Source organism: Choloepus didactylus, chromosome 4 (assembly GCF_015220235.1).
Source record: "Choloepus didactylus isolate mChoDid1 chromosome 4, mChoDid1.pri, whole genome shotgun sequence".
Taxonomy (NCBI): Eukaryota; Metazoa; Chordata; class Mammalia; order Pilosa; family Megalonychidae; genus Choloepus; species Choloepus didactylus.
Genome location: NC_051310.1, coordinates 153,889,011 through 153,961,099, shown reverse-complemented (window position 1 = coordinate 153,961,099; position 72,089 = coordinate 153,889,011). Strand labels below are relative to the sequence as shown.

General features: G+C 38.5%; 1 protein-coding gene and 3 pseudogenes across 2 annotated transcripts; 2 read left to right on the top strand and 2 right to left on the bottom strand.

Moving 5' to 3' along the window:
- Positions 1–32,187: 32,187 nt before the first annotated feature.
- Positions 32,188–33,808, top strand: LOC119533479 (annotated as a pseudogene).
- A 4,046-nt stretch (positions 33,809–37,854) lies between these two features.
- On the bottom strand, positions 37,855–60,078 carry RNASE10 (ribonuclease A family member 10 (inactive)). Of its 2 annotated transcripts, none has more exons than XM_037835514.1 (2): positions 60,029–60,078; positions 37,855–40,429 (listed from the first exon to the last, which is right to left on the bottom strand). In XM_037835514.1, the coding sequence occupies exon 2, from the start codon at positions 40,422–40,424 to the stop codon at positions 39,783–39,785; it is 642 nt and encodes a 213-aa protein (XP_037691442.1). In that variant the 5' UTR covers positions 40,425–40,429; positions 60,029–60,078; the 3' UTR covers positions 37,855–39,782. The 2 variants fall into 2 exon arrangements, with proteins under 2 accessions (XP_037691442.1, XP_037691441.1); XM_037835513.1 differs by lacking the exon at positions 60,029–60,078 and adding an exon at positions 42,166–42,261.
- LOC119533478 lies at positions 59,061–59,516 on the bottom strand (annotated as a pseudogene).
- A 1,944-nt stretch (positions 60,079–62,022) lies between the features above and the next one.
- LOC119532931 lies at positions 62,023–71,662 on the top strand (annotated as a pseudogene).
- The last annotated feature ends 427 nt before the right edge of the window (positions 71,663–72,089 follow it).

The following is a 72,089-nucleotide window of genomic DNA, read 5'->3' as shown; positions in this document are numbered from 1 at the left end:
TTTTTAAAACTTTTTTTCTCGTAACATAGATACAACCTAAAATTTCCTCTTTTAAGCACATTCAAATATATAATTCAGTGCACAATGTTGTGCTATCACCAACACCATGCATCCATAACCAAAACTTGTCCATCAACCCAAATAGAAACTCTGTACAATTTAAGCACTAACCCTCCAATCCCTAACACCACCCCAGCTCCTGGTAAACTATATTCCAGTTTCTAACTCTATGAATTTGCTTATCCTATTTACTTCATATCAGTGAGATCATACAATAGTTTTCCTTTTGTGTCTGGCTTATTTCACTCAACATGATGTCTTCAAAATTCATCCATGTTGTCACAGGTATCAGAACCTCATTCCTATTTATGGCTGAACACTGTTGCATTTTGTTTAGCCATTTATCAGTTAATGGACATTTGAGATGCTTCCATCACTTGGCAATTGTGGATAAGGCTACTATGAATCTCTGTTGTGAAAACATCTGTCCAAGTTGCCTTTCAAATCTTTTGGGTATATGCCTAGAAGTGGGATTGCTGAATCATATGGTAATTCTATATGCAATTTTCTGAGGAACAGCCAAACTGTCTTCCACAGCAGATGTACTATTTTACATTGTCACTAGCAGTGAATGAGTGTTCCTATTTTTCTGCATCCTCTCCAACACTAGTAATTTTATTTTATGTTTTTAATAGTAGCCATTGTAGTGAGTGTGAAATTGTATCTCACTGTGATTTTGATATGTATTTCCCCATAAGCTAATGATGTTGAGTATCTATTCAAGTGTTCTCTGGACATTTTTTAAATTCAGTTTTATTGAAATATATTCACATACCATACAATCATCCATGGTGTACAATCAACTGTTCACAGTACCATCATAAAGTTGTGCCTTCATCACCCCAATCCATCCTTGAACATTTTCCTTACACCAGAAAGAATCAGAATAAGAATAAAAAACAAAAGTAAAAAAGAACACCCAAATCCTTCCCCCATCCCACCCTATTCCCCATTTTTCTACTCATCCATCCATACTCTGAATAAAGGGAGTGCAATCCACAAGATTTTCACAATCACACTGTCACCCCTTGTAATCTACATTGTTATACAATCATCTTCAAGATTCAAGGCCACTGGGTTAGAGTTTAGTAGTTTCAGGTATTTACTTCTAGCTATTCCAGTATGTTAAAACGTAAAATGTGTTACCTACATAAGTGCATAAGAATGTCCACCAGAGTGGCCCCTTGACTCCATTTGAAATCTCTCAGCCACTGAAGCTTATTTTCTTTCATTTTGCATCCCCTTTTGGTCAAGAAAATGTTCTCAATCCCATGATGCTGGGTCCAGATTCATCCCTGGGAGTCATATCCCATGTTGCCAGGGAGATTTCCACCTCTGGGAGTCAGGTCCCACATATGGGGGAGGGCAGTGAGTTCACCTGCCAAGGTGGCTTAGTTACAGAGAAGGCCACAACTGAGCAACAAAGAAGCACACAGGTGGAGACTCTTAAGCACAATTATAATTAGGTTTAGCCTCTCCTTTACAGTAACAAGCTTCATAAGGGCAAGACCCAAGACAGAGGGCTCAGGATATCAAGCTGTCAGTCCCCAATGTTTGTGAGAAAATCAGCAGCAATCCGGGTGAGGAAGTCCAACACCTCCATAACCTCCCCCAGCTCCTCAGAGGGGCCATGAATATATATTTTTATTCTCCACCCAAATTCCTTTGGGATATGTTGCTATTTCACTGTAACTTATACAGACCCACCATATCTTACTTCCTATTCAAAGTTCCATGTAATTATGGTGTTTGAACAAACTGACTGCAGTAGTTATATTCTTTAGAAAATATAGATCCTACACTAAACAAACATCTCTTCCCTTGGTCTCACATGGAAGTTGAAGTTTTAACACACAGCCGTTCTCAACCTTTACCCTTTGGCATGATTTGCCCTAGTCTTAAGCAGATCTGCTTGATTCATATCTCTAATTGAAGTCTGAGGTCTTTCTCAGCTTTTTTTTTTGTAACATTTGCTGTAGGTGTTAACACTGACATTCATATCTGCCAAGCTCTAGCTCCGAGTTTCAGGTGTCACACAGATAACCAATGTTCCAGAGACTATATACACAAAGGGATCAACATCTCAGAGTTTGGAGATAGCCATTACAATTGATGAATAGATTGACTGCTGTAAGAGCTTACAATCTAGGGTCTGTTACAATAATCATTTCCCTGTTAAGTTGTGCTCTGAGATTCAATTCTGAGTTTACACAGAATTGTAATAGTTAGTCCATATTGGTGAGGCATTAGAGTGTTTGCTGTTTTTTCTGGGGTACTTCACTCAAATTGCTGTCTACAGGATCCATTCACCTCAATGTGTGTCTCAGAACTTTATTCATTCCTTCTCATAGTTGCAGGACCTCATGGCACCCACATACTTAGCTTCTTTTGGAGCCATCACAGTGACCTCCAGAAAGGTTACACCATTCTGCCTCTGCACCAATAGTAAATAGGTACATCCCTCTTCCCATGTTTTCTCCAGCACTTTTACCCCATTTATATTTTTCCTACAATTTTATAGAGATACATTCACACAACATACAATTATCCACAGTGTACAATCAGTTGTTCATGGTATCATCATATAGTTGTACATTTGTAACCACAGTCAGCACTTGAACATATTGATTACTATGAAAAAGTTTTTTTTTGGTGAACAATAAAAAAGATAATAAAAAGGAAAATAAAATGTCACACATACAATATAATAGTAAAGACAGAAAACAACACTACCAAGAATCCCATATCCCTCCCTTATATCCTCCTCTCATTCACATTTAGCTTTGGTACACTGCCTTTGTTACATTTAACAGAAGCATATTACAATGTTACTGTTGTTCATAGACTCCAGTTTGCTTTGATTATGCTTTTTTCCCAAATACCATCTGTGCTGGTTGGAATGTTTTACGTCTCCCAGAAAAAGCCATATTCTTTGATGCAATCTTGTCATGCAGACATATTACTGGGAATTTATTTGGAAAGTTTGGATTAGGTTGCTTCCATGGAGGTGTGCCCCACCCAACTGTGGGTGATAGCACTCATTGGATAGTTTCCATGGATGTGTGGCCCCACCCATTTAGCGTGGACCTTGATTGGTTTACTGGAGCACTATATAAGCTCAGACAGAAGGAGCAAGGTTGCTACATCCAAGAGGGACACTTTGAAGAATGCACAGGAGCTGAGAGAGAGGAACTGCAGTTTATAGAGACATTTTGGAGATGGCCTTTGAAAGCAGACTTTTGCTCCAGAGAAGCTAAGAGAGGACAAGCACCCCAAGAGCAACTGAGAGTGACGTTTTGGAGAGAAGCTGAAGCCTGGAGAGGAACATCCTGGGAGAAAACCATTTTGAAACCAGAACTTCAGAGCAGATGCCAGCCATGTGCCTTCCCAGCTAACGGAGGTTTTCCAGACACCATTGGCCATCCTCCAGTGAAGGTGCCCAATTACTGGTGTGTTATCTTGGACACTTTATGGCCTTAATACTGTAACTGTGTAACCAAATAAACCCCCTTTTATAAAAGCCAATCCATTTCTCATGTTTTGCATTGTGGCAGCATTAACAAACTAGAATAGATTTTGGTACCAGTGAAGTGGGGTGCTGATGCTGCTGAGTTTGCAAATAACAAATATGTTGGAATGGTTTTTTAAGTGGATAAGTGGAAGATTCAGGAAGAATTGTGAGGAGCTTGATGCAAAGGCTTAAACTGCTTTGAAGAGACTGTTGTTAGAAATATGGACTCTAAAGGTACTTCTGATGAGGTCTTGAGTAGAAATGATGAATGTGCTGTTGCAAATTGGAAGAAACACAATCCTTGTTTTAAAGTAGCAGAGAATTTGACAAAATTGAGTCTTGGTGTTGGATGGAAGGCAGAATTTGAAAGTGACCACCTGGAATATTTAGCTGATGAGATCTACAAGCAAAATATAGAAGAAGTATCCTGGCTTCTACTTGCAGCTTATATTAAATGCAACAGGACAGAGATAAGCTTAGAACTGAACTTTTAGGTACAAAGAAACCAGAAACCAATAGCTTGGAGAATTCTGGGCTTCCAGGGGTGAAACAGCAGAAGCTACAGCCCAATGTGAGGATGTAACCAAATGTGGAACCCAACTGCCATTTCAGTACAAGCCAAGATTGGAGAAGGAGCTCAGTGGAAAAGGTTTTTGGAAAGTCCTGTTTTCTGATAGCTTTGACTCCTGAATGCTTCATGTGAAGCCAACAGAATTTTCTTGAGATCTTTATAGACAGAGATGCTGCCCGTCTGGATGGGAGGAGATAGACAAGGAACACTTTGAAGGAAAAATTTATACAAAGACAGAGCCATGGAGGTTGAGGTCTGGAGTCAACAGGTCTCAGACTGGGAGAGTGGCATGGCCCACACCCATGGAAAGGGTGAGTTTGCCCCAGAGGCCTATGGTGGGCCTTCCACCTCCATATTTAGGAAAGGTGTTGCCACCTCAGGCCTCAAAGAGGGTGGGGCACATTCACAGGGGACTGGGGAGAGCCTGGCCACCACCCCACTTTTCTGAAGGGGTTGAGCATGTGCCCCAGAGATAGAAGAGAATCTGGGATGCTGCCCCAAAGTTTGAGGAGGGTGGGGACAAGAAGGTGGTCTCCCCAATATGTGGATATGTTGGAGCACTCACCCTAGTGTTTTCAGAGAAAAGGTTTCCTGCAAAGGGCCTTAGGAAGGGTTAGAGACTCACTCTCTCAAGCCCCAATGATACATGACTCTCAGACTTTGAAATCTAGTGGCGTTTCCCCTGCAGGTTTTAGGAATTGTTTTGGTCCCTTAAACCCTGCTTTCCTTACTGTTTCTCCTTATGGCAATGGGAATGTTTATCCCATGACTGTCTCTCCATTGTATATTGGAAGCACATAACTTGTTCTAAGTTTCACAGATCCACAGCTAAAGAAGAATTATGCCTTAGGACAAACCATGCCTCTAACTGATTTTGATGGGATCTTATACTTACCTATTGTTACTGAAATGATTTAAGTTTTTTTTGATATTGTGATGGGATGAATGTATTTTGTATTTGGAAAGAATATGTTTTTCTGGGGTCCAGGGGGTAGAATGTGCCAGTTTGAATGTTTTATGTCCCCCAGAAAAAGCCATATTCTTTGATGCAATCTTGTGGGGCAAACATTTTAGTTGGGATTAAGTTGGAACATTTGGATTAGGTTGTTTCCATGGAGGGGCACCCTACCCAACTGTGGGTGATAACTGAATAGTTTCCATGGAGGTGGGCCCCACCCATTCAGCATGGGCCTTTGTTGGTTTATTGGAGCACTATATAAGCTCAAACAGAAGGAGCAAGCTTGTGACAGCCAAGAGGGACACTTTGAAGACTGCACAGGAGCAGAGAGAGGAACTGCACTTTACAGAGACATTTTGGAGATGGCCTTTGAAAGCAGACTTCTGCTCCAGAGAAGCTGAGAGGACAAATGCCCCAAGAGCAACTGAGAGTGACATTTTCAAGATAAAGTTGAAGCCTGGGGAGGAACATCCTGGGAGAAAACCATTTTGAAACCAGAACTCCAGAGCAGATGCCAGCCATGTGCCTTCCCAGTGAACAGAGGTTTTTCCAGACACCACTGGCCATCCTCCAGTGAAGGTATATGACTGCTGATGTGTTACCTTGGACTCTTTATGGCCTTAAGACTGTAACTGTGTAACCAAATAAACCCCCTTTTATAAAAGCCAATCCATTTCTGGTGTTTTTCATTCCAGCAGCATTAGCAAACTAGAACACCATCCCTTTTTCAACACTGCATGGCTGACATTCATTTGTTCTCCCACATGTAAAAGCATTTTTATATTTGTACATTTAGTAACAGTCACTGGCCACTCCAGTTTTTGCCAAGTTGTATAGTCTCAGTCTTCATCATCTATCTTTACCTCTGGTGTCATACATTCCCCTTTCCCACCACTTTCAGCTTTACTCACAGACATCTTTGTTCAGAATACTTACAATATTGTGCTACCATCACACAGTATTATGCTATCTATTTCTGAATCTATACAATCAATCCTGCTGAACATTCTGTAGCCTTTCAGCATCAAATGCCTGATCTCTACCCTCTTTTTATCTCCTGGTAGTCTGTGTTATCAGCTTTTAACTCTCAAAATTTGCTCATTAATGTTAGTTCATATTAGTGAGACCATACAGTAGTTGTCCTTTTCTTTCAGGCTAACTTCACTCAACATAATGTCCTCAAGGTTCATCAATGTTATTATATGTGCCATGTTTTGATCTGTCTGTCTGATAACTGCACAGTATTCTATCATGTGTATTTACCACAGTTTGTTTATCCACTAGTCCAAGGATGGACATTTGGGCTGCTTCCATCTCTTGGCAATCATGAAAAATGCTGTAATAAACATCAGTTTACAAATGTCCACTTGTGTCTTAACTTTCAGTTCCTTTGAGTATATACCTAGCAATGAAATACTTGGGTCATATGGCAAATCTATACTTAGCTTCCTGAGGAACTTCCACACTGTCTTCCAGAGTGGTTGCACCATTCTACATTCCCACCAGCAATGAATAATTGTGCCTCTTTCTCCACATCCTCTCCAGCACTTGTAATTTTTTTGTTTTTTTGGGGGTAATAGCCATTCTGGTAGGTGTGAGATGAAACATCATTGTGGTTTTGATTGACATTTCCAAAATAGCCACTGAAGTTGAGCATTTTATCGTATGTTTTTGAGCCATTTGCATTTCCTTTTCAGAAAAGTGTCTGTCCATGTCTTTTGCCCATTTTTTAATTGGGCTGTTTGTCTTTCTGTTGTTGAGTTGTAGGATTGCTTTATATATTTGGGATATTAAACCCTTATCTGACATGTGGTTTCCAAATATTGTCTCCCATTGTGTAGGCTGCCTTTTTACTTTTCTAACAAAGTCCTTTGATGTACAAAATTGTTTGATGTTGAGGAGATTCCATTTGTCTATTTATTCTTTGGTTGCTCGTGCTTTGGGTGTAAAGGTCTATCACAAGATCTTTAAGATATTGCCCTATGTTTTCATCTAAGAGTCATATGGTTTTAGCACTTATATTTAGGTGTTTGATCCAATTGGAGTTAATCTTTGTATAATGTGTGAGGTAGGAGTCCTCTTTCTTTCTTTTGGAAATGGATATCCAGTTCTCCAAACACCATTTATTGAAGAGGCTGTCTGTCCCAGTTGCTTTGGTTTGACTGCCTTATAAAAGAACAGTTGTCCATAGATGTGAGAATGTATTTCTGAACACCCAATTTGATTCCATTGGTTGGTATCTCTGTCCTTATGCCAGTAACATGCTGTTTAGAGCACAGTAGCTTTGTAATGCGCTTCCAAGTCAGGTAGCATGAGACCTCCCACTTTGTTCCTCTTTCTCAAGTTATTTTCAGCTTCTCAGGACACCTTGCCCTTCCAAATACATTTGATTATTGTTTTTTCTACATCTGCAAGGTAAGTTGTTGGAATTTTAATTGGTATTGCATTGCAGCTATAAATCAGTTCATGTAGAGTTGACATCTTAAATATATTTAGTCTTTCAATCCATGAACACATTATGTTATCCCATTTTCTTCAGTCCTCTTGAATTTCTTTTAGCAGTTTCTTGTAGTTTTCTTCATATACATCTTTTGTGGCCTTTGTTAAGTTTATTCCTAAATACTTGATTCTTTGGGTTATTATAAATGGAATTTTTTAAAATTTCTTCCTCTTGTTGCAATTACTTCTGTATGAGAACACTACAGATTTTTGCATATTGATCTTGTAGCCTGCCACATTGCTGTACTCATTGATTAGCTCTAATAGCTTTGTTGTAGATTTTTCTGGATTTTCTACATATTGAGTCATGTCATCAGCAAACAGTGAAAGTTTTACTTCTTCCTCTCCAATTTGGATGACTTTTATTTCTTTCCTTGCCTAATTGCTCTACCTAGAACTACCCGTGAAATGCTGAGTGGCAATGGTGACAGCGGGCATCTCTGTGTTGTTCCTTATCTTAGTTGGAAAGCTTTTAGTCTGTCCCCATTGAGTGTGATGTTAGCTGTGGGTTTTTCATATATTGCCTTTATCATATTGAGAAAATTCCCTTCTATTCCTATCCCTTGAAGTGTTTTCACCAAGAAGTGATGTTGGATATTGTCAAATGCCTTTTTTGCATCAATCAAGATGATCATGTGATTTTTTGCTTTGATTTATTGATGTGGTCTATTACATTAACTGATTTTCTTGTATTGAACCAGCCTTGCATACCTGGAATAAACTTCACTTTGTCATAGTTTATAATTCTTTTAATGTGCTGCTGCATTTGATTTGTGAGTATTTTGCTGAGGATTTTTGCATCCATATTCATTAAAAAGATTGGTCTATAATTTTCTTTTTTTGTAGTATCTTTGTCTAATTTTGGTATTAGGGTGATGCTGGCTTCATAGAATGAGTTGGGTAGCTTTCCTTTGTCTTCAATTTTTTGGAAGAGTTTGAGCAGGATTGGTATTAATTTTTTTTTGAAGCTTGGTAGAATTCACGTGTGAAGCCATCTGGTCCTGGGATTTCTTTCTTGTGAGCTTTTTGGTGATGGGCTCAATCTCTTTGCTTGTGATTGTTTGTTGAGGTCATCTATTTCTTCTTGGGTCAGTGTTGGTTGTTTGTGCTTCTCTAGGAATTTGTCGATTTAGTGTAAGTTGTCTAGTTTATTAGCATCTAGTTGCTCATAGTGTCTTCTCATTATCTCCTTTATTTCTGCAGGGTCAGTAGTTATGTTTCCTTTCCCATTTGTGATTGCATTTATTTGCATCCTCTCTTTTATTGTTAGCCTAGCTAGGGGTCCATGAATTTTGTTGATTTTCTCAAAGAACCAGCTTCTGGTTTTGTTGATTCTCTCTATTGTTTTCCTGTTCTCAGTTTAATGTATTTCTGCTCTAATCTTTGTTATTTCTTTCCTTCTGTTTGCTTTGGGGTTTATTTGCTGTTTTTTTTTTTCTTAGTTCCTCTAGGTGGACATTTAATTCCTCAATTTTTGCTCTCTCTTCTCTTTTAATACAGGCATTTAGAGCAATAAATTTACTTCTCAGCACTTCCTTTGTTGCATCCCATAAGTTTGATATGCTATGTTTTCATTGTCACTTGCCTCAAGGTATTTACTAATTTCTCTTGCAAGAGAAAGGGACAGTTAGTCACAAAGAATCATTTTGAAAATGACCTGTTCAATAAAAGGTATGCAAAGTGAAATAACAATGAGGTACCAGTTTTTACCTATCAATCCATCAGAGTTTAAAATAAAAGATAATGAATTATGCAAAAGATAAAGTGACATGGGTCCATTATGTACACTGCTGATGGCAGTGTATGTACAAACTTTACTGAAAGGGAATGTGAGAATAAGTACCTAAAGCTTTAAAATTCCTTATACTCTTTGACCTAATAATTAGAATCTGGGGAATTTGTTTTAAAGAAAAAATATGCAAATTATTTATTGTTGGAAATCACCATAATGTTCAAAAATAGAAGAAGAGTTAAATGAATCAAGTTACATTAATAAAATGGCATAATATACAGCTAGTAAATTTTTAAAATTAATACTCAATAGTATTATTGGAATATGGAATATGAATTGGTGCTGCAAAGTGTTAATATATAATTTTTAAAAATATAATACCTCTTTCCTTTTCTTCCCTTTCCTTCCCTTCCCTTCCTGAACAATTTAGTCCTAAAGCCATTTGGTGGGGCAGAGCAGGGTAGAGATGCATAAGGAGGGGTGGTCTGACATAGGGAGTAAGAAGTCAGAACCTGAGAAGTGAAGAATATGTCTACATTGGTGGGGCAAGGTTGGACATGAGTAGGTTGATGTGGTATCTACTGAGAAGGGTGCACTGCCATGTGGTCTCATAACCCACGTGGTTGGGGGGTTCTATGTAGGAGGGGAAGAGTGGTACAATGTGTCAGAACCAGAGAAGGGGCAGGGCATAGATGTTAGAAGAGGACAGCCACAGCAAGAGTGGGAGAGTGATCAAATAAGTACATATATTAAAGAAAATATGGGAGAAAGGATTTATAAATATAAGATGCCATAAATATGGAAATGAGACAATAAACATGGAAAGAGAGAAAAGCTGCATGAACACTATGGTATTGATTGGAATTGGAGGTACTGGTGTGAACTCGTGTTTTTCAATATAGATATATACAGAAGTAAAATAGATGTAAGGTTCTGTGCATATGTGCGTATGGTGTGTGTATCATCTCCAGCTCCATCTATTGAGGGAAGTTGAGAGCTCTCTCAGCCCAAAAACAACAAGTGTACACTTAGTAACAAAATTTCAATTTTGGAATACACTTCTCCATTAATTTGACCAAGGATTCTAAGGGAAAATGACTGATTCCAGGGCAAGGGCAAGGAAAATTTATGATGAGCTTCAGCTGCAAAGCAAAGAGAAGCTTAAAGAATGATGGGGACACATCAAAAGCACAGGGAAGCCAGATTAAAAATGCTTCCAGTGTGGACTTCCAGTTGTCCAAGATGGAAGTGCAAGGGTGTAAAGCCAGCCCATGCTTCCATTATAGTTCCCCAGCCCTGTTCTGGAGGGAGCAGAGTAATTTCTCTTCATTTACTGAGTGCCTGTATATCAATGCTAATCTATCTAGTGGAAGGATGAAAGACTGAAGCAGGAAAATTTTCATGAGCTCACCCTCCCAGAATTTGTCCATAAGGCAGAGAATCAGATTGCAGACTTTAAGGTATCATAAGAAACTATTAAGTTGAAGTGGTCTGGGGCAAATGACTATGTGCATTGTCATACAATAGAGCACCCAAGAGGGGAAGTCTATTTAAAAGGAAGTAGAGGGAGAACATGAACTCCTGTAAACTGTAAACAAGGGAAATTCCAAAGACCATGAGAAAGCAGAAACCTGCAAAAGCAAGCATTCTCCAAGGCCCTAGGAAGGCTCTGATAAGATAGAAGAACCTGCATTTTGCACTCTGTCTGATCTTCTTGGTAGGATGTCTAAGCTCTGAAGGAAACTACCAGCCGAAGCAGAGACAGTTTGCAAAGACTGTGAAAGGTGCTTTTTTTCCAGTATACTTGTTCTTGTTATCTTCTGGCACTCAAGAAAATCACTATCACATCACTAGTTGGATACAACCTTGAAGAACAGAAACTTCAGGGACTATATCCCAGAGTTAGCAATTTTAAATATTTAAATGTACAGTATGTAGCAAAAGATTATAAGACAAACAAAGAAACAGGAAATAATGGCCCATCCAAAAGAACAAGATAAAAATACAGAAAGCATCAATGAAGAGGACCAGACTTTGGACAAAGATTTTTTCTTAATAATCCCTAATATGCTCAAGGAGATAACAGAAAACACAGAAAAAAGACTAAACAGGAAAACAATGAATGAACAATAACAGAATCTCTTTGATAGAATTTCAATAGAACAAAACAGAAACACTGCAATTGAAGACCACAATACCTGAAATGAAAAACTCCCTAGAAGATTTCAATAGCAGACTGGGGCTGGCAAAAGAAAAAATCCATGATCTTGAAGAGAAGACAATTAAAAAGATTCACTCTGAGGAGCAGAGAGATAAAAGAATTTAAAGAAAGTGAACAGAGACTAAGAGATCTGTGAGACACCATTAAGTGTACCAATATTTGCATTATGGGAATCCCAGAAGAAGAAGACAGAGAGAAAGAGACAGAAAGAATACCAAAGAGATCATGGCAGAAAACTTCCAAAATTCAATGAAAGACATGGCTATACATATTCAAGAATCCCAATGAAACCCAAAGAGTATAATTTCAAAGAAAACCACACTCAGACACATAGTAATCAAACCATCCAATGCCACAGACAAAGAGAGTTCTGAAAGTAAGAGAAAAGCATCAAGTTATGTGCAAGAGGATCCCAATAAAATTAAGTGCCAATTTCCATTAGAAACAATGGAGACAAAAGGCAGTGGGATGAAATATTTAAAATGCTGAAAGAAAACAATTGCCAACCAAGAGTTTTATATCTGGCAAGATTTTCCTTCAAAATGAGGGTGAGATTAAGACATTTTGAGATAAACCAAAGCTAAGGGAGTTCATCACCACTAGGCCTGCCCAGTAAGCAGTGCTAAAGGCAGTTCTTCAGGCTGAAAGGAAAGGACACCAGAGATCAGACTGAGTGCCATAAAGAAATACAGACCTCTGTTAGACATAAATATATGGACAATTATAAACACCAGTACTGCTATATCACATTTTCAGTTTGTACCTCCACTTTTTACTTCTTACAGATTATGAAATGCAAAGGCACAAAAGGTAATGATAAATCTATAGTTTGGGGAATTATAATGTACAAATACAGAATTTATAACAAGCACAACAAAAAGATGGGGTAATAGAAGGATATGGGAACAGGGTATGTGTATGCTACTGAACTTAAGTTGGTATCAACTCAAACATGATTGTCATAAATCTAGGACATTAAACTTTAACCCCACAGTAAGCAACAAGAAAATATATTAAATATATATATATGTGTATGTACATATATATACAGAAATAAATGAGAAGGGACTATAAATGGTACAATATAAAGTATCAAATAAATATGAAAGTAGTTATTAATGGAAGATTTGAAGGTCAAAAAAATCTATGAAACTTGCAAAGACAGAATAACAAAATGGCAGGAAAAAATCCTGCATTATCAGTTGTTACTTTCAATGTAAATGTGTTAAACTCTACAGTGAAAAGGCAGAGATTGGCAGGATGGATTTAAAAAGCATGAGAACTTACAGATTTCAATGATCTCATCTGTTCCATGCATTAATGAGTGTTGTATGAAGTGTCTCCAAACTCAAATTGCTCTGTTTTGCCTGGTCCATGCAGTTCCTGGCTTTCTACCAACTGCCCCAGAGGAGTAACTAAAACCCACAACTCACCACTCTGCCATCTTCCCCTGACCCTGAGTAATCTTTCTGGACATTTTTATATCTTCTTTGGGGACATGTCTGTTCAAGTCTTTTGCCAATTTTTTTTCATTAGGTAGTTTGTCTTTTTGTTGGTAAATTGAAGGATTTCTTTATACATACTGGATATTAAGCCTTTATTGAACAAGTAGCTTCCAAATACATTCTCCCATTCTGTAGGTTATCATTTTACATTCATAATAAAATCCTTTAGGGCATGGAAGTTTTAAATTTTTATAAGGCCCATCTATTTATTTTTTCTTTTGTTGCTTGTGCTTTGGATTTAAACTGTAAGAAACCATTGCCTAACACAGGTCCTAAAGATGTTTCCCTATATTTTTGTGCCGGTTTGAATGTATTGTGTCCCCCAAATGCCATTATCTTTGTGGTCTTGTGGGGCAGAGATTTGCTTGGAATGTGCCCCACCCAGCTGTGGGTAATGATAATTTTGATGAGCTGTTCCCATGGAGGTGTGGCCCTGCCCATTCGGGGGTGGGCCTTGATCAGTGGAACCATATAAAACATGCTGACTCAAAGAGACTAAACTGAGTGCAGCTGTGAGTGACGTTTTGAAGAAGAGCAAGCTTGCTAGAGAGGAATGTCCTGGGAGAAAGCCATTTTGAAACCAGAACTTTGGAGCAGACACCAGCCACGTGCCTTCCCAGCTAACAGAGGTTTTCCAGACGCCATTTGCCATCCTCCAGTGAAGGTACCCGATTGCTGATGTGTTACCTTGGACGTTTTGTGGCCTTAAGACTGTAACTGTGTGGTGAAATAAACCCCCATTTTATAAAAGCCTATCCATCTCTGGTGTTTTGCATTCTGCAGCATTAGCAAACTAGAACAATTTTCTTCTAGGAGTTTGATAGTTCTGGCTTTTTTATTTGGGTCTTTGATCCATTTTGAGTTAAGTTTTGCATAAGGTGTGAGGTAGGGGTCTTCATTCTCTTGTAAATGGAAATTCAGTTCTCCTGAACTATTTGTTGAAAAGGCTGTTCTAGGCCCTTTGCAGCAACCCTTTACTCTCCAAATGCTGAGGTGGGTGCTCCAACATATCCACATGTTGGGGAGACCACATTTTTGGCCTCACCCTCCTCACACTTTGGGGCAGCACCCAGATTCTCTTCCATCTCTGGGGCACACACTCAACCCCTTCAAAACAATGGGGTGGTGTCCAGGCACTCTCCAGTCCCCTGGGATTGTGCCCCACACTCTTTGAGGCCTGAGGTTGGTGGGGGCCATGCCGCTCTACCAGCCTGAGACCTATTGACTCCAGACCTCAACCTCTATGGCTCTGTCTTTGAATAAATTTTTTCTTCAGTATGTTCCTTGTCTGTCTCTTCCAGTCCAGACTGGCAGCACCTCTGTCTATAAAGATCTCACAAAAATTCTGTTGGCATCACATAAAGCATGCAGGGGTCAAAGCCATCAGACAATAGGACTTTCCACAAATCCTTTCTGCTTAGCTCCTTTTCCAATCTTGGCTTGTACTGAAATGACAGTTGGGTTCCACATTTGGTTACATCCTCATGTTGGGCTGTAGCTTCTGTAGTTTCTCCCCTGGAAGACCAGAATTCTCCAAATTATCAGTTTCTAGTTTCTTTATACCCAAAAGTTCAGTTCTAAGTTTATCTCTGTCCTGTTGCATTTTACTATAAGCTGCAAGTAGAAGCCAGGATACTTCTATATTTTGCTTGTAGATCTCATAAGCTAAATATTCCAGGTTATCGCTTTCAAATTCTGCCTTCCACCCAACACCAGGACTCAATTTTGCCAAATTCTCTGCTACTTTAAAACAAGGATCATGTTTCAACCAGTTTGCAACAACACATTCATCATTTCTTCTCAAGGCCTTATCAAAAGTACATTTAGAGTCCATGTTTCTACCAACAGTCTCTTCAAAGAAGTTTAGGCCTTTTCTATCAACCTCCTCACAATTCTTCCTGAATCTTCCACTTATCCACTTAAAAAACTATTCCAACATGTTTGGTATTTGCAAACTCAGCAGCACCAGCACCCCACTTCACTGGTGCCAAAATCTATTCTAGTTTGCTAATGCTGCCATAATGCAAAACATGAGAAATGGATTGGCTTTTATAAAAGGGGGTTTATTTGGTTACACAGTTACAGTATTAAGGCCATAAAGTGTCCAACATACCACATCAGTAATTGGGTACCTTCATTGAAGGATGGCCAATGGTTTCTGGAAAACCTCTATTAGCTGGGAAAGCACATGGCTGGCATCTACTCTGGAGTTCTCATTTAAAAATGATTTTCTCACAGAATGTTCCTCTCTAGGCTTCAGTTTCTCTCCAAAACATCACTCTCAGGTGCCCTTGGGATGTTTGTCCTCTCTTTGCTTCTCTGGAGCAAAAGTCTGCTTTCAAAGGCCATCTCCAAAATGTCTCTATAAACTGCAGTTCCTCTCTCTCAGCTCCTGTGCATTCTTCAAAGTGTCCCTCTTGGATGTAGCAACCTTGCTCCTTCTGTCTGAGCTTATATAGTGCTTCAGTAAACCAACCAAGATCCATGCTGAGTAGGTGGGGCCACACATCCATGGAAACTATCCAATCAGAGCTATCACCTACAATTCGGTGGGGCACACCTCCATGGATACAACCTAATCCAAACTTTCCAAATAAATTCCCACTAATATGTCTGCATGACAAGATTGCATCAAAGAATATGGCTTTTTCTGGGGGACATAATACATTCCAACCAGCACAGATGGTATTTGAGAAAAAAACATAATCAAAGCAAACTGGAGTCTATGGACAACAGTAACATTATAATATGTTTCCATTAAATATAACAAAGGCAATATACCAAAGCTAAATGTGAATGAGAGGAGGATATAAGGGAGGGATATGGGATTCTTGGTAGTGGTGTTGTTTTCTGCCCTTACTATTATATTGTATGTGTGACATTTTATTTTCCTTTTTATCATCTTTTTTATTGTTCACCAAAAAAACCTTTTTCATAGCAATCAATATGTTCAAGTGCTGACTGTGGTTATAATGTACAACTATCTGATGATACCATGAATAACTGATTGTACATGGTGGATAATTGTATGTTGTGTGAATGTATCTCTATAAAATTGTAGGAAAAATATAAATAGGGGTAAAAGTGCTGGAGAAAACATGGAGAGAGGGATGTAACTATTTACTGTTGGTGAGGAGGCAGAATGGTGTAACCTTTCTGGAGGTCACTGTGGTGGCTCTAAAAGAAGCTAAGTATGTGGGTGCCATGATGTCCTGCAACCTCATTATGGGGTATGTACTTGGAAGACCTGAGAGCAGAGGCATGGATGGACATTTGTACATTGGTGCTTATGGAGGCAGTATTCATGATTTGCAATGGGTGTAGGTGGCCTAAGGATACACTGACTGAGGAACAGAATGGTGAACTGTGGTGTATGCATACAATGGAAGATTGAGCAACTATGAGACGGAATGAATGAAGTTCTGAGACACACATTGAGGTGAATGGATCCTGTAGACAGCAATTTGAGTGAAGTACACCAGAAAAAAGGCAAACACTATAATGCCTCACCAATATGGACTAACTACAATGTGTAAACTCAGAATTGAATCTTAGAGCACAAACTAACAGGGAAATGATTATTGTAACAGTCCCTAGATTGTAAGCTCTTACAGCAGTCAAATCTATTCATCAATTGTAATGGCTATCTTCAAACTCTGAGATGTTGATCCCTTTCTGTATAACCTGATTGGTCTCTGGAATATTGGTTATCTGTGTGACACCTGAAACTCGGAGCTAGAGCTTGGCAGATATGAATGTCAGTATTAATGCCTACAGCAACTGTTTAAAAACAAAAAGCTGAAAAAGAGATCAGACTTCAATTAGAAATATGAATGAAACAGTTCTTGTTAAGACTAGGGAAAATCATGCCAAAGGGTAAAGGTTGAGAATGACTGTGCATTAAAACTTCAACTTCCATGTGAGACTAAGGGATGAGATGTTTGTTTAGCATAGGATCTATATTTTCTAAAGAATATAACCATTGCAGTCAGTTTGTTCAAACACCACAATTACATGGAACTTCGAATAGGAAGTGAGATACGGTGGGTCTGTATAAGTTACAGTGAAATAGCAACATATCCCAAAGGAAGTTGCGTGGAGAATAAAATATATTCATGGCCCCTCTGAGGAGCTGGGGGAGGATGTGGAGGTGTTGGACTTCCTCACCTGGACTGCTGCTGATGTTCTCAAAAACATTGGGGCTGACAGCTTGATATGCTGAGCCCTATGTCTTGGGTCTTGCCCCTATGAAGCTTGTTACTGTAAAGGAGAGGCTAAACCTAATTATAATTGTGCCTAAGAGTCTTCCCGTGTGCCTCTTTGTTGCTCAGATGTGGCCCTCTCTCTCTAACTAAGCCACCTTGGCCGGTGATCTCATTGCCTTTCACCTACTTGGGACTTGACTCCCAGAGGTGGAAACCTCCCTGGCAACATGGGATATGACTCCTGGTGATGAATCTGGGCCCAACACTGTGGGATGAAGAACATCTTCTGAACCAAAAGGGGGATGCAAAATGAAAGAAAATAAAGCTTCAGTGGCTGAGAGATTTCAAATGGAGTCAAGAGGCCACTGTGGTGGACATTTTTACACACTTACATAGGTAACACACTTTAGGTTTTAACATACTGGAATAGCTAGAAGTAAATGCCTGAAACTACCAAACTCCAACCCAGTGACCTTGACTCTTGAAGATGATTTAATAACAATGTAGATTACAAGGTGTTCTAGTTTGCTAATGCTGCAGAATGCAAAACACCAGAGATGGATTGGCTTTTATAAAAAGGGGGTTTATTTGGCTACACAGTTACAGTCCTAAGGCCATAAAGTGTCCAAGGTAACACATCAGTAATCAGGTACCTTCACTGGAGGATGGCAGATGGCATCCGGAAAACCTCTGTTAGCTGGGAAGGCACGTGGCTGGCATCTGCTCCAAAGTTCTAGTTTCAAAATGGCTTTCTCCCAGGACATTCCTCTCTAGCAAGCTTGCTCCTCTTCAAACCGTCACTCACAGCTGCACTCCGTTCAGTCTCTTTGAGTCAGCACATTTATATGGCTCCACTGATCAAGGCCCACCCCGAATGGGCGGGGCCACACCTCCGTGGAAATATCCCATCAGTTATCATCTACAGTTGGGTGGGGCGTATCTCCGAATCCAAACATTCCAACTTAATCCCCACTATTATGTCTGCCCCACAAAATTGCATCAAAGAATATGGCTTTTTCTGAGGGACATAATGCATTCAAACCGGCACACAAGGGGTGACAGTGTGATTGTGAAAATCTTGTGCATTGCACTCTCTTTATTCAGAGTATGGATGGATGAGTAGAAAAATGGGGAATAGGGTAGCATGGGGGATGATTTGGGTGTTCTTTTTTACTTTTATTTTTTATTCTTACTCTGATTCTTTCTGGTGTCAGGAAAATGTTCAAGGATGGATTGGGGTGATGAAGGCACAACTTTATGATGGTACTGTGAACAGTTGATTGTACACCATGGATGATTATATGGTATGTGAATATATCTCAATAAAACTGAATTAAAAAAATGTCCAGACAGCACGTGAATAGAGACTCAACATCATTACCTATAGGGAAATACAAATCAAAACCACAATGAGATATAATTTCACACTCACTACAATGGCTACTATTAAAAAAATAAAATAAAATTACTAGTGTTGGAGAGGATGCAGAAAAATAGGAACACTCATTCACTGCTAGTGACAATGTAAAATAGTACATCTGCTGTGGAAGACTGTTTGGCTGTTCCTCAGAAAATTGCATATAGAATTACCATATGATTCAGCAATCCCACTTCTAGGCATATACCCAAAAGATTTGAAAGGAGACTTGAACCGATATTTTCACAACAGAGATTCATAGTAGCCTTATTCACAATTGCCAAGTGATGGAAGCATCTCAGATGTCCATTAACTGATAAATGGCTAAACAAAATGCAACAGTGTTCAGCCATAAATAGGAATGAGGTTCTGATACCTGTGACAACATGGATGAATTTTGAAGACATCATGTTGAGTGAAATAAGCCAGACACAAAAGGAAAACTATTGTATGATCCCACTGATATGAAGTAAATAGGATAAGCAAATTCATAGAGTTAGAAACTGGAATATAGTTTACCAGGAGCCGGGGAGGTGTTAGGGATTGGAGGGTTAATGCTTAAATTGTACAGAGTTTCTGTTTGGGCTGATGGACAAGTTTTGGTAATGGATGCATGGTGTTAATGTTAGCACAACATTGTGCACTGAATTATATATTTGAATTATATATTTGAATGTGCTTAAAAGAGGAAATTTTAGGTTGTGTATATGTTACTAGAACAAAAGTTTTAAAAAATCCATGGAACTGCACAATGCAAACAGTGAACCCTAAGTTAAACCATGAACTATAGTAATGACACAATTATAAAAATGTGGGTTCATCAATTGTAACAAATATCCCACACCAAGGAAATGTGTTAATAATAGGTTGGTATATGGGAACTCTGTTTTCTGCATGATTTTTCTGTAAACCTACAACTTTTCTAATAGAAAATAATAATAAAATTTAAAAAGTCTTCCATTGGCTAAATCTAGGACAGATTATAACTCATTAAATAAAACAAGAACCCATGAGTACATAATGATATCAATAAAAATGAATACATTTTAAAATGCAATAAGGAATGAAACACACAGTTTCAAAGTACAACAATCACAAAATGCTTATTTTTCTTAGTTATAAATGTATTAAAATACTAATTGTATTAGTTGTAAAAGAAGAATGACCTTACAGAGAAGCCTGGCAGATTCCATCCTATTCAAATGAGCAAAGTGAACACATCAATAATGTATCAAATTGAAAGTAAACAAAAAATAATAGAATGCATTGGGAAGAACATACATCATTTCTGTGCCATCTCTGTCCCAGAAGCAGATTCTGAATCATAAGGTAACATCAGCTAAACCAAAATTGAGGGGAATTCTAGAAATTACCAACCTGCAATCTTCAAAAGGGTCAAAGTTCTCAATCAGAGAAAGCCTGAGGAACTATCTCAGACCAAGTGAGAAAAGAGACATAACAATTAAAAGAAACACATAATTCTAATTTAATCTTTTTTCTATAAAGGACATTATTGGGAAAACTGATTAAATTTATCTAGGACCTGAATTAAATGCTCATATATCTCATGTTAATTTCCTGATTTTGATGGTTGCATTCTGGTTACATGTGAAAATATCCTTTTGCAGAAAGACACACTAAAGCATTCAGGGGTAGTGGAGCATTTTCTCAACTTACTCTCAAATGGTTCAAAAAAGAAAATTCTTTGTACTGCACTTGCAATTTTTCTGTGAATTTGAGATTATTTTAAACATTTTAGAATATATTTTTAAAGTATATAACAAAACTAAACACATTTTATCCAAATTTTGTTTTTAAATATATGCATGTTTCTATGCATATTTGCACATAAAAAGGCTGTGAGGATATTGTGCTGTTTTGAAGCTGCTAAGTACCACAGAAAAGGCTGTGTTTTTTTAATCCATTCCTGTAGGTGCAGACCTATTGTGGGTAGGAATTTTTGATTAGGTGTTTCAATTGAGATGTGACCCACCCCATTCAAGGTGGATCTTAATCATTTACTGGATTCCTTTATGAGTACAAAAGCCAAAAAAAAGCCCAGAGAGCAGAGAGAGTAACATCCAGAGAAGTTTGGAGAGAGTTTACAGAGAAAAGCCCCTGGCAGAGCTGAGAGAGACACTGAAGTCAGAAGCTGAAAGCAATGCAACCTGGAGAGGACACCAGCCATGTGCCTTGCAATCTGATAGAGGAACCCTGGATGCCAGTGGCCTTTCTTCAGAGAAGGTATCATCCTGTTGATGCCTTAACTGGGACATTTTCATGGTCTTAGGACTGTAACTTTGTAAACTAATAAACCCTCATTTATTAGAAAAAGCTAACCCATTTCTGGTATATTGCATTCTGGTAGCTTCAGCAAACTGAAACAGATTTGCACCAAAACATTGAGTGATTATCTTTCAATAGTGTGAGTACATGTCACTATCATTGCCTTCTTGTCTTCTTTAACCTCAGTATTTTCTTAATTTTCAAAAATGTGTTTCATTGTTCCTTTCCTTATCTGCTAAATTATTAGAAGAAAACTCAGAAACTACAGATAAAGAAAAAAAATTAGCTAACTAATTAAAATTGCCCTAAATCCCATCACCAGAAGTTTCTCTTCACAATTATTCCCTATGGGTGTCTTTTGTGGATGCACTACAAGGCCAGGTAAAGTGCTGTTTTTTTCCCTCTTTGAAGTTTGTCATTTTTTAATGCATTTTTTATTGTGAACTTTGACATATATACAAAACAGTGATAACATTCAAAGTACAATTAAATAAGTAGCTAGAGAGCAAATTTCAAAGAATGTCATGGGTCACAGTTCCACAACTTCAGCTGTTTCCATTATTGTAAAACATAACATACATACAGAAAGTTGTTAACTTTTGATGTACTGTTCAACAAGCAGTTACATAGGTAATTTCAAAAATTGTTATGGCTACAGTTCCACAGTTTCAGTTTTTCCTTATTATGCAATATAGGATATATACAGAAAGGTGAAGACTTTGAAAACACAATTCAATGAGTGGCTATAGAACAAATATCAAAGGATATTATAGGTTGCAGTTACACCATGTCATTTACCTCCTTCCAGCTATTCCAACACCCCAACATCTAAATATATACATATACATTTATGTAAAGCTTCAGTATTTGTAGACCTTTGTTAAATCTTATCTTGTTTGTTGCTACCCCTTCCTCTCACTTAATCTCTTTCTCCATCTTTAGGGGTGCCTAGGCAGTGAGCACCCTAACTTGTTCATATTGAAAGGCAGTGTCAACAGAATGGGGAAGAGGACTGTATCTGACTGTTTTTCTTAAAAGGGCTGTTGCCTCTGGGTTTTAGGATTTGTCTGGCATAGGAACACTCTGGTGGATATAAGTTGCTGAGAGGTAAAATTTACTGAGTGAATCTTTTACAGACTCTCAGGTAGGGACCTAGGTATTTGGGGATTATTTTTGGTAGGGCATGGCATATTGTGGCCATTTGGGATGTCTAGCTGGAGCTTGCATAAGAGAAACTTCCAGGATAGCCTCTTGACTCTATTTGGGGATCTCTCAGCCACTGTGACCTCAGCTTGTTACCTTTCTTTTCCCTCCCTTTTAGTCAAGTAGGTATTTTCAATCCCTCGCTACCAGGACCAGACTTATTCCTGGGAGTCATGTCCCATGTTGCCAGGGAGATTCATTCCCTCTTTGGGGAAGGTTAATGAATTTATTTCCCAAGTTGGGCTTTTAGAGAGAAAGGCCATATCTAAGCAACAAAAGAGGTCCCCTGGAGGTGTCTCCTAGATATAATTATAGGAGGGCTCAGCCTCCCATTTACAACCCTGTTTCACAAGAGCAAGCCTCAAGTCAAGGGCTTGATTTATTAAGTAGAGAGTTCCTAATTTCACTAAATATATATTTTGTCCCAAGACAATTGTTTGGTTTCTTCAATTATCTTCACTGAGTTGTACAATCATCATCACTCTCAACTTTTAACAATTATCGTAACATAATACATCTCACAGTTCTTATCAGCTGTTAATTATTCATCCCTAGTATTAGTGTAGTGTTGGTAAGATATTCCTATTAAATATAGTCTTTAATATGTAATGGGTAGTTTTTCCACATACCACTCTGTTCTTAACCCTCTGCACCAGTGTCATACCTTATAAATATATCATGCTATCACTTGCTTAGGTTTGTGGTGCTACTCTGTGAGTTACATGCCTTTAAACAACCATCTATAAACATGTTCACCTTCCATGTGTCACTGATACTTACAATCCAATTAACAAACCTTGGTCACGCCTGACCATTCCTGTGCCATTAAGTTTGCCCTCATTACCATATCTGTACATATTAGATTATCATTCCCCCTTCACTAGCTTCTGTCTATCTGTAGGTCCCCTATATTATACATTATAAGACACTTATTTTGCATTTTTCACAGAGTTCACAATGTAGTTTTTTCACAAACGTATACCCAGTAACTATCCCAGTAACAAACTGTCCAAAAACATTCATAGAATGAATATTATTTTTACTGTTTTTCTTGTTTTCACCTTATAAAAGTACTGAAAAAAAGACTCATTCTATGACATTAATAGTTTTAATATTCTCATGTATAGGGATTGTTTTAGTTTGCTAGGCTGCCAAAAGCAGATACCATAAAATAGTTTGGCTCTTAACAATGGGAATTTATTAGCTACAAGTTTACAGTTTTGAGGCTGTGAAAATGTCCAAATCAAGGCATCATCAAGGCAATGCTTTCTTCCTGAAGAGTGGTTGCTGGCAATCCTGAGCTCCTCTGTCACATGGCAAGGCACATGGCTGCATGGTCTCTCCCTTCTCTTTTGGGTTTCACTGCATTCAGCATCTTGCTTCTGTGGCTTTCTCTCTCTGTCTGGACTTCAGTCTCTTATAAATGAGTCCAATAAGAGGACTAAGACCCACCCTGGGCCATGCCTTAACGGTAGTAACCTCATCAAAAGTCCTACTTAACAATAGGTTTACACTCACATGAATGGATTAGTTTTAAGAACATAATTTTCTGGGGTACACATAGCTTCAAACCATCACAGAGATACACAATAAATTTCTAGGAATACAATTCTCAACACTAGCCTCAGGTTAGTGCTAGAGAGCTGATGTCTTCAAACAGTGGGGCACCCCAATGCAGCCTCAAATCTATATAAATAGGTCATTGTTATGCATCCACATGAGCTCTTACCTTTTCCTCAATGTCCCTTAGGCTTAGCCTTATTACCACCATCTTCCTCTTTCCCTTCCTCTTTCCCTAAATCCAACATTTTCCTGGATTTCTGAGTCATATTTCTAATCATAACTTAGTCCAGATGCTCCTCTAGTGGCTTCTCTGTGATTTGAATCACTTTTCATCCTCCAACTGGAGCTCAGCTCTGCAAATGTAAAGAGTGGGGGAAAGGATAGATCAATGGGTAGGGTACAGAGGCAGGAACATTAAGCAAATCCCATGCTAAATCAAAGTTTTACTGAAAACAGCAACTACTCTATCCCTTGGAGTCCGTTTTATTCCTGTCAGGAATGAGTCTCTGCCAGAGGATATGGTTTCAGCACCTTGGGAGGGAGAAGGGATGAAGAGATCCAGTTCAGTCTTCTCTATCTGGTAAGTCTTCTCTCACTTGAAGGATCTGAGGAGTCTGTGTCAATAGCAGGACAAGGGCATGATACATGACATATTACCCTGGATTTAGTCACAAGCAGGGCCAACCCTAGGGTATGCATGGCCAGGGACAAATGTTTTTGGGGGGAAGGGTAGCTATCTATATAAACAATTCAATTTTAAAATGCATTACAAAATTCATGGGCCAAGTGAAGTATAGTGATTTATTAATGAATATTTAGAATAATGGGTACAGAAGAGATATTTGATTATTGTCCAGTCAATGCACATGCAAATTCTTTGTAGTGTCCAGGCACCATCTTTTCTTGTTCAGCTTTAGGAACCATTTATTCATGTTTTGTATTGTCAAGTGTGCCATTATTGGAAAATTTCACATGTCCCATCAGAAGTAAAGGGTAACAACAATGCCATGGCTCTTCAGAATCTGTTCAGATCAAGACAATTTGATCTTCTTGCCTTTGCAGTTCCCTAATGCCATTTATTTAATGCTGGTTATGTCATTACTCATCACACTGAATCATTCATGGAGTTACATGTGTATAATGGCTCGCAGTGACTCTCTCGAGGTTGTTGATTTACATTGCTGATGAGGATCACAAATGCAAGTCTTATCAAGAGTATGTAAGAAAAATATGAATTTGCCATTTGGAATTTTATAGGAAAGCATAAAACAACACATCTTCCAACCATGTCTTCTCTTGAACTTTTTAGATCATAATCACTACATTCCTAGAATGTGACCTCTTTTAACATTGACTGCACTCCTGCCTTCCACTTACTTCTACAAGCTTAGAGGATAGGCAAGGGTCCATGGACAAAGTGAAAAAGAGGAGCCCCATTCATGCAGTGAATGCATATCACCTTCACCTTGCACAGGTTAAGACCCACCCAGGAGGGCACATCTTCATACATCAATCACAAGCACCCAATGATACTGCAGAATAATGGTGTCAAAAGGCCCTAGAGGAGACAGGTTCAGCCACTCCCACAACCCTGCAACATGTGGAGCCTGCAAAAGAGGTGGAGTGACCATGGTGGATACCTGCAATGGGGGACTCACAGGGTAAGGAATGTGTGCTGCTACCTCTGGCACCCTCAGTGCTATAGACCAGAAGCAGCACGGCAATAGGAACATGGACAGGTGAACTCTTCCCATACATGAAGGCGAAGCCCAAGAGTTAGTAGTGACCATTGGTAGCTAAAGTCCCAAATTCATCCTGTGTTTGGATGTGTTTGAGTTGCCCAAAATCAGTATGCCAGCACCATTCTGGTGGCCAACTCCATGATCCCACACACAAATATACCACACTGGCCAGCAGGAGTGATCTACTCACCCAGCTACCCTTTGGAAATGAGGGGCCCTGAGATACCACCAAGGGTACAAATCTCAGAACTTTTGTGGGGAATTTGGTTGACTCCATGCATGGAAGTTAGGGGGTACCCTAAAATAAAGAAGTAGGACCCAGGTTCACATAGGTCCCAATCCAAACTCAGATACCCCACCCACATGGCACTGCTGGCCCAGGCCCATCCCAGACAAGAGAGAAAGATTTCCTCTGAGGAAGGGACTCCAAAGAATAGGGAATCCACTAGGGGCTGAGCCTCTGGCCCAGGGTCTAAGGACTATACTGGCCCCAAGTATGTATACATTTTGTGGCCACCCAAAGGGTGGAATTTAAGGAGTTCTTTAAGACATCCCCCACCATATCCTACCAATATGCCTAAATCCCCTACTGATGGTACTGCACCTTTGCATATGGTGCTGTTTCCTGAAGGCCCCTGTCAAAATGCTTATATGCACCCTGTGGACAATGAGCCCAGCAACATCACCACCAAGTGCAGCTACCTTTCATTGAGCCCTACTAGGGCCCATTTCATCTCATATAATCCACAGTCTACACAACCCTAGAAAGCAGGCAATGTCATATCTCACAGATAAGGAGCCTAAGGTTCTAAAAGCTATTGCCCAAGGTCACCGTGATTTTTCTTTTTTTTTGAAATAAATTCAAACTTACAGGACAGTTGCAAAAATAATACAAAACCTGTACACAGAACTCAAACGTACCCCAAACCCCCTCCACCAATACCCAGATCTACCAACTTTAATATTTTTTCACTTTACCATTTCTTTCTTTCTTTCCCTCCCTCCCTTCCTATCATCCATCATCTATTGCTCTGTCTTCCGAACATATGAGAGCAAGTTGCACATATCCTTGAATAAATAACATAGTTCACAAATGCATTTCCTACGAACAAGAATATTCATCTATGTAATCTCATTAAGTATAGTTAAGAAATTCAAGAAATTTAACATTGATATAAAGCTTACATTCTATATTTCTTTTTTTCTTATGTCCCAATTCTGTCCTTTTGAGCCTTTTCTCCTCTATTCTTATATCTCATCCAGGATCATCTATGGCATTTAATTGTCATTATCTGTTTAGACTGTCTTTTTTTTTTCAATTGTGGAAACATATGTACAGCATAAATCTTCCCATTCCAACCCCTCCCAAGCATTCATTTCATGGGATTAGTCACATTCATAATGTTGCAATGCCAAAAACTTTCCAACATTAATTACTAGAAATTTCACTTCACCCCAAACAGAAACCCTACACTCATTTCTTATTAGCATCTCATTGCCGCTTCCCCCACTTCTCATAACGCACACTCTACTTTTCATCTGTATGATCATATTCTCTGATGCTTTCTTTGTGTTTACCATGTGGCTTAAATTTAACATCCTAAATTTAAAACAGTCTTGTTTGATGCCAACTTAACTTCAAAAGGACACAAAAACTATGTTCCTATACTCCTCCATTCCCCCACCTTTATGTAGTTCTTGTCAAAAATTACATATTTTACATTGAGTCCAAAACCACTGATTTATCACTACACTTTATGTATTTTAGATCCTGTAGGAAGTAAATAGTTGAGTTACAAATCAAAAATATGGTAGTATTGGTATTTATACTTACCTGGTGATCTTTACTGGAAATCCTTATTTCTTCATGTGGTTTCAGTCAATTGTTTAGTGTCCCTTCCTTTCAGCCTTCACAATTCCCACGCAATTCCCTTTAGCATTTCTTATAGGACTGAGCTACTGGTGATGAGGTTCCTCAGCTTTTAAATATCTGGGAATGTTTTCATCTCACCTCATTTTTAACCTCCAGGTGTTTGTGAATTTTCTAAGTCTCTGATGGTTATTGACCTCCTAATTGCATTCTGCTGTGGCCAGAGAATGGTCTTTTACTAATTTCAATTTTTTTTTTTTAAATTTACTGAGGCTTGTTTTATGTCCCAGCATATGGTCTATTCTGGAGAAAGTTCTGTGATCACTAGAGAAGAATGTGTATCCTGGTGATTTGGGATGTAACGTTCTATATATGTCTGTTAAATCCAATCCATTTATCAGATTGCTTGGGTTTTCAATTTCCCTATTGGTCTTCTGTCTGGTTGATCTATCTATAGGATAGAGTGATATGTTGAAGTCTCCCACAATCATTGTAGAACCATCCATTGCTTCCTTTAGTTTTGCCAGTGTTTGTCTCATGTAATTTGTGGCCCCATGATTGGGTGCATAAACATTTATGATTGTTATTTCCCCTTGCTGAATTGCCCCTTTTATTAATATGCAGTGGCCTTCTTTGACTCTCATAACATCCTTGCATTTAAAGTCTATTTTATCTGAGATTAATATTTCTCCTCCTGCTTTCTTTTGGCTGTAAAATTCATGAAATATTTTTTTCCATCCTTTCACTTTCAATTTCTTTGTGTCCCTGGTCTAAGATGAGTCTCTTGCATGCAGCATATTGATGATTCATATTTTTTGATCCATTCTGCCAATCTATATCTTTTCATTGGGGAGTTTAATCCATTTACATTCAATGTTATTACTGTGAAGGCATTTCTTGAATCAGCCATCCTATCCTTTGGTTTATGTTTGTCAGATATATTTTCTCCCTCTCTCTCTTATTGTGCTTTGATGAACTAATATTGAGCCTCTTTTGTACTGAACCTTTCTCCATATCTCTCTCTCCTTTTTTTGTTTCTCTGTTGGTAGTGTTCCCTTTAGTATCTGATGCAGGGCAGGTCTTTTATTAGCAAAATCTCTCAGCATTTGTTTGTCTGTGAAAAATTTATGCTCTCCCTCAAATATTAAGGAGAGCTTTGCTGGATAAAATATTCTTGGTTGGAAATTTTTCTCTCTCAGAATTTTAAATTTGTCATGCCACTGCCTTCTCATATCCATGGTGGCTGCTGTGTAGCCACTACTTAGTCTTATGTTGTTTCCTTTGTATGTGGTGAGTTGCTTTTCTCTTCCTGCTTTCAGAACTTGCTCCTTCTCTTCAGTATTTGACAGTCTGATCAGAATATGTCTTGGGGTGGGTTTATTTGGATTTATTGTATTTGGAGCTCCCTGGGTATTTATGCTTTGTGTATTTATATTGTGTAGAATGTTTGGGAAGTTTTCCCCAACAATTTCTTTGAATACTCTTTCTAGACCTTTACCCTACTCTTTCCATTCTAGGACACTAATGAGTCTTATATTTGGATGTTTTATTTTATCTATCATATACCTGAGGTCCATTATGATTTTTCATTTTTTCCCCCATTCTTTCTTTTCTTTCATTTTCCATTCTGTGGTCCTCAAAGTCGCTGATTCCTTGCTCAGCTTCTACTAGTCTTGTACTGTGAGTATCCAGAATCTTTTTAATTTGGTCAAATTTCTTTTGTTTCCATAAAATCATCAATATTTTTTATGTTCTCTTGCAATTTCTTCTTTATGCTCTTCTGGGGTCTTCATGTCCTTCATATCCTGTGCCATGTTTTCACTGTTTGTCTTTATTTCTTTGATTAACTGCTCCAAGTACTGTGTCTCCTCTGAGCTTTTGATTTGGGTGTTTGGCTTTGGATTATTAATGTCATCTGGCTTTTTCATATTCTTCAAAATTTTCTGCTATTTTTGGCTTCTTGGCATTTGCTTTACTTGAAAGGGTTCTTTTAGGATATGTAGAATTATTAATGGCTAATCTATAATTTTTAGATCTACAGCTTGGTGGCATATACTTTAACTAACCAGCAGATGGAATCTCTGAGTCACCTATTCCCCTCAAGTCACTTCTCCCCAACTTTGTGTTTGTGGTTTTTGGGGGTGTGATTCTTGTGGGGTCCAATTGGTGCACCAAGTTTGGGTGTGTTGTTGGTGTCGTTTGCCCTGAATGTAGTGTGTGTGTCTGAGCAGTTAGGGAAGGAGGGCAGCTTTAACAATCAAACCTCTCAGGTGTTCCTGGAGATTTAAGGCTGTTGCAAGAGTCTAAACCTTCATTTCAGTATTGTCACAGATTGTCTCTGCCACTGACCCACAAGTCTTTGGTGTTGGTATATGGTTCCTGGGATTTCCGAGTGGGTCCCTCTTCCAAGCTGTGGCCTTCTAGGGCTTCTGCTGAGGGAAGGCTGTGCTACATCACAAGTGTGCTCCATCCTTGAAGGGAAGCTCTGGGCTGCCAGGCCAGGTAGGGGCATTCCCAGCCTGCTGTAAGAGTGGCTGAACGGGGCATGTTAATTTCCCCCTTTTTGCACAGCTCCACCTTCCCAGTTCTGGGACAATTAGCTGTGGGTGCATGAAAGGCTATTTTCTACACCCAATATTGTGGTATGTGCATGTGTTGCTGGAAACACTTCCTGTCACACTGGATTTTTTGGCGTGGCTCAGGGCTGTGGCATCTGGGCTGGGAAGGAGCATTCCCAGCCCACCAGGAAGTTGGCTGCAAGGGGTGTGGTTGTTTCCCCTTTTGGCTCACCTCTGCCTTCCTCGCTCCATGAGAATTAGCAGCAGGTGTGTGAAAGGCTGTCTTCCACACCAGATATTGAGGTGTTCTCATAGCCCATTCCTGCCACACTTCGCTGTGTGGTTCTCGCTGCCGTATCTGCAGCCACCTTTGGGGTTTTAAAAAAGAACTAGTCTGTCTCCAAACACCAACCCATGGTTTCTCCACACCACAGCATGGCTGCCAGATATTCGGCAAGCTTACTCACTCATTTCAGAACACAGACTCCTGGTTTCACCAAGTGCATGGTCCCTGTGGATTTAGCAGACCTTGTCCAGCTGGTACGTCACTGGAACTTGTGTTCTGGGTCACTTTATGGCTTTTAACTAGTATTTTTCACAGCGGTGGTTTTTTTTGTTTTTTTTGTTTTGTTTTGTTTTGTTTTGCCCTGTCTCTCCTAGTCACCATTTTAGGTTTTCTGGTCACATTGCTTTTAAGTGGCAGAGTTGTGGTTTGATCCCATGTCTTTCTGATCCCCAAGAACTAGTTCTTTTCTCCAACAGCATTTGGCCTTATATTTACTGTATTTTTAAAGCTCCCCAAAGTGATTCTAATGAGCATCCAAGATTGAGAACAATTGTATAGAGTGTTCTGAAGACAATATTTGATTGCCTTGCAATAGTAGACAAGTCATTCTTCAGCCTTGGTTCCTTCATGCCAGCCACTTTTAATATGTTCAATGCTGCATTATGCAGCAGGCAGAGTAAGGATGCAAAACAGGGGTCTGAGGGACAGAGAGAGAACACTACTGAGAGTGTGAGTGAGAATGAAAGAGAGATTGAGTTTGGAAAATGTGATATTTCATATTTTAAAAGGATTAATGCAGTCATCATGGTAAATATCCAAACTTTGTTGAACATTATTACACATACATTATGGTTTAGTGGTTTGTTTTGTTTTCATTTTGAATTCCTTGTTGGGGAGAGTCCATAAACATCCAGAATGTCAGGCACCTAAAGTCTTATTCTGGCCCTGTATTCATGTCCTGAGAGGAAGTCCAAGGACCAAGAGATGTGTCCAATCTCTCCCTCTCTATCTCTCTCTCTCACTTTTATTTTTCCCTGTGGTAGCTAATGCACATGTGCTCATCACAATAAATGCTGTTTGACTCACACAAAGACAAAGGATCCAGAATCCAGGCTGCAGTCCTATTTAGAGAGTTGAATCCTACCCTTCTAAGACACAAGTGAGAAAACTGAATGGTGCCTCAAATTGGGAAGCACCAAATGGAGGGAAGGGCAGGAAGCCTCTCTTGGTCTCTCTAAGCCTGTTGCTCCTCATCTGTAAAATGGATCTAATATAATACCACCTCCTGATAGGGACTCAATAAAACCAAATATGTGACAGCATCTAGTAGAATTCCTGATACAAAATGATAGCTTCCTTCCTGCCTGTCTTGGAAAGAAAGGAATTCACATTGAGTCCTCTGAAATAGAAATTGAGCTGCTCAGCACTTTTTGTTTGACTGTAAAATTTGAACAGAATCAGAAAACTTCTTGCTCCTCTCAAATGATCCCATGAGACACTGAAGTTATTATAACTTTCTGGGGAGGTATTAGGTAATCATTGATCAAGATATATGTTGATGAAGACTACAGGAGAAACACATAACATGGTTCCTTCAACCAAGATATTTATAGCCTGACTAGGGTCATATATTTAATACTTTAATTAAGGGCTAGTAAATGATATATATAGGCCAATACAATCCCCGTCCTGAAATGTTTGGGCCCAATGCATTTTGGAGTTCTGAACTTTTTAGTTTTTAAAAAGTAATGTTGTGTCTGTCTATCTATCTATCTATCTATCTATCTATCTATCTATCTATCTACCATATATTGCTTAAAAACCCTAGAAGAGGGGTCCGGCTCTGTTGTAGTTGCCACTGCCAGGTGCCTCGGGACACGGAGGTGGTGGAGGAGGCAGAGGGCCCCATGGGCATTGCCGCCACCCACCGCCCCCCTCCCCTCTACCTGAGCTGCCGCAGCAGTGCCTCAGGCGAACGCAGCCAGGGAACAGATTTGATAATGGGCTGCATTAAAAATAAAGAGAACACAAGTCCAGCCATTAAATATAGAACTGAAAACACTCCAGTGCCTGTGAGCACAGTATCAGCCATTATGGAGCAGAACACACTGCAATGTCACCATCATCATCAGCGAAGGGAAAATCTGTTAATTTGAGCAATCTTTCCGTAACACCATTTGGAGGATCCTCAGGGGTGACACCTTTTGGGAGAGCATCTTCCTCATTCTCGGTTGTGCCAGCTTCATATCCTACTGGTTTAACATGTGGTGTTACAGTATTTGTGGCCTTATATGATTATGAAGCTAGAACTACAGAAGATCTTTCATTTAAGAAAGGTGAAAGGTTTCAGATAATTAACCATATGGAAGGAGACTGGTGGGAAGCAAGATCAATTGCTACAGGAAAGAATGGTTAGATCCCTAGCAATTATGTAGCACCAGCAGATTCCATTCAGGCAGAAGAATGGTATTTGGCAAAATGGGGAGAAAAGATGCTGAAAGATTACTTCTGAACCCTGGAAATCAATGAGGTATTTTCTTGTTTAGAGAGAGTTAAACTACTAAAGGTGCTTATTCCCTCTCTATTAGTGATTGGGATGAGATGAGAGGTGACAATGTGAAACACTACAAAATTAGGAAACTTGACAATGGTGGATACTATATCACAACCAGAGCACAATTTGATACTCTGTAGAAATTGGTGAAACACTACACAGAGCATGCTGATGGTTTATGCCATAAGTTAACAACTGTGTGTCCAACTGAAACCCCAGACTCAAGGTCTAGCAAAAGATGCTTGGGAAATCCCTTGAGAATCTTTGTGACTAGAGGTTAAACTAGGACAAGGATGTTTTGGTGAAGTATGGATGGGAACATGGAATGGAACCACAAAAGGAGCAATTAAAACACTAAAACTGGGTACAATGATGCCAGAAGGTTTTCTTCAAGAGGCTCAGATCATGAAGAAATTAAGACATGATAAACTTGTTCCACTCTATGTGGTTGTTTCTGAAGAGCCGATTTACACTGTCACTAAATTTATGTCAAAAGGGAGTTACTAGATTTCCTTAAGGAGGGAGATGGAAAGTATTTGAAGCTCCCACAACTGCTTGATATGGCTGCTCAGACTGCTGATGGCATGGCGTATATTGAAAGAATGAATTATATCCACTGTGACCTTCGGGCTGCTAATATTCTTGTAGGAGAAAAACTTGTGTGCAAAATAGCAGATTTTGGTTTAGCAAGGTTAATTGAAGACAGTGAATAAACTGCAAGACAAGGTGCAAAATTCCCAATCAAATGGACAGCTCCTGAGGCTGCATTGTATGGCCAATTTACCATAAAGTCCAACGTGTGGTCATTTGGAATTCTACAGACAGAACTGGTAACAAAATGCAGAGTTCCATATCCAGGCAAGGGAAACCATGAAGTGCTGGAGCAGGTGGAATGGGGGTATAGGATGCCATGCCCTCAGGGCTGTCCAGAATCTCTACATGAATTGATGAACAATTGTTGGAAGAAGGACCCTGATGAAAGACCAACATTTGAATATATTCAATCCTTCTTGGAAGACTACTTCACCACTACAGAGCCACAGTATCAGCCAGGAGAAAATTTATAAGTCAAGTAACCTATTTTATATGCACAAATCTGCCAAAATATAAAGAACTCATTTAGAGTTCCTCACTTATGTACAGGAAACAAAAGAAGAAAACCTTCACTCTACATGTTTTTTAATGGAATTTTAACTGGAATTCCAGACATGGTTGCACAAAACCACTTTTTTTCCCCCAAGTGTTAAACTCTAAAGTACCAATGATGAATTTTCCAACTTATTTAAGGGTCCAAAGAAAGTATAGCTAAGATGTTAATGACAGTGTGAGTGATAGCATGACAATGAAGAGCAACAAGGCTACTGTTTATAAATTCTTTTCCCCCCATCCCCCAACTCAGAATTGTTAAGGGAAAATTATTTATCATTACAGCCAAAACTTGGGACATAAAAGTTATACATAATAAAATCTAAAATCAAGGAACTTCATGAGACCAAACAATTCCATTCCAGTTTAAAAAAATTTTTTTTGCATTCATTAAGTAGAACTGCTAATATACAATCTTAATATATGCCTCCTTTTGCATGGATATGGGCCAGGTTTCTCGGAAGCAAAAAGGAATATAAGCAGCATCTAAAACTTGATTAAATGTTAGACCTCAGCAGTGGAATTTGAAAGTATAATGTACTATGTTAATATTTACAGAACTAGAAAGAGGAATAAAAAATTTTTTCACTTTACTCATTTTCTGAATAGTTTAATTTAGAATAATGAAGATAACTAGAAAGTGAATTGATCTTTTACAAGGTTGCATTGATTTAAAAAGGCAATATGTGATTGAAATTTTACTGTCCAATACAAGGGGAAATCTTTTAATCTTTAGATACCATGAAAACTAAGCCCCAGAATTTAAACAATGCTTTTTCAAAAAATAGACTTGATATTGTAGATGTTGCTAATATGTGCTTATGGGGAAGGGTGCTACATGTATAAAATATTACTAGATCAGGGACTTGAATGCACTTTTGCTGTTAGTGAGTATAGACTAAGAGAGAAAAATGTATTTAAAAGAAATGAGAGAAAAAATGTGAAATCTTTACAGGTAGATGAATGGAATATAATGTCTAATGTTGATGTCATGGAGTGACAAAATGGCTTTGCTGGCACTCAGAGCTCCTTACTTATCTCTTTTCTGAGACTTTTTAAGAATTACAAGGTATGACCATAATTTTTTTAGTATACAAACTACGAGTGTTATATCCTCAAAATAGTGAAGTAAAAGCTTCACATTTATTCCAGTGATGCAACTTTTCCTCAAAACATTTTTAAAACTCCAGCTTTCAAATTTCTGTTTTATCTTATGTTCACTTTTTAAATATACTCAATGGTGACCATTTTTTCTCTTTTAGAATATAATTGATTTGAGGAGGAAAACTAATTCAGAATAATAATAATAATGCAAAAAAAGGGATGGTTTTTGCCCATTTAAAATTAAAGTGGAGAAGTGCAACATAAAGTAAGACTGGTTTTTATGACTAAGTTACAAAGAAATTCCAAAATATGAGTTTGAATAGCAGCATTACTGGTATAAGTGTCTAGCAAAAGAAAAATGAATCTGATAAAAGTCTGGTATTTATTTTTTTTTAATATTCTATTTTATAGTCACACTTTAAACAAAGCAATAACATCAGGTCCCCATATTTTAGGAATGTAATTCTTAACTACCATCACTTACCGGATTTAATAAAGAAATTTAAAATTCTGTGCCATCGTATGTGTTGGAATTATAGAATGTGACAAATGAACTTCAGGCAAGTTGGCAACAATCCTAGTACTAAAAATTGTGATCATTTCTTATGTTTACATAACCTGCTTAGTATTGAATTCCTCTACCAAGGGGTCCTGCTAAGGAAGAGTGTATCATTATTTATCCTTAACTTCTACAAACCTGTGACATCAGATTTTTAAAGGGCTTTATGTGAACTATGATATTGTAATTTTTCTAAGCATTTTGAAAAGGGTAACCTTATATATGTACAAATGTTCTTAAGAAATATAAGGCAGGAAAAGTTGATGGTATTCATTAGGTTTTAACTGAATGGAGCAGTTCCTTGTAATAACAATTGTACAGTAAGGAAATAAAACACTAACTTAATGTGTATTCAGTTTAAATGGGTATGTATTTTTAAATTGCCAAGAAAAATAAATAACTTTGTACATTTGACTTTTTTCAACAGCTTGTTTTCTTCAATCTCTTAATGTAGAACTTAACCCTTACCAAAAATAAAGTTGGTGAAAACAACTTTCCAGCACAAACACTATTTTTAATGAACAATGGTAGCCTAAAACTTAATATTTTTATAAAATATTGTAATATTGTTTTGTGGATAATTGAAATAAAAATTCTTATTGAATGTAAAAAAAAAAAAAACCCCAGAAGAGTCTGTCTGAGAAAGTACTCATAATCGAGCACATGAGAGCATAAAGATAATAAATAGTATGTTATCAACTCAGTCAGACTTGGTATCTAAATAAGTTTGTGAGCCACTTCAAAACAAATATTTCAGTTTTCAGAGTTTCGGGAATTTAGGAACAGAGCATAAGGAATTGTGGGTCTGTTACTTATGGGCTAAAGCATATATATTGGAAGTGCAAAAAGGGAGCTACATTGTAGCTGCAAGAGTTGGGGAAAGCTCCATGAGAGACAGAATTAGACTGTAAATGAGTTAGTGGGTGAATTGCCCCCATTGTCAGCATGTTATAGCTCTCACAGAAGCTGTGTTTTTCTGTTCAAGTCACGAGGTACCCCCAGAGTATTTTGTAAATTGTTTTCCTGGGTTTGTCTCCACAGTCAGATAAAAGCCTGACCAATGAAATTTGTCCAAATTGGAAACTGAAAGAGGGAGACAGGCATACTCATTGCACAGTGTGGAAGCCCTTAAGGAGAGAAGCTGATGGGAGCAAATGAGAGGATGTAACCTCATCTGAAAATGAAAGAATATAGGCTTCAATTCCTTGCTAATTATAGTCTCTTAATAATTCACTCCATACAATAGATTCTTTGACTTTTGGTTAAGATAAAGTCACACTTGAAGCTCTTTCACATGCCACTCTCAATCCTAATACCCTTAGTTAACCTACCAGACAAATTCCTAACCTAGCTGATTTTCTCTGACTCCTAGTCTTCTTTCCTCCCATCCTACTTCTCCTTTTCTCCCTTGCCTTAGATAATTTATTGGCTGTTTCCTTTGAGAGGAATTCCTCTCAGGAAAAATACGAATCTGCCATGGCCTAGGCCTCACCTCCCCCCATTTCTCCACCCTACTTCTGAAGGATTAGGACACCTTGCGGATGCAGATATACTTTCTTTTTAACATCATTAATCCTAAGAGGTCATTGCCAAGAGAGGTGAGTCAGAGGTGCAAAGGGAAATGTTGAGTCAGGAAAGTATGGAATAAAACTGAAAGCAACACTTTCAATGGTTGCCTGCTTGCAAAAACAGGAAGGATGAAGGAAAGTGAAGAATACATAAATGAGGAAAAAGGAAAGTGTGCCAGTTGGATATATTATGTCCTCTAAAGAGCCATGTTCTCTAATGCAATCTTGTGGGGTCAGATTTATTAGAATGTTGATTAGGGTGTGACCTCTAGACTGAATGGAGATTTGACCCTGCCCATTCAGGGTAGGTCTTGATTAGTTCACTGGACTACTTTAAGAGAGCTCCAGGCCCAGATGCTTGCTGACGCTGACACTTGGAGATGTTTGGAAATTTGGACAGAAGGACATTTCGAGATGCCCCAGAGAAGCTAAGAGAGGACCCCCAGTGCTTAGAGAGAAATGCCCTTGGAGAACAAGCAAGGATGCAGAGCAGCTGAGAGGGACTTTTGGAGGGACTGAGATGTGGACAAAAGGATGTTTGGAGATGCTAAGCTAAGAGAAACCCTGAGACATTTTGGACAATGCCATTTTTGGAACACAACCTGGGAACAAAGGAACAGCTGTCACCAGCCACATGCCTTCCCAGCTGACAGAGGTGTTCTGGACACCGTTGGTCATTCTTCAGTGAAGGTATCTTCTTGTTCATGCCTTAGTTTGGACTCCTTTATGGCCTTAAGACTGTAAATTTGTAACCAAATAAACCCCCTCGATAAAAGCCAATCCATTTCTGGCATTTTGCATAATGGCAGCCTTAGCAAACTGGAACAGAAAGTAAAAGCCAGGTGAGAGTAAGCCAAATCTTTTCTTCCTTTCACTCTCTCATTTATGCGTGCCCCTAATTCTTGGGTCTGTCACTATCTCGGAGGATGAAATAGAGAAGAATTTTAGGGGAAGCAAATCTCAAAGTCATACAGGGACTCCTTTCAGCCATTTTCTCACACTCTTCCCTGCCTGCAGCATGTCTCACTACACTCCTTCTTGATAGATTTGAATTCAGAGGAAATATGCTGGTCAACCACTTGCATCCTCTATTCATTCGACTCCATAGCTTCTCTCCTCCTTGTGTAGATGCATTCCCTTCTCTGCAGAAATTGTTCGTTTAACAGCTTCTTTGTTCTTTGGAGCCCTAGCAAACATCAAAGAGGAAGAGATTCTACTAAAAACATGACTCCCTTTGATCCCATTCACCCCACATCTATTGAGCACATAATATGAGCACTAGTCTGGGTTCTGGAACTAATTTGGAAAAACAACGCTCTCCTTCCTCACTCTCCTGACTCACCTTCCCTCCAACCCCCTATGCCAGAACTCTTTGAATATAGGATCAGCTCTTGCCTACCTAGGAAAGGATAATTGATCGGTGTTGACTAAATTAATTTCTAAAAATATCTAGGCAAAGTGAAGGGAGGGCCCAACAATAAAAAGAAGAAAAGGAGATCAGAGGAAAGAGGGAAAAAAGAAACAAAGGAATAAAGAGAGACAGGCATTAGAAGATGGGAGGAAAGAGAAAGGGCAGAGAATAAAGGAGCCAAGGGCACACAAAGGACAGAGTTGAGAGGGCAGGGGAAGAGCACGGGGGAAGAAAGGAGGAGGATACAGCAGATAAGGCTACAAGAGGACAAGGGGAGGGGAGAGAATAAAGACTTATAATGTATTAATGTAAAACTATGGCTAGGATTCAGGCTAGATGCTCAGAGAACATCATTTAATGAAGTGCTGTAGACAATATAGAAATGACAAGGGATAGAGAGGAGAAAGCTGGTAATTAAAAACAGGAACAACAAAATACTTAAACCTTCTTTGAAGCAAGGGAGAACTAGTAAGTACCTGGATCTAGTAGCTTTGGGGAGAAACAAGAGAAGACCACTGGCCCTCCTAGGAATGAGCTGGTGGCCTCACTTGTAGATAATGAATAAATGTTTTATGTCTGAAAGAAGAGTGTGTTTTTACTAGAGGCAGGAGGTGTTCACTGGGTCAAGAAGAGAAAAGTGCTGTCCTTGCCCCAGCACATATTCTATCTTAGTCTGTACCACCACAGCACCTTAACAGCAAATCCCCAAACCTATATTTTTCCAGGCTCAGAAAGAAAAATCTGATACACATTGTTCCCCAGTGGCAGCCACAGACAGAATCACTTTAATTGCATCCACAGCAGAGATGTGCAAACCCAGGGGGGCTTTGTGATTGCCCTAAAGGCTCTGAGTGGGGTACAGGGGAAGGACATGGCTAAAGGTGGCATTCAATTCTTTCAGTTCACATCCAAAGGCAAACTCAGACCAGGGAACAGACTGATGACTAGGACCTTGGCAGGGACCAAGAACAGCTCTTTGCTATCTCTTTTCAGTGCAAGGACCTGGAGAAACAGAGAACCTAGAGACACTGAACATCAGAACCCTATTCTGACACCTTTAATCCCAGGGACAAAACTCAAGTTGGTTGACTTCTAGGACAAAGAAGGATTCTGTTTTCAGGGGACAGTGGTAAAGAATCGGCCAGCCCCTCTTTCTAGGACCATCTCTGCAGTATACCTAAGAGGAGGAGGAGCAAGGTGGGTAAGAGAAAGCAGAAAAGGAAGAGGAGAAAGAGAGTATTTTTTCTTCACTGTTAAGGGGTTAGCTGGAGCTTCATGTCATTACAGGTCATGACAACGAACTTCTCCAAAATGAATGTTAGGTAGTTGCAGTGAGGAGTGACCTGGCCTGGTCTGGACAACTTGCAGAACGTCAAGTCAAAAGGGCGGGAGCTTTTGTGACATTTGCCTCCCTTGAGCTCACAGACAAAACCAGGACTGTCACAGACAGCTTTGACTGTGTCCAGTTCCTCATGGATGAACGTGTACTGGGCTATGCAGGTGAGGTTGTGCTCCTTCATCTTGCGTGCCATCATGACATTGCATTCCCTGGAGGCCAGGTCAAACCTTTGGTCATCTTTTTTGTTCTGAAAGAAAGCCTCAGCTCTGAGCATCTTGCTCCCAACCTCATCTATATCGGGGATGGTTTCTTCTGGCCAGTCAAGTTGGGCCACTCCTTTGCTGCTGAGCACCAGGGTGTCTGTGGTTCGGTTGCCTGCTCCCTCCTCGGTGGCTTCAGCCTTGTCCTGGGAGTCACTGGACCAAAACTCATTCAGTGGCTGATCACTATCCTCCAGGACTGCTGCGGCCATGCGAAGCCCCAGGCCCAGGCCCATCCCCAGGCCCAGCAGAAGCAGCAGCATCACAAAAAAGATCTGCACTAGAGTCAGCTTCATTTTTCCTGGAGGGGAGGAGGAAGATGGAAGGAGATGACTTTGACATGAAAATAAGCTCCAATAAAGAAGTTAATCTTCCCTGACCCTCACAATGCATTCCTGGGGGTGGGGGGGGTAGGCTTCTCCCTTCACCTGTGCCACTGCCATTGTGGAAGAGATCCTTTCTCTTTCTTTTCCCATTATTCTTGTCCCTCACACCACAGTCTTTCTTGCTGCACAGTCAGGTATAGATCTTACAGAGCAGGAAGATGACCAGCGGGAGCATTTCTGAAATTCAGACTGGGAAAGTTGACACCAATTCAATCTTAAAAGAAATTGGTTCCAAATAACCAAAGGGAATGGTCCAGAAAACAAGCAAGAACAGTGTCACCCTTTCCTTGAAAGAATTTCTTGTAGAAAGAAATATTCTCCATAGAAGTCTTGAATTACCATAAAATACTCTCTCTATTTCTACCCCAAATTTCCTTTGGTCATTCTAGTACCTATTACTCTCCTTGCTACTCACACTCACTCCCCCAAATATAAAAAAGAATAGGAAAAAGAGTCAAAGTGTGTTCTTACTCCTATACTGAGGCTGGGGAAAATTTTACATCTTGGGCTACTGCTAGAGCTACATCTTTTTTTTGTTTTTGTTGTTCTTTGTTTATTTTTTTATTAGAGAAGTTGTGGGGTTACAGAAAAATCATGCATAAAGTACATCATTTCCATATGCTTCCCTATTATTAACACCCTGAATTGGTGTGGAAAATGTGTTACAATTGATGATAGCACATTTTTATAACTGTGTTATAACTATATCCATGTTCTAGCCTATAGTTCATTGTTTGTATAATGCAGTTCCATGGATTTTTTTTTAAATTTTTATTTGGCTACCAATATACAACTAACACTTCCCCTTTTAATCATATTCAGATATATATTTCAGTGCCATTAATTATGTTCACAATATTGTGCTACCATCACCACCATCTAATACCACATAATTTCCATCATTCCAAATAGGAGCCCTGTATATTTTAAGCCTTACATTGCATTCATACCAGATCCCTTTATTACTAAACTTCTCTTAACTCCGGGGTACTCCATGCTTATTAGTTTTTACTCTCAGGGAAAAAAAGGAATGAGAATGAAACAACAAAAAAATTAACAAACAATTGACCTGCTGCAGTTCCCTGCTAAAAAATAATCCAACAAGAGTTGAGGGAAGGAGCATGTATCTCTGTCCTGCTAGGACAGCCTCATCCCCTTATCAGAGAGCCCTTCCCTACCAGAAAAGAAGAAATTGCCATAAAGTACATTATTGAGAAAACTGATAAAATTAGAATAGAGTCTGCAGATTAAATAAAAGCACTGTATCAATGTTTAATATTCTGAATTTGAAAATTGTCCACTGATTGAGAATAGCCTTAACCTTAGGGAATGCACCTTGTAGCATTAAGGATTAAAGAAGCACAATGCAGGCAACCTTCTCCCATATGGTTCAGTAAATAAACTACATGTATGTGTACAGGTGTATTTAAAGAGAAAGGTGGAGAAAAATATTAAAACAAATGTGGGGAAAAGTTTTTTAAAACACTGTATATGGATAAAGGGTATTCAGGAGTTCCTTGCATTGTTTTTTCAGTTTTTCTGAAAAGTTGAAAACACTTCAAAAAATATTTTTAAGAAAAAGCAAAAACAATAAATAGAGAGAAACCTTCCCAAGATGCTCCCTGGGGCTCCCGTCTCCACTGTGACTTACCTACACACCTAAGTACCTTCAAGGATTCTTGTTTCTTCTCCTTCCCCAAGTTCTTCCCTCCCAGGGTTTCTTTCTGTCCAAGCAGTACCTGGGAGGCTGGTCTGCAGCAAAATGGATCATCTCCATGTGGTCTCTGTGCTCTTAAACACAGACTGACTTCCTAAGCCCACCTCCCTCCCACTCCTCACACCCAGCACTGAATAAACACACTCTGCCAATTCTCCTCTCTACACCCACAAGCATTTTGAAAAAAAGGCTATTTGGGCATTGAGGCAGATCCAGACATCCAAGACAGGAAATGTTCCCAGCCTGGGAAACTGCAGACAGTTTTGTTTTGTCAATAAATGGTTCCACTTCTTAGCTACACCCACTCTCCTGTGGTTTACAGCAGTCTAACCTTGTCCATAAATTTCAAACCTATTCATTTCCTTGCATCCTCCAGATATACTTCATTTAACCCTTTTCTGTCATTTCTAGAATGTCAAGATCTTTTGTCTTTATTTGGATAGTCTCTCCAACATCTTAGAGAGATATCACGCTTTTCACATCTTAGAGCTATATCATGACATCATTTGAAGATTTGGGGTATTTGAGTCAATCATGAATTTTCACATACCTTTACCTAAGAAGCCTATCTTAACTCTCCACTCTCTACTCCCTCTCTCCATCCCCCAGCCAATAACTGTATTCCCATAAGAATCTCTAGATTTTGAAAATCTGATCATTTAGCCCTAGTTAAGAATAACAAAAACAGCACTATCACAGGCAGTCCCTGTGGCCTGGCTGGGTAAAACCAGGAGGGTTACAATGTTGATTCTAAGGTTCACATCTTTAGCTAAAGTTGTGTTCATGAGGTATTTTTAAAAGCACTCTGAAGACTATTAGAACACTATAAAAAATCCCCTCAGGACATAAACAAAGCCCTTTAGAAGGATGTTTTCCTTAGTCATTCAGGAAGGAATTTTCAAATTGTGAACTGGGAGCCAATTCTGTCATCTGCAAAGTCCATCAGGCTGACCTTTTGCCATGCAGATGTTTATAATTTACAGTAATAATAATTGCTAACTAATATTGAACACTTATTTTGTGATAAGCATTTATGGCATTTCACCCTCACAGTTTGCTTGTTATGCCCATTAGTTCTGGTAAGGTCTATTCACAACATGAAGGGGGAATAAAGAATCTTCTGTGAGCCCAGTAGCAGTTTGGGATAACCAGGAGTAATATGTTCATCTACAGGCATCACCCTCTTCTTTATAATGAGTACATTTTGGTTACCATTAGGGATCATCAAAATTAACCCTTGAATGAATACAAAGAAAGGACCTACATTGGTAGTCTAAGTATAACCTTTAGACTAGACAGGTTTTTGGTTTTGTTTCCTTTTCTAAGATTCAATTTTCTTATCTTCTAAATTTGGAGAATAGTAGCACTTATTTCATAGGGATGTTGTGAATATTATATGAGACACTGTGTGTAAATGGATGAATGTGTTAGCTACTGTTGTTTTTGCTGCTGTTATATGACAATTACCAACACATGCTCCATTACCAACATTCCTTGCTGCTTCTCCTAGGAGCAAACAATATCCTAGAATCTCAGAGAAGGAATTAAGGCTTGTAGAGACTGGTCCTGCATTTTAAAAATGAAGAAAGTGGTTCAAAGAGGTTTAATGTGTTTGCCTCAGATACTACAGATAAGCAATGGCAGTTCTGATGTTAGAACTCCTGAATTTTATTTAAGAATTGTCAGAGAAAGAGAGAGAAAACAGACTTCCTGATCAGAAAATTGGCAGTGAATCCATCTGAGACTTAGAGTCGAAGTGCTATTTCTCATTCTAACTTAACCTAAAGTATGGATTTCCACTTTTGAGCAAGAGGGAATCACAGCAACTGGATTTTGCCTGAAACTCACAGGAAAATGACCAATATATGTGAAACAAGTTTTTCAAGACACTGGACAGCAGGCAGTGAAGGACAGTGACCACTGAGAGATGGGAAACAAATGAGGTGACTGCTGTGCTTTGCCCCAGCTTACTACCTGGACAGAGTTTCCAGGAGGAGCACAGGGAGGGAGAATCCAGGCAGAGATTGTCAGTATCACTGAGCTGAGGAGATGTAACTGGGAGTCCATGGAGGCCAAGACAGTTAGTTCACAGGGCAGAGACCAAAGAGAGATGCAGTAATGAGATATCACTACCCATTGATGAGAATGGCTAAAGGAAAAAGTAGTAATCATACCAAATGTAAAAAGAGTGCAGAGAAACTGGATCTCTGATGCTTTGCTGTTGAGAATGTAAAATGGTACAGCCTCCCTGGAAAATGGTTTGGCAGATTTTCTTAAAAAACCAAGCATATACTTACCATATGTGTCAGTTTGAATGTGTTATGTCCCCCAAAATGCCATTATCCTAGATGCAGTCCTGTGTGGGCAGACATATTAGTGATGACTAGATTGTAATTCTTTGATTGTTTCCATGGAAATGCAACCCACCCAACTGTAGGTGATAACTCTGACTAGGTAATTTCCATGGAGGTGTGGCCCCACCCATTCAGTGTGGGCTTTGATTAGTTTACTGGAGCACTATATAAGCTCAGACAGAAGGAGAAATCTTGCTACAGCCAAGAGGGACACTTTGAAGAACACACAGGAGCTAAGAGTGGAGATGCAGTTTACAGAGACATTTTGGAGATGGCTTTTGAAAGAAAACTTTTGCCTCAGAGAAGCTAAGAGAGGAAAAATGCCCCAAGAGCAACTGAGAGTGACATTTTGGAGAGAAGCTGCAGCCTAGAGTGGAACAACCTGGGAGAAAGTCATTTTGAAACCAGAACTCCAGAACAGACACCAGCCATGTGACTTCCCAGCTAACAGAGGTTTTTCCAGACACCAATGGCCATTCTTCAGTGAAGGTACCCCCTTACCTTGAACTCTTTATGGCCTTAAGACTGTGACTTTGTAACCAAATAAACCCCCTTCATAAAAGCCAATCCATTTCTGGTATTTTGCATAATGGCAGCATTAGCAAACTGGAATACTATATAACCAACCATCACATTCCTGGCACTTATCCCAGAGAATTGAAAATGTATGTGCATTAGTTAGGGTTTTCCAGAGAAACAGAACCAACAAGATATACATGCATATATGTACATATACATATATATGTAAATATTGGGAGATTTATTACAGGAATTGGCTCATGTGACCATGGGAATTGGCAAGTCTGAATTCCCTAACACAGATCTCAAGTTGGAGACTTGAAGGTGATATTGAATTCTCCAAGAGAAGCTGGCCGTCTGGAGTAGAGCTAGAAATTCTTCTTTCTGACTGCTTCTTTCTTTCTTTCTGAAATTCTTTCACCTCTCCCTTGAACTGATTTGATGAGACTTCTCTCATTGCTGAAGGCAATCTTCTTTGTTAATTATAGATGTAATCAGCCATAGATACAATCAACTTACTAGTGATTTAAAGCCATGAAATACCCTCACAGTAACAATCAGGCCAGTGCTTGCTTGACCAAACAACTGGACACCATAACCTAGCCAAGTTAACACATGAATTTAACCATCACACTATGTCCACACAGAAACCTGTACGTGAATGTTAACAGCAGTTTTATTCATAATAGCCCAAAACTGGAAACAACCCAAATGTCCTTCAATAGGTGAATGGTTAAACAAAACATACAAGCCATGGTTTTAGTTTCCTAGCTGCTAAAACAAATACCATGCAGTGGGTTGGCTTAAACAACACATTTTTGAGATTCATGGTTTTGAGACTAGGAGAAGGCCAAAATCAAGGCATCATCAAGGTGACACTTTCTCCCAGGATACTATGGCTTTCTGGGGTTGGCTGCCAGCAATCCTTGGTGGTTGGCCTTTCTGTCACATGGCAGTGCACATGTTGGCTTCTCCTTTCTCTTCTGAGTTATGTTGACTTCCAGCTTCTGGCTATTCCTATGTCTTTCTCTGTCTGTGGTCTTCCCTATAAGGCTTTCAGTAGTAGGATTAAGATACATAGTGATTCATTTGGGCTACACCTTAATGGAAGCAACCTCATCAAAAGGTTCTATTTATAGTGGGGACACATCCATGGAAATAGATTAAGTGTAAGAACATGTTTTTCTGGGGTACATAGCTCTCAGCCACTGCACCATGGAACACCACTCAACATGAAAAGGAATGAACTATTGATAAATACAACAACCTGGGTAGATCTCATGGGCATTACACTCATTATGTTCATAAATCACATACCTTATGATTCCATTTATATAACATGGACAAAAGATCAGTGGTTGCCAAAGTTAAGATGGTGGTAGATAGGGATATGGTTGTGATTATAAGGGGTAGTGCAAGGGAGATATTCTGTACCTTGATCACAGTATGATTGAATGATTTGATTCTACATGTGATAAAATGACATATAACTATTCAATACACACACACTCACACACACACTCACACATTATGCTGCTGTCAACTTCCTACTTTTGCTGTCGTAGTATATTTATGTAAGATGTAACCATTGGGGGAAAACAAAAGTACATGGGACCTCTCTTTACTATCTTTACAACTTCCTGTGAATCTATAATTTTTTTAAAATAAGTTTTGTTTAAAGTATCACATAATATGATAGAAGTTTTAAATGACAAAATAGAGAAACACACACATAAACATCCTAATCCTGCTGTTGTTACATTTTGGTGTATACCTTTCCAGTCTTTCCCCCATACCACAACTACCCTGTGATGATGCTTATTGGTTCAAAATATCTATTGAAATTACCAGTTGAGGTTTCAAATGACATTTTTTAAATTTTTTAAATTTTTAATTTTTTATTATTTTTTTTAAATTTTTATTGAGATTGTTTACATACCATACAGTTATCCAAAGATCCAAGGTGTATGATCAATTGCCCGTGGTACCATCATACAGCTGTGCATCCATCACCACAATTAATTTTTTTTCAATTTTTATAACATTTCATTACCCCAGAAAAGAAATAGACACACAAAAAAAGGAAAAAAAAGGAAATTCAAATCCTCCCATACCCCTAACCAACCCCCTCCATTATTAACTCATAGTATTGGTATAGCGCATTTGCTACTGTTGATGAAAGAATGTTAAAATACTACTAACTGTAGTATATAGTTTGCAATAGGTATATTTTTTTCCTATATGCCCCTCTATCATTAACTTCTAGTTACAGTGCCATGCATTTGTTCCAGTTCATAAGAGACATTTCTAATATTTTTATAGTTAATCATGTACATAGTCCACCACAAGATTCACTGTTTTATACATTCCCATCTTTTAACCTCCAACTTTCCTTCTGATGACATGCATGACTCTGAGCTACCATTTCCATCACATTCACACACCATTCAACACTATTAGTTAGTCTCACAATGTGCTACCATCACCTCTGTCCATTTTCAAACATTTAAGTTTACCCTGATTGAACATTCTGCTCATAATAAGCAACTGCTCCCCATTCTTTAGCCTCATTCTATATCCTTGTAACTTACATTTCATGTCTATGAGTTTACATATTATAATTAGTTCATATCAGTGAGACCCTGCAATATTTGTCCTTATGTGTCTGTCTTATTTCACTCAATATACTGCCCTCAAGTTTTCTCCATCAACCCATTTTTTAAAGATGGTTTTGTTCACACACCATACATTCCATCCTGAGTAAACAATTGATGGTTCCCTGTATAGTCACGTATTTATGTACTCACCACCATTGCCACTATCTACATAAAGACATCTCCATTTCTTCCTCAAAGGAGGAGGAAGAGTCAAAGAAGGTAGAGTGACAAGAGAAAAAGAGAAAAAGAAAGAAAACAAACAAATCAAAGCAAAACAAAACAAAACATGACAGCTAGAAAGCAATAAAAGGAAAGATAGCACTAAACTAAAGTAGAATAGAGTCAGACAACATCACCAATGCCAAGAGTCCTGTACCCTTCCTCTATGTCCCCCCCATATGCATTTACCTTTGGTATATTGCCTATGTTATATTAAAGAAAGCATAATACACTGTTTCTGTTAACTATAGTCTCTAGTTAGCATTGATAGTATTTTTCCCCCAATCCCACCCCATTTTTAAAACCTTGCAATGTTGACATCCATTTGTTCTACCTCATATAAAAACATATTTGTACCTTTTATCACAATTGTTGAGCACCCTAGGTTTCACTGAGTTATACAGTCCCAGTCTTTATCTTTCCTCTTTCCTTCTGGTGTCCCACATGCTCCTAAACTTCCTCTTTCAACCATGCTCACAGTCATCTTTGTTCAGTGTATTTACATTGCCGTACTACTGTCTCCCAAAATTGTGTTCCAAATCTCTCACTCTGGTCTTTTCCTTTCTGTCTATAGTGCTCCCATCAGCATTTCCTGTAGAGCAGGTATCTTGTTCACAAACTCTGTAATTGTCTATCTGTCAGAAAATACTTTAAGCTCTCCCTCATATTTGAAGGACAGTTTTCCCAGTTATAGGTGTCTTGGTTGGTGGTTTTTCTCTTTCAGTATCTTAAGTTTATGACACCACTTCCTTCTTGCCTCCATGGTTTCTATTGAGAAATCTGCATGTAGTCTTATTAAGCTTCCTTTGTATGTGGTGGATCACTTTTCTCTTGCTGCTTTCAGAATTCTCTTTTTATCTTTGACATTTGATAATCTGATTTTTAAGTGTCTTGGCATAGGCCTGTTCAGATCTATTCTCTTTAGGGTATGCTGTGCTTCCTGGATCTGTTATTTTATATCTTTCATAAGAGATGGGAAGTTTTCATTGATTATTTCCTCTATTATTGCTTCTGCCCCTTTTCCTTCTCTTCTCCTTCTGGGACTCCCATGACACATACATTCCTGCATTTCATTTTGTCCTTAAGTTACTGGAGATGTTGCTTATATTTTTCCATTCTTTTCTCTATCTGTTCTTTTGTGTGTAGGCTTTCAGGTGCCTTGTTCTCCAATCCCTGAGTGTTTTCTTCTGCCTATTGAGATCTGCTGTTTTATGTCTCCATCATGTCTTTCATCTCTTGTGTTGTGCCTTTCATATCCATAGATTCTGCCAGTTGTTTTTTCAAACTTTTGATTTCTACCTTATGTATGCCCAGTGTTTTCATTATACACTTCATCTCTTTTGCCATATCTTCCCTAAACTTCTTGAATTGATTTAGTATTAGTTGTTTCAATTCCTGCATCTCAGTTGAAGTGTAAGTTTGTTCCTTTGACAGGGCCATAACTTCATTTTTCTTAGTGTAGGTTGTAGTTTTCTGTTGTCTAGGCATGGTTTCCTTGGTTACCCCAATCAGGTTTTCCCAGACCAGAATGGGCTCAGGTCTAGAAGGAGACAATAGTATAACATCTCCCTGAGGGTGTGTCTTTGAAGACTGGTACACCCTGTGAGGCCTCAAGTCACTGTGCTTTTCTGCCCAGCAGGTGGTGCCTGTCAGCCTGTCACTCCAGACTGACGTAAGGAGGTGTGGACCATAGCTGTTTTCCCTCAGGCTCTGGGGCCTGGTTCTGAATGGAGGTTGGGTAGTAGAGCTTGGCACTGCCTCTTTCCTCTTAGGGAAAATACACCCCTGAGGTTACAGGTCAAGCTTTGGGGCTGGCAGACCAGGTTCAAATTCTGACTCTGCTACTTCTTGCCTATGTGACCTTGAAAAAGTTACTTTTGACTCATGGTTTCCTCATCTGTAAGAGGGGGGTCATAATAGCTACCTCACTGGCTTACTGTGAGAAGATAATGAGATAATACATGAAAAGGCTCAAGGCAGGGTGCAGCACATAGTAGCTTCTCTATAAATATCAAATTTCATTGGCACATGCTTTCTTCCACAACAGGGTGGCCTCCTGCTTTTCTGGGTTCTGTGCTTGGACTCAAACTCCAGGGACAGCCTGACTCTGCTCCTTCTCTGAATCCTTGCCTAGGTTCCATTAACATCATCTGACAGTCTGGAGGCAATGCCTATCAGTATTATGCAGTTGGTGGAGCATTGGGGTTAAGAGTACAGTTAGGAATTTAGGCCACCTAGGTTCAAACCCTGGCTCCACTACAAGCTAGTGGCCCAACTGTTTAACTTCTCTGTGCCTCCATTTTCTCATAGAGTTTTGTGAGGATTAAGTGATTTAACATATGAAGAATTAAAGCATATTCTGAATATAGGTTCTCAATAATCATTAACAATTATTATATAGAGAGTTGGGTACAAAATGTTGTTCATATGTTCAATAACATCTAATTACCTTCTCCATAATTTCATGTTTACAATTATACTTCCAGATCCTTCCAACACATTTTCTCATTAGCTTTAGTTTTGGTCAGGCTAGTCACAAAACAGGTTGAGGTATTATGCTAATTGCCAAGAGACATCTCTAGGGAGACCCTCTACAAAGGTGTAAGCACTGCTTGGTACTCCTCCATTGGTCCCAGCTAGGGCAAATATTGAATCATGATTTTATGTTGTATAGCTCCTGAGAAAAAATAAAAGCCCCATTATCCTTAAAAGAAAAAAGCATCCTGACCCTGGTCCTCTGAATGAATGTGGTTAATAGAATGAAAAATGGGGCTAGGGTAGAAAAGAAACAATTGTGATGCAGTATAAAAGACCAGATGGGTAACATGTCAATTTATATCTGTGGCTCATGGCAACAATAAAGAGCAGAAGCAATGGAAACTTCCGAGTCTGAGAAGATCTCCAGGAAGTTCCTTATTCTACATGCATCTCAACTGTTCAGACCACTGCTATGGGAGACATTAGAGCATAGCCATTTCAGAGCTAAAACTCTCAAGAATTGCCTGAGTTTATGTTCATAAATACATTATATTATCTATGAATTACACTTCAGAATAGTAAAGGGGAAACACAACATGTTTGCTAAAAGAGAAAAAAAAGGCTGGATCTGATGACATGATTGAGAACCACTGTTGCAGAAGAATTAGTAAAGGGTAGACCTAAAGGCAGAAGGATATTCTAATATGCTAAAGACTTTTCCAGGTCAATTCTAATTCCCTCCTAGTGTTGTTTTTCTCTTTCATTTCATTTTATTCTCCAGCGGTAGAAGGTAGCCAGTGCTCATTGCTCTGTGAAGCTCTGTACAAGATCAGCTGGAGGTAAAGATTAATTTGGATCCAGGATCTTGCTACACTGTGCACATGTGAGTTTCAGTCTGCAGCTGCAGCTGCTACTACCTAGTGACAGTTGAGTGGAGATAAGAATCAGTTCTCCAGCTAGAGGCTCTCCAGCTAAGAGGATTTTTCTAGGATGGGAGACTTGGGAACAACAGATGGGAAAGGATGCTGAACAACATTTTATTAGTAAGAAATCCAACTCAGCTAATGGAGAGATAAGGTGCTGTCTTTCATCCCAGGTCTTTTTTTTCCACTCATGTGTGTACCAGATACACAAAAGTTGATGGGTTGTATTTTTAAGAGACTGGCATGTTATTTGGAATGACTTAATATCTAAATACTGTCCCCTATTTGGATCCCACAGTTCTCAACTGAATGTAAAGCAAAGTGTCAGTTTATCCTGATCTACTGCACACAAAGGGATCTAGCCTATTAAAGGCATTTGACAAACCTCTTGATAGTGAATTTTCCTTATAATATGTAGTGTGATTCAACAAACTGTACAAACTGGCACAGAGTTGACTTCATCTAGAGAAAAAGCATACAAAGGTGTCATATAGGCTTTCTTGGAACCTAAATAATGGCTTTACATTTTAGTTTGTTTTCAATTGTGACCTCATATGAGTCTCACAAATTCTCCACCAAGTAAGAAGAACTGGAATTTATTACTCCTGTTTTACAATAAAATTGAGGTCTCAGCATTTTTTAATGCAATTTTATTGAGATATATTCACACACCATATAATCCATCCAAAGTATACAATCAATGGCTCACAGTATCATCATATAGTTGTGCATTCATCACCAAAATCAATTTTAGAACATTTTCATTACTCCAAAATAAAGAAAAAATAAAAATAAAAAAGATCACCCAAACATCCCATACCCCTAATGCCTCCCTATTATTTGTATATATTTTTTGTCTTTATTTTATTACTCATCTGTCTACACACTGGGTAAAGGGAGTGTCAGTCACAAGGTTTTCACAATCACATAGTCACATGATAAAAGCTATATAGTTATACAATTTTCATCAGGAATCAAGTCTATAGGATTACAGCTCAACAAATTCAGGTATTTCCTTCTATATATATATACAATATATATATTCTACATATAGACTATACAATGCATTAGAATAACCTCCAGAATGACCTCTAGATTCTATTTGAAATCTCTTAGCCATAGTAGTTTTATTTTATCTCATTTCTTTTCTCCCTTTTGGTCAAGAAGGCTTTCTCTGTCCCTTGGTGCCCAGTCCAGGCTCATCCCTGGGAGTCATGTCCCACATTGCCAGGGAAATTTACACCCCTGGGAATCATGCCCCACATAGGGTGAGTTTATTTGCAGAGTTGGCTGAGAGAAAGAGGAGGCCTCAATGTTAAGTGACTTGCCTAAGGCCTCATAAGTAGTGGGTGGCAGAGCAGGAATGGACCCTGTTCTGCTAATTCTCCCCATTGTTCCTTCTCTTATACTATCTGCCTTGTCCTTAAAATCAGACCTAGTCTCTTCTGTTCCAGTTGAGATCACTTCCTCATGGATCCAGAGAACGATTGGTTAGCACAAATGCTGAGAAACAACCCTGACATATAAGAAGGATATTTTCAGTTACTGTCAAGAATCACAACAAATCACACTTGTAAAATGAGTTCAACCAACCTGCTCACAATCCATAGAACCCAACCTTTCTAAACTCTACCAGCTCTTCCACTCATAATCCTTTTATCCCCTGTCTAGTTAACTGCAGTTCCCCTGATTTGGGTTTTTACCTCTTCAGGCCCTGCACAGCCCTGGTTACATTTAGTGGTGCTGCCTGGGTGAGTTATCTCATTGTGTCTTTTTCCTTTCTAACTGGTTTTGGCAACTTCTGTAATCTTAAAAGAGATTTACAAATAACACATGAACAATAAAACTGACCACAGCTATTCCCACACTGGTGCCACAGGAACTTCCAGAGCCAACAAGGTCTACAGAATGAGCTCATAAAATTCAGGTATAACTGATGCATCCTTCTTGCCAAGTTCTCCATCTTCTCACAGCCTATACCTCTGCTATGAAAGATGCCTGGTCACTGACATTTTGGGTGGCATTCTTTGGTGCTTGACTTCTTTATAGAAACAGAGTTTTAAAAAAAGATGAAAATCAAAAAGAAAGAACTGATAAATTAAACTATGGAGGGAAAAATTGTAGAAGACTTTTATTTTAAATGGATCAAAAGATTACTGAGTATCTTCAGTTGAAAACAAGACTTTGTCTATCAGACCCTTCCATGTTGTCTGATTCTACAGCGGCTCTGTGCCTTTCATCATCTTTGAGCTATTTTATAATTCCATAAGTTGAAGAAAACTAATATAATGTGAACTATTCCTGCCCATAGAAATTCAAATCAGTGAGTGCAATTGCTCATTGCCCTGTGAATACTGACCAGTTTTGCCAGTTTTACATCTATTTGAAAATTATTTTCAACTCTTTTTGTAAGCTCTTTGGATTCTCATTTGAACTAATTGTAACATCTTACTTGTTTCCTCATTAATTATGTAAAATCTTTGATATGTGTTCATTTTATGTCATGAGAGCCATGATTTTACCTCTCTTTACTTACCCTTTAACAGTTTTGTAAGTATTCACTCAGCAGCTCAATGGATTCATCTGAAAGTCAGATAAACTGCATTGCTCAAGTTCAATTTATCAGGGGCTTAAGCCCAGGCACATCTTTTCTGGCATCCCGGAGTGAATCTCAAGCAGCAAAAGAAATTTAAATTTGCTGAGTCTCTGTTTCTCTTTTAATCTACTAATTTGGTGGGGTTTGGGTTTTGGTTGGTTTATGACCGATAAGTTATTCTCCATTCATGGAAGCAATGATTGGGAATTAGGTTTTATGGTCTGGCCAATTGGTAATCTCTGTAAATGAATTCATGGATTATGAAGATGTATTTTCTGTTGAGTAAGAGATGAAAATAAATCAGGTATATTAGGCTGTAGTTTGTTTGTCTATTTCAGCTCAAATCCATTAAGATTTTCATGCCCACTGGTAAGAACAGTTGTTTGATATCTGCACCAGGGTTTTGTATTTGTGAGTTTGCTTGACATGTAGGTTAATTATAGAACTGAAGTTACAAGCTCTCTAAGTGTCTTCACACTTGTGTCTATAATTCAGAAAGGCTTTTACCTCTCATTATGTCCATGTGAAATGTTTTCCTGTCCCTGGAGAGTATTGATAAATTAGATTTAAATGTCTTTTAATTGAAGAAACTTTGTTATATAAGTTGAATATCCCAAAATTCCCAGAAAAAAATGAAATTGAATTTCTAATAATTTAACACTTTAAATGTGCTAAACAAAAAATATATATATTCTTATAAATGTTAACTCAGAAATGTTTTAAGAATTTAAATTCACATAGTTAAGATAAATCTTTGGCAAACAAGACTAATTTAATCATTTTAGTTAAAAAAAAAAGCTGTCATACATTCTGCAAAGTACTTGGCCAATATTCTTCAGAAGTATGAAGTCATGAAAGACAAAAGAAAGATTGAGAAATTGCCATAGATTGGAAAAGACCAAGGAGACATGGTGGCTAAATGCAATATTGTATCCTGGAAGGGATCTTGGAACCATAAAAGGATATAGCAGGAAAACTGGGGAAATTCAAATCAAGTCTGTAGTTTAGTTATTAGTACTGTATCAATGTTAGTTTCTTACTTTTGATAATTATACCACAGTAATGTAAGATAATGATAATATTGGGGGAAACTGGATAAAGGACATATGGGAATTTTCTGCACTAACTTTGCAACACTTCTTTAAAGCTAAAATTATATCAAAATAAAAAGTTTTTTAAAGCTTATGTCTTTCCTCTGATTTTTCAGCATTAACTATACTACAGGTGTACATTGTATTATACATTTTTCCAAAAATGTATACAAGTTTACTAATCAAATAAGCTAATATTATTTCTCCATTTTTTTAAGAATGTGAAAATGTAAATTTGGGTTCAATTAAATTAAATTGGTATTCTGACAAACTTTTTTTCTTTCAGCAGTAATTATGTTTTATAGTATATCAACTTGAAGTTACTTTACAAAGTCTTTCAGTAACATACAACCTTGGACTGATATTAACTTGAGTTTATTAATAGATAACCACTGGATACTAGATACATTCTCTAAGTAACATAGAATACTAAAATATTGATTACTAAGCATACATACCTTTGCTTCTTATTTTTATATGTTACAGAGTGGCTATATCTTTGGGGAATATTAATGAAAATGTTCATTTTTGCCACATTAAAAAAGTTTTAAAGGAATACGTTTTGCTGTAAAAATTTATATTAGAAGCTTTGCTAGTTTCCAAAAATGCTTACATAAGACAGAATTCTCAAGTATCCACCCTCCAATGTTACCTATGAAAAGAATTTAGTTGTTTTGATTAAAAGTTACAGTTATCATGAGTGATTGAGACTCTGCTAGGAGCAATAGTGAAAAAAAAAGTATATGAGCTTTTTTTATTTTTGTATTTTTTCCTTTTTGAAGGAAAAAGAATTCTGTCCTAAAGCAGTGATTCTCAAATTTTTGGTCTCAAATTATTAGGCTATGTTGAAGATTATAAGAGCTTTTTTTAATTTGTGTCATAAGCACCAATATTTATCATATTGCAAGTTGAAATGCAGAAATTTTTTAAATATTTATTTATTCATTTGAAGTTAGCAATGATGAAAACATTGCATGTAGATCACATTAACAGAAATAATATTTTAGTAATATTATAAAATTAACTTTGACCTCACAGAACCCCTAAGATCTGTCCTAAAAGTATGTTTATTCCAGGATTGAAAGAAAATAATGAAAGACAAAACTTGAAAAGTGAATTTTATTTGCCTTGATTTAAAACACTTGAGTCTGAAAAGAAGCTACGAATGGGTTAAAACCTTAGCAAAGTATGCTCAGTTTTGAAGGGCTTCCTTCCTTGAATTGTTGACTAATGCTTTAGCCTAAAATATGAAGAGTTATTCTTTGCTTTCTGGGTGATCTGCCCAGTTTAAAAGATTCTGTGTCTTACCAGAATAATTTTATGTGCTTTATGCTCATTTTATGTCCTTGCTGTTTAAGGAAAATAACCAAAAAGATTTTCACCACTTATGAAAGGACTAAAGTTCTCCACAATCATGTTATCTTGTTTATTTTTATATGTTTGCATGTTTTATTGTCACCTTGATAAAAAAGGTAACAACTATTGTTTCTCAGGCACCAAAGCTCCTCTAACTTTTTTTCTTTCTTCCAAAAATCCAATACTAAATAAAGCAAAATTTTCAGAGTATCTTTTATACCTAAAATCATCTGTGAGATTTCCAAGAGGGCTCCTAGATCATCACAAAGATTTGTTCTTTTACCTTTAAAAAGAAGTGCTTATGAAGAGAAGTTCTGGAAATATTAGTTTCTTTAATGAGTTGTGTGGGAAGAGTTGTTCAATCAGAAGAGATGCTCAAATTTCCCTAAATTAAATCTACATGTGTAAAATGCCACCAATATTAATATTTCTGAAATAGCATGCTTCCTACTGTCAACACCCAAGCTTTCCGTAATATATCTTAGCCTGGTAAATGCTGATCAAAACTTCCAAAATAGTTCTATCATATTTTCCTATATTTATCAAAGTCATGGCAGTGGTTTGCCCAATGATGTTAGACAACAAAAGTATAGTGTTATAAGTCATAATCTTAGTTATTATTTTAATGTTTGTTGGCCAAAACCTTACTTCTCTAATTTGAACCTAGCATTTTATAAGCCAGTTTCTCAGTTGTGAATGCACATCAGACATACTTGTGGTGGGTTTTTTTAAATGCAATTTTGTTAAGATCTATTCACATACCATACAATCCATCCAAAATATACAATCAATGGTTCACTGTATCATCACATATTTGTGTATTCATCACCCATGGTGTTTTAAACACTACAGATATCTTAGGTCCTAATCCAGAATTTCTGAACCTCTTTACTTGATATCCTTGGCCTATTCTTGATATATTATGTAAATGTTACAATCTCATGACTTTTTATTTATAAAAATATTCATCCACTTCAATAAATTACATGTAACATTCACTGACTTCTTTGAAAATAGTCCTAATCATTATCTTTAGACACATTTTCTCTAAAAAAATTTTGAAAGAGTTTTATCATCTGGTTTTGCAGACCCAAGAAACAACAAATTTCATTTTAAGTTGCATTATTCTTATTTTGAACCCTCACCAGACCTTTCAGATTTCAAAATTTTGGGTAATTAATTAACCACAGCCATTTTAAGTTTCTGTCTCTTACAGATTTTTTTTTTTAACTACAGGTCAGAATTGTATTTTCAATAAAGGACAGTCTCAGGGCTTCATGAAAAGGGGCTGTACCTGATTCTTCAAACTACTGACACTTCAAAACAGACTTTTAGGTACAGGCTTTTTTTTTTCCTGAACTTTATCATTTTTACAAAACAAAACTAAACAGCAAGTATCAAAAACAGCAAAGAGTTTATACAATTTATGTACTAGTTTTCACATAAGTCAATGATTATGAAACTGGTATCCAATGTAAATACTAAACACAGGCTGATTTCCCTCCTGGTCATATGCATTTGGGTGATTTGTTTTGGAGCTACTGAAGAATAGCTTTTTATAAGCACCGGTCATTTTCTTGAGAACTGATTTGGTTTGTCCAACAAAGTAAACATTTTTTACTGAGTGGCATTTTCCTTTTTAAAAAACATTGAGATAAAATATGGAATGTATATTTGTTTGGATCTGAACCAAATCTTTTGAGACCCCAATTACCCTGAAGAACACTGAAGACATTTATAGGGCATATTAAATACTAATTGTACACCCAATAATATCTAAGGCAGCTTCTGTACTTCTATAGAAAATAGCATTTCACTCAGAGGCTTCCCAGAAAATGAACCACATCACAGTGTCCATATCCTTTCTGATTTGGATTATAGTTTCCCCAAATAGGGCCATATAATTAGATTATTGGGACACAAGTTTTATGTTCATGCCAAACAGGCTCTGATATTTTATGGATACATTTGTATAGAGCAAGAATCTTTGCTCTGGTCCCTGGGTAACCACAAAGAAATTTAGAAGCCATGATTATTGATGCTGAGAGGAAGAAAGCATACTTAAAAACTCACAGCATAGAAAATCTGGAGGCTATCAGAAACAAAGCTGTAACTTGGTGGCGTTGTTCATCCACCACATGTTCCAGAAACACATTTGCTTAAACTGGGGGAGTATGGCCCAGTTTTGCAATCTTAAAAGCTGCTAGTCTCTCAAACAGATTTTTTATACAGATCACTGCTTGGCTAGCAATGAGCTAGAAAACTGGCCTCAAATTTTTACCACATCTCTATTAGTAAAAAACAAAACCAAACAAAACCCAGCCAACAGGGATTAGGAACTGCACAATTAAACTTGATTGTAAATTATGCAACATACAGACTGGTATTCACATCACTGAAGTAGCTTTTGAGAGCATGACACACTCCTGTTGAAATAAAATTTCCTCTCTATTATCCCAATTTTCATTAAAAGGGAAACTGATATATAATTTTCTTCCTTACAGATATGAAACAGGAAGCAAGAAGACAAAGCTGAGAAAAACAGATGCTGCCTAAGGGGCAGTGGTAGCATTTGGTTGTTTTGATCTTTGTACCAGCAACTCCCATTCCATGGCAGATATCCAGTTCCTGCTGGACTACACTGTTTTCCGGGCAGTCAAGACTCCAATGATGACCTCTACTCCTCCAGCTGCAAGGGCCTTTTCATGCCATTGCAATAACATAGCCCTGTTACTGTCAGAGGGGCTTTCAGAGCCTTTATAAATATACTTCATTAGGAGATTCACACCATTCTTGTCCAGAGATTGAACTGCGTTCTCCATATCCTTAGCTTTAAAAGAGATAAGCACCGTCAGGACAATGCTGCCTGCCCAATCCTTCACTTCCTCACTCTTGGTGTTCATGGGGGGATTTTTCAGAGCTACTTGTAGAGCAGCTGTCATGTTTCCTTGCTGCAGGCAGGAGTCCACCTTGCTCTCATCTTGCCTGGCCTGACCATCACCTCCATCTTCCTCGTCCACGAACTTGTTCTCATCCTACTCATTCACATCCACCTTCTGGAACCAGGCTGACGACACCATATTCTTTGACATCCCTGATCTGGACTGATGGCAAAGGCCTCCTCTTACTGTGACTGCTACCTCAGCAACCCCAACCCAGCAGGAACCTCAGCCTGGAGCCTTCACTTCCCCCTTCTGCCGTACAGGCTTTTTGAGTTAACATCACTTAGAGACAACTCTCAGACCAAACCAGACTGAGTCAAGATTTCCAGAACTCTTCTTAGTCCAAAAGTGAACAGCTTCATGAAACTAACCTAACACAAGATCCAGCAAAACAAGAATTACCTACATAGGAGTTAATGAATTGAGAAGGAAAAATCGTGGTTATTGTTTGGAGCATTGTGTTACTATTCTACTTTAATACTGATGTTGTCTAAAGGTTCTGATTTCTGATATAAAAGGAAACCCTTTCTCTTTCTTCTTAAACTCTCTGTAACTGTAACAATTTAGTAGGCTCTGTTTCTGTAAGCTGGAATAAAGATTTTAAAATGATATGTGATTCTCCCTGATACATATGCCCCAGCCAAGAATTCAGAAATACTTACCAAGTCTCACTTGTCAAGGTGATACAGTTATTTGTATAAGTTCAAGTTCAGTAAAAATCTGTTCTCCTTTTTACCAAGATATAATTGGAAAAGTAGATTATGCAACCAAGGCCTTGCCCCGAATGTCATATTTGGAAACAACGCTCATTTAAACAGTTAGTGAGCCAATACTTACAAAATCCTCCAGAAATCTTGCTTCAGACCTAACTAACAGTGTCCCACCCCTGTAGGAGGGGAGGAAGATTATTTCCTAGCAGGCCAGAAACCTTAAGAAATTGTGGAGACCTTGAGAAAAAAGAATGTGTAGGTACTGCAGGTGAAATCTGGTGGAAAGAATTTCTTGGGTTTGGTTTTCCTAAACTCAGGATAGCAAATAATAGAGGTTTTTAAAAGTCTAATCTGAGATTCCTTAAGAAAATGACCAGAAAGAAGTTAATTTTGTGGCCTTTTCAATAGCATATAGTTTTCTGTTAAAAGAAATGAAGTTCTGATACGTGCAACTACATGGATGAACCTTGATGCCATTATATTGAGCAAAATAAGCCAGGCACAAAAGGACAATTTTTGTATGATCTCACTTATATGAAATAATTAAAATATGCAAAGTCATAGTCAGAAATTAGAAACAGGAGCAGGGGTAGGGGTAAGGAATGGGGAGTTAATGCTTAATTGGTAGAGTTTCTGCTTAGGGTGATGGAAAATTTGGTAATGGATAGCAGTTACAGAAGCACAACATTATGAATGTAATCAACAACACTGAAATGTATACTTAAAAGTGATTAAAATGGGAAATTTTATGTTGCCTGTATCTTGACAGAAAAAAAAAAATTTTAAAAGTCCATAGAACTGTACAACACAAAGAGTGAACTCCACTGTAAACCATGGGCTCTAGTTAATAATATAATCCTAATAATGTTGCTTCATCAGTTGTAACAAAGTTACCACACTAATGCAAAATGTGAGTAATAAGGAAAACTATGTGAGGGGGTATGCGGGAACTCGATGTTCTGAATAATGTTTCTGCAATCCTACAACTGCTTTAATGAAAAAATTAAACAATAACAATAAAAAGCTCTAGATTTATAAAGCAAACTTAAGGAGGCCAGTATGGTAAATTAACACTCTTGCTGCACCTATGTAAATAAACAGACCAACTGAAGTATTGGCTTTTTTACTTTTCTTTCCCACTGAACTGAGAGTTTCTTACCCTATGCCACTTCTTATCTTCACTGCCTAGCACAGTATCTGGCCTAAAGAAGACAGTCAATATTTATGAGAAGAAATCGTACTTGCACTCTGATTCCAACCCTGAGTCAGTCTGAAGTTATGCAGCGCTAGGGACGCAGGGTGAGGGTGGGAGCTTGGCTTCCTCTGCCTAACTTGAACATGGAGGGGGAGGGGGGATTAAAAGTAAACTCATAGTTAGCTTTAAAGTACTCCAGCAAAAAGTAAACAAATAAGCACAAATAAATAGCAAAATCTGGAGGAGAGATGAAACGTGATAAGGAAATGTTGATTATCGTTGAAGATGGCTGATGAGTACTTGGGAATTAATTACACTCTTCTCTCTATTCAGTGCGTGTTTGAAATTTTCAGTAATAAAAAGTTCAAAAATAAAATAAAAGCAACTTGAGAGGAAAGCAAACTACAAAAGGGAAGCCTGATGACTTTGTGAGGAAGGAAGTGAAAGATGAGTTCAGGCAGTTTTGCTTTGTTTTGTTGTGTTTGTACCCAGTTCAAATCATTCCCTGCTCCACCTTGCTTCCGGCATCTGCCTGCCAAGTTCTGGGACAGGATCTGCAAACCACCAGAGGTATCAAGGAAGAGTGGGCCCAGAAACTGAAGTGCTCAGGTGGCATTGTTTCAGCTCTGAGTGCAGGGAAGCCAACCTCACCCCAAACACTGGCCCACTAGCTGAGCCATAACATGTCTGTGTCTAGGCATGGCCAGATATTGTCATGAGTAGATGAATATGGAGTGCACTAAGAGCCGAGATGGAGGCAGGAAAGTGTGCATGTGGAGGTGAGGTCAGTGCTGGAGACCTGGGGTGAGATTCCAGGTAGGTGAGAATTACTGGCCTTTGCATTTGTCATTCCTCCACCCCTAGGTGACTCTGGAGGGAAACAGGAAGAAGTGGAGTCAGCCAGGCCCTGGGAGAGAGGAAGAAGGAGAGGGGATGTGTGTTGTTCATTTGCATCGACAGCAAATGTTCCTTCAGGTTGCCATGATTGCACACAAGGAAGGTCTTACTGGTAAACACAGAATAAAAATCACCTAATGACATGATTCGTGAAGTTTCTTCCCTTCGTACTCCAAAATATTTATCTCCCACTAATTGACCACACTATGTGAGATTCTACCATTCGAGATGATACATTCCTTTAGCATTCTTCTTCTTCCTTTTCCTCCTCCTCCTCCTCCTCCTCCTCCTCCTCCTCCTCCTCCTCCTTCTTCTTCTTCTTCTTCTTCTTCTTCTTCTTCTTCTTCTTCTTCCCTCTCTCTCTCTCTCTCTCTCTCTCTCTCTCTCTCTCTCTCTCTCTCTCTCTCCCTCTTTTTAATGAAATTACCCAGAGAGGGTAGATGCATTTAACTGGGCTTGTAGTCAATATCAGCTCAGTATGATTTCATATAACAGGATGCACTGCCTCTGAGAAATGAGCAGAAATAAGAGCTAGTATTTATAAAGACTGATTAATTGCCAAGGTAAATTAAATGTAAATCTAAATTAAAGTGTTAAGCACTTTATTTACATTATCTCACCTTTCCTAATACTGTGAGGCAACTGTTACTATATACCCATTTTATTAATGTGGGAACAGAGTATCAGAAACATTAAGAAAAATACCCAAGATCATATCGCTGGTAAATGGCAGAGTCAGAATTTGAACTCAGATATATCTGACTCAAAAATCTATGTCTTGGCAGTTCCAATGTGAGCAGAAAGCATGGAAATATGGAGGTAGGCTGTGGGGAGCCCCACAATGGGGGGTCCTGGTACTAGCATGAAGGTACTAGGAGAGAGAAGGAAAGAACACTGGTAAAGAAATGAAAGGTGTGTGTGTGTGTGTGTGTGTGTGCATGTGTATGTGTGTGTGTCTGTTGGAGCTGAAGATAATCATTTGTGAAATGACTGATAGGTAACAGAAGTGGTAATTGAAATGCAATTACCTTAGAATGGCCACAAAATACTGAAACAGTGAACTTCACAAAGAAAGAGCTAAACACTTTCAAATAATTAGCCCTATTATCTACTTGAGGTGGTGGTCAAACAAGTTTTAGTGAAACCACCTTTAATCCAGTTGACAAAAAATCTATGATGTCCAAAGAAGTTAAACTGGTGGCTTCTAAGCTTTTCACCGCCAAAGACCATTTCTATTATTCTTATCCCCCATGGTTTCCTATAAACCACAATTTTTAAATTACAATTATTTCTCTTGCTTAGACTGAGATGAGATAACAAATGCACACAAGAAGGCCAAATGGCCATCTAGAAAGGGTTTCATGAGGTAGAGGCAGCACAGGTAATTACACAAGTCACAGTGGATCTGGTCCTCAACTCCCACATCCATCCTGGACTCAACTGGCAGGTCCAAACTCAATTACCTGTACGTCCAGAATTTTTCAGTCTCATAGGATTAATTTACACCAACCAATCTCAAAATAAAACTATGAACAAAAGCCATCTTGAAAAATGTGTGGGGGTGAAAATAAACCTGCATCACACATCCTCTACCAGACCTATGTGAGAGACCAAACTATAGAGATATTTGCATGGCGAACAAGGGTGGTGAGTAGAGTCGACGTTCATTTAAGCCAGGATGGGTTTGGAGAAACATGTGTTACTCAAAATTGAGGACTGAGCCAGTTTCTTTCCTCTGGGCAGTGGTAGTTTAGTAGGAAGCAACTCCTAAAATTTAGAATTCCCTCTCTCATCTCTAAGCTCCCCAATCCTTTTCTGAAACTACATTAGCATGCTTATTGGTTTGTGTCTTGTTCCAAGATAGGATTAAAGGCAGTTTGCAAAACTATCTTCAAAAATGTTAACACAAGTCAAATTTAGGTAAGAGAAAAGAGGCAGGGCACAGTTCAATTGATTGTGCTTCGATTGTAAGGATGCTAAAATCACTACACTTCACTACAACTGCATTTTGATACCCAAAACTGTGGACTCCTAGCTCCCCATTAATAGATTAGGGGATTGGGTAGTTTAAGCTTACAAATGGTGGTTACTATCACCACATGTGGATTTGACTTGATTTAATTCTCAGATGGTACCATTAATTTCAAGTTTTGAGGAAAATTTGCTCTTTTACTTATAATGCATAGCAACTTCATTTTTCCTGCTATCAATGTTTAAAAACTTGCCAAAAAGAGTTTTTCATTAAAATGAAATAACCAGGGTTGCCACAAGTGTTTGATGCTATTCAAATGAGAGTGAATAAACTTAGTTTTAGTTAGCATGTTGTTTATTTAGAGTAAACATACGGTTTCATTGAGATTTCTGAAATGTTGAAATCAGTTCACAGACTTCCATTTTACATTTTTTTTTTTTTACATTTTTAAATTATTAGAGAAGTTGTGGGTTTAAAAAACAATCATAGACGGAAGAAGATGGTGGCATACAGAGGAGTGGAAGTTAGTTAGTCCCCCTGGAACAACTAATAAACAACCAGGAACAACTAGTAAATAATCTGGAATAACTGCTGGGGGACAACTGTGACTGTCCACACATCATACACCAACCTGGATTGTGAGGAATGCCTGAGATCGCAGCATAAAATCTGTAAGTAAAAACTGTGAACCAAGCCAGAAGACCTCTACCCCCATGGCAGCCCGAACTGCAAAACCTCGCTGTGATAGACAGCAGCACTCTCTGAACAAGTGAATATACCTCAGTCCAACTCCAACTGGGGTTTTAATTACCAAACATGGACTTCTCAATACAAGCTACAAATCCCCAACAAGCAGAGAGAGGCTTTTAGTGATGACTGACCTTAAAGAGCTGGAAGACTTCTCTGTACCAAGAGGGGGAACCCAGAGGACCAGGTGCTATCTCTGGCTGGTGGGTGAAGCTGGGGTGGGGGGGGGGGTCATGGACTTGCCCTGAAAGGGGACTTTCTGTCCCTTTTTCTGTCAACATGGGTGGCTCAGTGGAGAAAGCCACAGCCATTTTCAGTTCATAGCACGCTGACCCAGAAAAGGGTGGAGACAGAAAAGTCAGAGAGACAAAGAACCTATTTAAATGCTGATGATCACACCCTAGGGGGTGTATCTTCCCTAAAAGGAAGGAGGTGGTGCCCAGCCCTACTACTGGCCTCCCATTCAGAACCAGACACCAGAGCCTGGGGGAAAATAGCCAAAACAGAAATTTCAGGCCACACCTCTTTACAACAGACAGGAGCAACAGGCTGACAAACTCCATCTGCTGGGCAAATTAGGAACAGCACAGCTGTTAGAGGCCTCACAGGGTGTGTCAATCTTCTAAGACACACCCTCAGGGAAACCTGATACTGAATATTACCCCCTTCTGAGATCTGAGCCCATTCTAGTCAAGGAAAACCTGATTGGAGTAAACCAAGGAAACCAGATGCCTAGACAACAGAAAACTACAACCCACACTAAGAAAAACAAAGTTATGCCCAGTCAAAGGAACAAACTTACACTTCAACTGAGATACAGGAATTGAAAAAACTAACGTTAAATCAATACAAAAAGTTTAGGGAAGATATGGCAAAAGAGATGAAGTGTATAATGAAAACACAGTGAACATAAAGTAGAAATTGAAAATTTGAGAAAACTGGGAGAATCTATGGAAATGAAGGGCAAAACACAAGAGACAAAAGACACGATGGAGACACACAACAGCAGATCTCCAAAGGTAGAAGAAAACACACACTCAGGAACTGGAGAACAAGACACCTGAAATCCTATACACAAAAGAACACATAGGGAAAAGAATGGAAAAATATGAACAAAATCTCAGGGAATTGAATAACAACATGAAATGCAGGAATGTTTGTGTCATGGGAGTCCCAGAAGGAGAAGAGAAGGGAAAAGGGACAGAAGCAATAATAGAGGAAATAATGAAAATTTCCCATCCCTTATGAAAGACATAAAATTAAAGAACCAAGAAGCACAGCTTACCCTAAACAGAACAGATCTGAATAGGCTTACACCAAGACACTTAATAATCAGATTATCAAATGTCAATGATGAAGAGAGAATCCTGAAAGCAGCAAGAGAAAAGCGATCCATCACATACAAAGGAAGCTTGATAAGACTATGTGCAAATTTCTCAATAGAAACCATGGAGGCAAGAAGGAAGTATTGTGATATATTTAAGATACTGAAAGACAAAAACCACCAACCAAGAATCCTATGTCTGGGAAACTGTCCATCAAGTATGTGGGAGAGTTTAAAATATTCTCTGACAAACAAACAGTGACAGAGTTTGTGAACCAGATACCTGTTCTACAGGAAATTCTAAAGGGAACACTACAGACAGATAGGAAAACACAGGAGTGAGAGGTCTGGGACACAATTTTGGGTAATGGCAGCACATCAGTGTAAGTACACTAAACAAAGATGACTATGAGTATGGTTGAAAGAGGAAACTTAGGAGCATGTGGGACACCAGAAGGAAAGAGGAAAGATAAAGACTGGGACTGTATAACTCAGTGAAACCTAGAGAGCTTAACAATTGTGATAAAATGTACAAATATGTTTTTACATGAGGGAGAACAAATGAATGTCAACTTTGCTAGGTGTTAAAAATAGGGTGTTATTGGGGGAAAAATACAATCAATGCAAACTAGAGACTATAAGTAACAGAAACATTGTATTATGCTTCCTTTAATGTAACAAAGGCAATATACCAAAGCTAAATGCATATAAAAGGGGGGCATAAGGAAAGGGTATGGGACTCTTCGCATTGGTGATGTTGTCTGACTCCTTATTCTACTTTAGTTTAATGCTATCTTTCCTTTTGTTGCTCCCTAGCTGTCATTCTTTTCTTTTGCATTTTTTTCTCTTTTGTTTTCTTTTTCTTTTGTCTAACTTCTTTGACTCTTCCTCCTTCTCTGTGGAAGAAATGGAGGTGTCCTTACATAGACAGTGGTGATTGTAGTGAATACATAAATATGTGACTATACGGAGAACCATCAATTGTTTACTTAGGACAGAATGTATGGTGGGTGAACAAAACCATCTTTTAAAAAATGGGTTGATGAAGAAAACTTGAGCACTCTGTATTGAGTGAAATAAGTCAGACACATAAGGAAAAATATTGTATAGTCTCACTGATATGAACTAATTATAATACATAAACTCATAGACAGGAAATATCAGTTACCAGGATACAGAACAAAGCTAAAGAATGGGGAGGGGTTACTTATTATGAGCAGAATGTTCAACTAGGTTGAACTTAAGTGTTTGGAGGTGATGGTAGCAAGTTGCAAGAACAACTAACAGTGCTGAATGGTGTATGAATGTGGTGGAAAGGGTCAGCTCAGAGCCACATATGTCACCAGAAGGAAAGTTGGAGATTAAAAGATGGGAATGTATAAAACAATGATTCCTGTGGTGGGCAATGTTCATGATTAACTGTACAAATATTAGAAATCTCTTTCATGAACTAAAACAAATGTATGACACTATAACTAGAAATTAATAATAGAGGGGCATATATGGGGGAAGATATACCTATTCCAAACTGAATACTACAGTTAGCATTTTTTTTTTTGAAAATTTTTTTTATTGAGATATATTCACATACCACGCAGTCGTACAAAACAAATCGTACTTTCGATTGTTTACAGTACCATTACATAGTTGTAGATTCATCACCTAAATCAATCCCTGACACCTTCATTAGCACACACACAAAAATAACAAGAATAATAATTAGAGTGAAAAAGAGCAATTGAAGTAAAAAAGAACACTGGGTACCTTTGTCTGTTTGTTTCCTTCCCCTATTTTTCTACTCATCCATCCATAAACTAGACAAAGTGGAGTGTGGTCCTTATGGCTTTCCCAATCCCATTGACACCCCTCATAAGCTACATTTTTATACAACTGTCTTCGAGATTCACGGGTTCTGGGTTGTAGTTTGATAGTTTCAGGTATCCACCACCAGCTACCCCAATTCTTTAGAACCTAAAAAGGTTGTCTAAAGTGTGTGTAAGAGTGCCCACCAGAGTGACCTCTCGGCTCGTTTTGGAATCTCTCTGCCACTGAAGCTTATTTCATTTCCTTTCACATCCCCCTTTTGGTCAAGAAGATGTTCTCCGTCCCACGATGCCGGGTCTACATTCCTCCCCGGGAGTCATATTCCACGTTGCCAGGGAGATTCACTCCCCTGGGTGTCTGATCCCACGTAGGGGGGAGGGCAGTGATTTCACCTTTCAAGTTGGCTTAGCCAGAGAGAGAGGGCCAGATCTGAGCAACAAAGAGGCATTCGGGAGGAGACTCTTAGGCACAAATATAGGGAGGCCTAGCCTCTCCTTTGCAGCAACCGTCTTCCCAAGGGTAAAACTTATGGTAGAGGGCTCAACCCATCAAACCACCAGTCCCCTATGTCTGTGGTCATGTTAGCAACCATGGAGGTGGGGTAGGCGAATACCCCTGCATTCTCCACAGGCTCCTCAAGGGGGCATACAGTTAGCATTTTAACATTCTTTCATCAACAGTAACAAATGTACTATACCAATACTATGAGTCAATAATGGAGGAGGGGGTGGTTAAGGGTATGGGAGGATTTGAGTTTCCCTTTTTCATCTTTATTTCTTTTCTGGAGTAATGAAAATGTTCTAAAAATTCAAAAAAAAATTTAACTGTGGTAATGGATGCACAAATGGTACCATGGGCAATTGATTGTACACTTTGGATCTCTGGATAATTGTATGGTATGTGAACAATCTCAATCAAAAAAAAATTAAAAAAACAAAAAAAAACCTCCAGGCTCTTATTCTCATATCCTGCTTCCTTCAAATCAATAAATACCTTCATCCCACTTCCTAACCTGACATCTTTTACCTGTTTTTCAAAATTGGAAGCCACCACTTGACTATCCTCCTTCTCCTCTCTAATCTGGGGTGGGTTTCCCTCCCATAGGACGTTTTGCAAACCTCTACCATAGTGCTAATCACACTGTATCTAAACACATACCCTATCAATATAGGTCTGTCTCCCCTACTAAATTTTAAACTTCTTGGGGACAAAGAAACATAACTTGTTTCAGCAGTGACTAGCCTAGAACCTTATTCTTCGAGTACTCAATAAAGTTTGTTCTTTGAATTAATTAAAAAAACAAAACAAAACAAAAACAATCATCCTTCTCCTGCTCTCCTCCCCTCCGCCCTTTCCTTCCACTATTCTCCCCTCACTCGTCCTTCCCTCCGCAGACCCTCTGAGCCTGCTGCGGCAATCGGTGGGTATCGGGGTATCGCAGGCGCGGTAGTGTTGGGTGGCGGGTGGGGTGGGGGTGGGCCAGGAACCGCGATGGCGCCTCAGAGGCGGGGCGGTGGGCGGGGCCCAGGGCAGAGTCCCGAGGAGGCAGCTTCCCGGGTTCCCCCGCGGTGGTGGGGACGACGGCTTCCGGTGGCAAATCCAGTGGCGGCGACTGTGGCGGCGGCGACGGCAGTTACTCCACGTCGTCCTCCTCCGCGGCGGCAGCGGCGGGGGCCGGGGTGTTACCAGTGAAGAAGCCGAAAATGGAGCACGTCCAGACGAGCTTTCCCTCCAGGCCTTTGAAAAACCAATACGCATCTATAGATTTCTTCGAACTCGAAATCTCATAGCACCAATATTTTTGCACAGAACTCTTAACGTATCTCAACGAAACTCCCGAACAAACATCAAAAGGAAACCATTTAAAGTTGATACGTTATCAAAAGTAGAGAAAATGAAAGGAGAGCAAGAATCTCATAGCTTGTCAGCTCTTGTGCAGCTTACAATTACTGTTTTCTTCCATAAAAATAAGCCTTCACAAAACTAAGAAAATGAACAAAATTCTGTTACCCTGGAAGTCATGCTTGTAAAAGTTTGCCACAAGTGAAAAAAGGATGTAAGTTGGCCAATAAGGCAAGTTCCCACAGTTAAAAAGTAGATGCCTTCATTGCTATTTAGAGTGACTGGTCTGGGAAGAAGAGAGTTTGATGGCTGTCATTGAAGACCTTCCAGCTGGAAATAAATGAAGTCGTGAAGATGGGGAAAAGACATTTGTTGAACAAATGACGGTATTTGATAAAAACAGTTGCTTACAGCTTTTAGATGGGGAATATGAAGTAGCCATATGGGAAATGGAAAAAAAATGTCCAATAAGCAAGAAAAGAGCAACATGGAAAACTATTCTTGATGGAATGAGGCTGCCTCCATTTGAAACATTTTCTAAGGGACCTAGGTTGCCGTTCCCTCTTCTGTCGAAAGAAGGCGCCAGAGATCTATCTACAGCTCCTATAGCCAAGCCTCTTGCCACTAGAAATTAAGTCTCTCCATCTAGAAAACAAGCCTGGTTCAGTTAAGCCTACTCAAACTATTGCTGTTAAAAAATCATTGGCTCCAGATCTACAAACAAGAAAAGAAAAAGATACTTCAAATGAAACTGGCAAAAATGAAGAATATTTTATCAGTTCCTTTATAACAACAATACAAGACAGCAAACTGAAGCAAGAGATGATCTACATTGTCCTTGGTGCACTCTGAACTGCCCCAAACTTTACAGTTTACTGAAGCATCTTAAACTCTGCCATAGCAGATTTATCTTCAATTATGTTTATCATCCAAAAGGTGCTAGAATAGATATATCTATCAATGAGTGTTATGATGGCTCGTATGCAGGAAATCCTCAGGATATTCATCGCCAACCTGGATTTGCCGTTAATCGCAATAGACCAGTAAAGAGAACAGCTACCATGCACATTCTTGTATGCAGGCCAAAATGAACAAAAGCAAGCATATCTGAATTTCTTGACTCTGAAGATGGAGAAGTGGAACAGCAACAATCATACAGTATTGTACGTTCATACAATCATCTGCATTTCCATAGTGATACCTGCTTACCTCTCCGTCTACAAGGCATGGAAGTAGATAGTGAAGAGAAAAAAGATCCCGAATGGCTAAGAGAAAAACATTACATAACTTGAAGAATTTGCTGATGTTAATGAAGGAAAGAAGTGATGAAATTATGGACTCTCCATGTGATGAAGCATGGGTTTATTGCTGACAATCAAGTGAATCATGCCTGTATGCTGTTTGTAGAAAAGTATGGGCAGAAAATAATTAAGAAGAATTTGTTTTCAAACTTCATGCTTCCTCTAGTCAGCATCTGGAAACAGAGTCTCCAGGGTTTCAAAACAGAGCAAAACAGCAAAACTCTGAAAAGACCTGACTCAATGTTATGGACAAAAACTGAAATTACATTCTAGAGATTTTAACCTCTAGGAAGAGTTGTATTTGTGTTTTTGTTCTTACTCATAGGTTTCAAACAGGCACTGTTAGATGAAGTAAATGATTTCAACAAGGATATTTGTATAAGCGCTCTTCATATTTTGCAAGCATTGCATGTATATCAGTTTCATTAATGTCATTAAAACATTCTCTAGTTTGAGCATGAAAAGCAATACTTAAAGTTCTTTTAACTCCACCAGCTGTCTTATGAAATATATTGAATTGATAATTATTTCATATATTTAAATTATAAGGTTTTTTGCATCTGTGACTGGCTCTTTTTCTACTTTGTAGTTGTTAGACATTTTCTTGGGGAGGGAAAATTGGAATGTGATTCCTTTTTTAAAAAATTGAAGATTTTTGTGAAATTACATTGCAAAACTTCATCCTTGAGTTTGAAATCATGTATCAGTTTGGAATGAAATATTACAACATAAGACATTTTTCATTAAGATGTTTTACAGTTTTAAAATAACACTTCCTTGTGTTATACCTGTTTGAGAAGATGTTTATTTTTCACATTATTGACAGTGAAATGTCATGTTGGTTTATAACATTACTGATCATTTGTTTTTATATGGATAATTTTAGTGCATTGCTCACCCAGTATAGTTTA

Bases quoted from the DNA above. Each gene is read 5' to 3' on its own strand.
- RNASE10 (XM_037835514.1), bottom strand. From the start codon at position 40,424: ATGAAGCTGACTCTAGTGCAGATCTTTTTTGTGATGCTGCTGCTTCTG.